Genomic DNA, 54,119 nt, shown 5'->3' on the forward strand with positions numbered 1-54,119 from the left:
TGTTAAAATCAATGTCACTGCATTAGGCACAGTATCGATGATTGTGATTAAATGCTACAAGTACAGTTAATCATAAATTTATCCAATCTTTCCCATCTCAAACACATCTTGATACGAGCAGCTTACATACGCGTATCCTTCAACATAAAGTAAATCATAGTTCAATGATTAAGTTAATGCCAGTGGAAGGTGGACAGGGTGGGAGTACTAGTATTGCTTGGTACGGCGACATTTTTCTGAAACAAAACATATTCCAGTTATATGACGGCGTGTCAGCTTAATGTGGGAGGAACGCCCGAAGTGATGCAGGTCTCAGACGTTTACCACTTGCTGCTGACAAGCCTTGAAACATAATCGAGGTGAGCGGGATTCGAACCAACAATCATAGGTTTCTGGCGTGCCCAAGGGACGCAACTCTGCACAGCGAATCGCGGCGCCTTAGACGACTTGGCCACCCGTTGGTGAGGAACTGGCAACGAGATGGCCTTGTTTGTATGCAAAACGTCGACACACTCCAACAAACTGATTCTATTGTGTGTAGGTTTATTTTATACATACATATAGGATAATAGGATATATGCATATGACATTCACACAACGTTTGTCAACAACATATTAACAGTTCCAGTCACTCTAAAACATCCGTGAAAATCATAGTATGTCCTATCAGAAACACCGAGACCAACTGAAACCTCTATAATGATATACAAAAATAATCAAAAATCTCAAGAAACGTCGAACATAAATACACTTGAAAAGATTCCTTCTTAAGTTCAAGATTTTGAAATAAAAAATGTAAGAGACGTGCACATGCCATTCTTGTATATATTTCAAATTATTTGTATTTTCTTTATTTTTGTTGCATTTTTTTACAGGGTGCACATGGTTACATTTGACATGTAAATAGCAAAAATGAAACCAAGATTACAAAGGGCATTAGAAAGTAATATATATTGACACAATGACCTGAATTATAAAAGTAGTCAATTCTGGAACTAAAGATGGTTGAACATTTTGTCAGGACACGGTATTTGTAGAGTTCGCAAGACCGGAAAGTTGGTTTAGAGTAAGTGGATTTATACTTGAATATGGTAATTTGAATTACTGTTTTGGGGTTGTTATTTCTGTGACAAGGACCATGAAGAAGTTGCTGCCTGGAAAAAATAAGTCTTCATTCACTTCTATCTTGAAGCTAACTTTGAAGCTCTAGCCAGACTGGCGTTACCTTGCTACAATCTGATAATAGGTGAGAGCAGTTTAGTTGCATGTTCATGAACTAGTAATATATATATAACTATGGACTAGGTTTATCAGCGTGTCAAACTAAGAGTGAGTGAGTATGGTTTTACGCCGCTTTTAGCAATATTCCAGCAATATCACGGCGGGGGACACCAGAAATGGGCTTCACACAAATTGAATGCACCCATGTCGGGAATCGAACCCGTGTCTTCGACATGACGAGCGAACGCTTTAACCAGAGAGAATAAATAGAAAAAGGAGGCCAACTTATGTCTAGAATGATTTGGGAAGTCCAGATACATGAATCCTGGATTTGTCATGGAAACATGGGCTCCAAATCACAATGTTATTTGATGAATCTTCTGGTCATGTGATCATATTCTTATTTCATTGACCCCATTGTCATGTTGTTTCGCTGTGACGTAGGTCACTCCACGTCATCAGGCTGTCTCAGGTTGTCTGTCCACGAGTTTCACCTTGACAGGATCCTTTGGTCTGGTCACCACAAACTGGAGCAGGTCGGGCGGAGGCTGGTTGCATTGCACCAGATCAAATCTCTGTAACATCTGACGAAACAAAATAGGTAGATCCATGAGCTCTGTAGCTCACCGAATAATATTTTAGATTAATGTTGACTTTTATAACAAATTAAAATCATATTCCCCAAGAGTGAGTGAGTGAGTGAGTGAGTGAGTGATTGAGTGAGTGAGTGAGTGAGTATGGTTTTACGCCGCTTTTAGCAATATTCCAGCAATATCGCGGCGGGGGACACCAGAAATGGGCTTCACACATTGTACCCATGTCGGGAATTGAACCCGGGTCTTCAGCGTGACGAGCAAACGCTTTAACCACTAGGCTACCCGACCGCCCCTATTCGCCAAGAGGCTCAAAGTAAAAACATACAGGGTTTCTGTCCTGTGATCTCACTTGTCTAGAGGAGAGAGCGTCTGCCCGGAGAGTTGAAGTTTGGTGGTCCGCGTCAAACCAAAAGACGTTAAAAGAAGGTACTTGCTGTTACCCTGCCTGCCGCTCGGGAATAAGGGGATAAAAAACTGGTCGGCTTTGAGTGGGGTATCCATGCTAAACTGCGGCATTGTGGGCAAGGACTATAAACGCAGTGACCTCCCACTTAGTACGTTATCTCGTTGTGACCTTATGACCTCCAACTGAGTACGCCATCTCGTTGTGACCCTGTGACCTCCTTCTGAGTACGTCATCTCGTTGTGACCTATGACCTCCGAGTACGTCATCTCGTTGTGACCCTATGACCTACTGAGTACGTCATCTCGTTGTGACCCTATGACCTCCTACTGAGTACGTCATCTCGTTGTGATCCTATGACCTCCCACTGAGTACGTCATCTCGTGACCCTATGACCTCCCACCGAGTATGTCATGTCGTTGTGACCCTTTGACCTCACACTGGGTACGTCGTTGTGACAAATGACCTCCCGCTAAGTGTGTCATGTCGTTTGGATCCACTCCTAATCTAACCTGGAATATAGCTTTCAAAAGTGTAAAAACACTTGATTTGAAACACCATGTACATGTATATGAAATAATGCGCATTTTGACATGAAACATGTGGATTGTCTGGTCCAGACTCGATAATTTACAGACCGCCGTCATATAGGTGGGGGGCGGTCGGGTAGCCTAGTGGTTAAAGCGTTCGCTCGTCACGCCGAAGACCCGGGTTCGATTCCCGACATGGGTACAATGTGTGATGCCCATTTCTGGTGTCCCCCGCCGTGATATTGCTGGAATATTGCTAAAAGCGGCGTAAAACCATACTCACTCACTCATATAGCTGGAATATTGCTGAGTGCGGCGTTACACAAAAAAACAAAACCAAAAACATTAACTCTTCAAAACATTGGTTTGTTTATTTGTTGTTTTACGCCGCACTTAGCAATGTTCCTGGTTTATGACGGTGGACTGTAAATAATCGAGCCAGTGCCAGACAATCCAGTCATTAATATCATGAGCATCGATCTACGCAATTGGAATACGAGCCTGACCACCCGATCCTATTAAGTCGCCTCATGCGACTTGCAGGGGTTGCTGAAGACCAATTCTTACCCGGAATCATCACAGAGATCTTAAGTATTAAGTGTGTACATACATAACACATAGTTTCGTACGACACATATACTAACGTACAAAAAACTATTACTCACCTGAGAAATTAACAGCTGTATTTCCAGTTCCGCGACACGTCGACCTAAACACCAAATATCAAGCTACGATAAGCAGCATACCTCGTAACATTATTCTAAGATGCTTCGCCTAAAGATCAAAGGAGCTGACTGTACTTTATTTAAGACGAGAGTGGCAGTTGTTTATCGTACAATAAAACACTGCAGGGAGAATAAACTTTTGGATGTGATCGTTCGGCCACTGCGTTTATCTGCGTGCCCGAGCTACACCTACGGAGAACAACTCACCGGACACTTCCCTCTCAAAAATAACGTCGTCCAATGTATGACGTCATCACGTTGCGAGCGCACATTAAAATAAACCATAGGGGCATAAACCGCGCTTCGTTCTTCATTGCTCTCTGCGATTTATGGGGCGACCGGGTAGCCTAGTGGTTAAAGCGTTCGCTCGTCACGCCAAAGACCCGCGTTCGATTTCCGACATGGCTACAATGTGTGAAGCCCAATTCTGGTGTCCCCCGCCGTGACATTGCTGGAATATTGCTAAAAGCGGCGTAAAACCATACTCACTCACTCTGCGATTTATCGCGTAGCTATCTTATATCCTCCGATGAAGTACATTTATTGAGTTACGTCTGACTGACGTCATGGCGCTGTTCAAAATACCGTTATGTCCGTGTCACAGCAGTCACAAATATTGTCCGAGGCGGGCGTTGGTGCCCTAGGCATTATGTATGTCTCTCTGGACAAGGGAATGAGCAATCTTTGAAACGTTTTTTAACCACATGTACACCTGTAGCTCAGCCTACGGCAATTTAACAGTAAAATAAAACGTCCCCTGTTACTCTTCCTCCATCATGTTCGTCACACGGCGACGCCATATCACGCCATATTCACGTCGGTTACCGTATCAAGTTGCGCAACCAGCTCGGTAAGCACAGTATTTGCAGTTACTGCAGTGTGCTAACATTAGTGGTGGACACAAAGTAGCAACTTGTATGACACCTCTACTCACAGTAACCAGCGACACCGAACTTTTTGTTAACTTGCTTTGTATTGTGTTAGCTCGGCCCTACAATACACTCGTGGAATGTTTCGAGTCACGTATTTAAACTGAAGCAAACTAATACAAAAACAAAAATAAAAGGATCCTACTTATTGCTGCGTGGCTTTATAGCTAACCACACGGATAATGAAATATGGCATATTAAAATATTAAACTAACCATTTTAGTGGTGTTGTATTTTTTTTAAAAATATAATGTCGCTTAACGTCAGGGTGCAGGCAAGTAGGCGGACCTTTAAACCCAGCTCCAAAGATACAAAAGGTTAGTCTTAAATACGGCATTTTAGAAAAGTAATAAAGTTTGCTCTCCTCCCATGTGGAGTGTAATTAAGTATAGTTTTGCTCTGAACTATATTATAACGTCAAAGGACGCAAGCGTCCTCGTGCTTTAACTACAATAGTTCAGAGCAAGACTATATTACACTACACATGGAGGTACAGCAAACTTTATTTCTAAAACAATAGTGAACGAGTTGGGCTTAACGGCGCTTTTAACAGTATACCAGTTATATCACGGCGTGTCAGCTTAATGTGGGAGGAAAGGTCGAAGTGATGTAGGTCTCAGACGTTTACTACTTCGTTGAAACCCACGAGCACGGGTATCGTGCTGACAAACCTAGAAACATAATCGGGGCGAACTTCGGCATCGTGTATCCTTTGGCTGGCACTATAAAACTGACATTTATCGTGACTAGTACACGAACGCATGCACGCATGCACACATACATACATACATACATACATACATACATACATACATTCACACGTGCATGCACGTTGCTACCTTCTGAAAACTACATTAATGTCATCAAGAATATACATTTGTATTTCGCATATAACTCGGTATATTTCTTCAAATGACATTCAACACATACTTTATACAATAAATCTCGGAGATTAGGAATCGCTTCATAATAGCAATGGCCCGTAACATTAACTTGACACATATTCACACTCACCTATACACATTCTTGGTCCGAAGCCAAACGGAAGATGTGAGAATGCCGAAGGTTTCTCACCGTCCTTTCTTGATTCTCTCATCCAGCGTTCAGGGCGGAAGGTCAAGGGGTCATCGTACATTGACGGAAGTCGACCAGTGACATATAACGACGACGCTATCATTTTCTGAAACATGAAATATCGATCTTCGGCCGTAAAAACTTGTATGTTTGTCTCTATACCCATATCACCGATCACTGGTCGCGTCATCCGAACTAAATTTTACATCTTATACTGTCGGGATATGTAAGTTGCATTATTGAAACTAGGTGAGGAGAAATAGGCGACCAAGATTATTGCATTATAGAGACGTGCATGCACGTGTGTGTGTTTGGCTGCTTGTACTAGTCTGAACTGATGCCGATTTATAGTGCTAGCTCACTGAGATACCATGCCTCCGAGCCGACCAGTCCTTGTTTTAGCCCCTTAAAACTTTGTACAAATGTGATAGGAAGTATTTCAAAAATTCTGAATGATACATTTAGCTAAGATAATATACAAAATCAACCTCAACAAAACATATTCTTGAAATCTATCAGATTGCTGTTGGAAGCGAAAGATTACACGCTGGTCAAGTAATAAAACGTCAAAGGTCAAGATGCGATATTAATTCCATAAATGACCATCTGTCATTATTTTGCCTTGTTTGACTATTGTGAAAAGAAAGTCAACAGTTTGTGTACGGGCTAGACACTTACGATAAAGGGAGGCGAGGAGGTAACTCTTGTATGACAATAGTTTCGTCAAAGTGTTATGTTCCGGATGTGCACCTACCCCTTTTGGCACCTGGTATCCCATGACAACGATATCATCCGGGACCACTCGACCGACGAAGCTCCCAACAGGGTACAACCTAAAAATGACATTTTCACTTATTTTTTTCTTTCTGAAGGAAAATATGAACTTGTGTTAACTTAAAAAGTTATGTTCTCATCTGGAATTATGCCACGACACCTTGGTTAACAATACCTGAGCGTTTCCTTGATAACTGCCTTCAGGTAGGGCATGGACCTTAGATGTGCGGGGGTGGGCATTTCCACGTGGGGCACCGACAGCTCTAGCTCCTCCCTCAGCTTCTTTTGAACATCCGGGTTCTTGGCGATCTCATACAGGATGAACTGGATAGTGTTTGACGTCTGTAAAGGATGACACACATTATTCAGCGAACAATCGTGAACAGATGAAGTATAAAAATGAGGGGGAAAATATAATCACACGCAAAAGTCGCCGTGCCAAAGAGAATTGGATAACAAATATACTTCCATGGATGAAACAATGTCAGAAGGCAGGTAACGAGCAACAGTCCATGTGAAGACAGTCCTGTCATACGCAACTGAGTCAGGTCACACGAGGGGGTTCAGATTCAGAGGCACATTCGACCGCCTCCGTGGTCTAGTGGAAGAGCGTCCGCCCGGAGAGCGGAATGTCCGGGGTTCGACATACCCGCGAGTGTGTGTGTGTCTGTGGCTGCTTGTACTAGTCCGGACTGATACCGATTTATAGTGCTAGCACACTGATATATCATGCTGCAGTTACATTTGAATACCCACTCAAACACAGTACATTGACTCCGAGCCGATCAGTTCTTGTTTTAGCCCCTTAATGCCGAGCGCCAGACAGGGTAACAACAAGTACCATCTTTTAACGTCTTTTGGTATGACGCGGTCGGGGATCGAACCCCGGACCTTCCGCTCTCCGGGCGGACGCTCTACCATTAGACAACGGAGGCGGTCTAACATATGATTATATCCGGCTTAGTCGCGATATGGAAATCTTTGAACAGTAAAATGTATAACTGACCGTGTCGACGGCCCCAGTATTTAACTCCGTGACGTTGGCGTAGATTTCTTTAGTGGAAATTGTGTCCTTCAGAAGCAGGTACTCCAGAAAGCCAACCTCCTCCTGGTCCACGGTCTTTGACTTCAGTTTAACCATAGCTTCGTCCACACACTGTCGGGCTGGAACACATGTTGTACCACAGTAACATACATACGCTTAGTAGGACTATAGTGAGTATGGTTTTACGCCGCTTTTAGTAATATTCCAGCATTATTATTATGCCGGGGACACCAGACATGTTCTTCACACACTGTACCCAGTGGGGAATAGAACTGGCTACCCCTCCACCCAAGGACTATGCGAGTAGTGACAAGATAGGCACGCTCAGAAAAGGTCTAGTGAATTCTACTAACATAATTAGTCACATCAGCCAGAAGGTTAGTAGACAACAAATTTACGAGCCTGCCTGGTAGATGGCACGAATATGCTTAAGATTAGTAAATAGTACTTATTAAATTAGGATAATTCACAACTTAAACCACAGTGTAAAATATGTGTTAAGAATGTTAACACATACAAAACATGTTTTGGAATGTGTTTCGATCCTAAACGGTAAGCACATTTAGTGCATTCTATCAAGTGTAGGAAACAAATTGAACAGCGTTACTGTGGGATCGCGTAGCGGTTTAAAGCGTGAGTGAGTGAGAGCTGGGTTTAACGCCGTTTTTAACAGTATTCCAGTTATATCACGGCATGTCAGGTTAATGTGGGAAGAAAGCCCGAAGTGATGCTGGTCTCACTTCTGTGAAACCCGCGAGCACGGGTATGGTGCTGACAAACCTAGAAACATCGGGGTGAACCGGGATTCGAACCCACAATCATAGGTTTCTGGCGTGCCCAAGGGACGCAACTCTGTACAGCGAATCGCGGCGCCTTAAACGACTGTGCCACCTGTAGACCCAGCTATTATGACATTAGAGTAAGCATATCTGCACATATCTACAAAAGATTTCTCTGTCTGCCTATCAAATAGTTCAATAAGTACATTTTGAATTTTTGACCCGTGGAGATCCGGCTTAGAATAGGTCTTCAGCAACCTAAGCTTGCCGTAAAATGCGACTATGCTTGCCGTAAAAGGCGACTATGCTCGTCGTAAAAGGCGACTAACAGGATCGTGTGGTCAGCCGCGCTGACATGGTTAATGCATGTCATCGTATCCCAATTGCGTGGATCGATGCTTATGATGTTTATCACTGGATTGTCTGGTGCAGATTCCATTATTTACAGACCGCCGTCATAGAGCTGGAATATTGCTGACTGTTAAACAACAAACGAACAAACAATCATTCCCAATTCCTCTCATATCATTAATACTGTGTCAAGCTATACCAGATGTTTCACCTACCAACTCGGAAGATTGTGTCCCAGGAATGAGTAAATTCCCTGTACTTGGATGGTCGGATGATCTTGGCCAGCCATGGGGGAAAGACTGCGATTTCAATGGTCGTCTCAAGCATAGACCGAACTGCCTTTACAAACTGTTCACTGTCAGGGCTGCGGTTGTCAGTTAAACACCCCATTCGTTTGTTGTACAGTAGCGTGCATATAGCTGAAAGTTAATAGTGAGCTCGGTAAAAAGAAATGAATGACCGAGAGCTGCTTAATAATCTTATTACTGTTGCTGTTACACATTACTATGCAAAACACAAAAAGGCGAAGTACTCATTCAGTCAACTCAGGGATCATCGTTGGTTAAGTAGTGAAGAAACGCTTATTTACATTCTAGTGACCAATTGAAGAGCTCCACGTCGATATTTTCCACAACCCCATCAGGGCCCCTGATGCTCGCCAATCTGTCCAGAAACTCGGCAGCTACAATGTTGAAACTGTCAGCGTAGCTCTCAACCGTCTTGATCTTCATCATTGGCTTGTCTACCACACTGCGCATGCGCTGCCATTCCTGACCATCTCTGTGAAGTTCATATAAAACCAGGGATTTTATGTATTGACTCCTTGAAAAAATATGTAACTAATACATATGAAACCAACGGAACTTATTAATAAGTACTTCAAATGTCGAAAGCTTATTAAGATACCATCCGTAGAACAGGGCCCATAGGTTGTTTGTTTGGTGTTTAGCGATGCATGCAACATATTCAAGCTTTATGGCGGCTTCAGTAATGCAGTAAGTTTAAAATGCTACCAAAGATAGCAACCTGATAAAAGCTGCTGTAAGCATGTATATACAATAATTTCGGCACAAGTAACCATGATAATTAGGACAAGTTACTAAATACTAAACAAAGAACACATGCAATGATACACACACACCAGAATATGAAATATTTGTCTGCATTAATTTGTTGTTATCGATATATTTTTTCTATAAAGTCGCTTGTGTGTACCTTATTATCTAGACATTAATCATTAAGTTGGGGGTGGGGGTGGGGGTGGGGTGCGGGTGGGGTGGGGGGTGGGGGGTGGGTGTGTGTGTGTGTGTGTATGTGGTTCTTGAGATTGAAAGTTTGTGACATTTTAATTTCCTAAGATTTCTGTCAAATTCCTAACATTATTATTCTCTAAATTTGAACAAAATATGATGTCATAATAAAAAGAAACGTATACTTGCCAAAAGTTCAGCATCCTCAGTGCTTTGGAAGACATGTTGTTTACAGGGCCATAATTGCACTCTGGGAGATATTTTGCACATGGTCAAAACGCTATAGTTTAGTGAGGTCAATTCCAAGTCAAAAGTTAAAATATGGTGAAAAACGCGAAACACATGTGTTAATTCACAATTTGCAAGAATTTTGGAGCAAGGTCAAAAGATACTTATATACACATGCACAAAACTTAAGCGCCACCATATTCATAGTTTCTTGATTTCACGTGTGGGAATCAGAAATACGAAATTATGATGTATGACTGAATTAGGCTTCCATAGTTTCATGAACCCAAATTTGTCCAGACACCACAAGGAAAGCGTGCTTTACGTGTTGCTGCAGTTCCCCTACCCTATAAATAGTGAAATTCAAGTTTCAGACACGTGGTTGCATTTTCCTCCTGTGTGAGATTCCCCTTCCAATAGAGGTTGAAAATCAGCCATGGTGAGGAAAAAGTTAACGAACGCTGAAAGATGGCAAGTGATAGGCATGAAAAATGCTGGCATGTCATGCAGGGCCATTGAAAGACAAATGGGTCGTCATCACAGTGTTATCACTCGTTTGATTGTCAAACATGGTCAAACCAATGATGTCAATGACAGGCATAGGTCTGGTAGGACAAGAAAGACCTCTAACAGAGAGGATAGACGTCTTTTTAGGATAGTCAGACGACATCCATTTGCCACTTCAACAGACTTAAGACTGCAGTGGATTACCCATCAGAGACTCTCGACTATGACAGCCTGGTTATAACGCCAGAAGACCAGTAAAACGTCCTCAACTGACTGAGAGGCACATGCGGAATCGTCTGATATGGTGTCGTGCCCGTAGTCGATGGAACTTGGCCAACTGGAGAAGGATCCATTGTTCTGACGAGTGTCGAATGCTGCTACGAACTGTTGATGGTCGAATACGTGTTTGGGGGCAACGTAACACTCGTTTTGCACCAAGGAACATCCAGAAGACCTTAGCATGTGGCGGGGGGTCTGTCATGATATGGGGTTGTGTTTCCTGCGGCTGCAAACTTCCGCTGGTGACAGTTCGTGGAATCCTGAATGGCAAACAAAACCAAGATGCCGTTCTTCGTCCAGTGGCAGTCCCTCATTTTGACAACCATCCTCTTCAGACAAGACCTGTTTACATGGACGACAATGCTTGACCACACAGATCTCGGGCAGTTTTGGCTTATTTGCGTCAAGAAACTATTGCCACTCTTCCTTGGCCGGCCTGTAGTCCGGATCCGATTGAGCATCTCTGGGCCATTCTTGGCCGGAAATTCAGACATCGTGATCCCCCAGTTCAAAATCCCGCTGGACTTGAAGCCGCACTTCATGAAGAATGGATCCGTTTGCCTCAGAGAAGCATTCAACGACTTGTAATGAGTATGAGGCGTAGGGTTGAAGCTGTGGTCAATGTCCGTGGATCATACACACGTTACTGACGTTTCTGTCTAGCAATAGACTCTGCACTCCCTAGGGTGTCTATGTGGCACCTGATATGGTTTGCTGATATCATGACAGTTACATGACACCCAAAAAAATTCAATGTTTTCTAATCCATCAAATTCTGGTCTTCGGTAAAATTCCATTCTGCTCATATTCTTTTGGAACACAAGATAAACCTGCTTTGGGACAACTTTTGCATCACATGAGGTTTACATATACGGCTTATAACAATCGTACATCTCGTTATAATAGTCATCATTAAGTGCCAAAAGTAACAGCTCACAAACATGGTGGGTGGCGCTTAACTTTTGTGCACGTGTATATATTGAAGTCAAACTTTAAACTATCGCCAATTATGTCTTGAGTCCAACAATAAGTCTATCTACGCCTATATCAAATGTCATTACCATTTGAACAAATATGATTGAGTAATTATGACCACATATTGCGAGGTACCTTGCTTATTAGAACAAAGCAAAATAAATGATCCTACATACGCAGTAAGCACGCCATCTGCCTCCCCCGAATCCTTTCTGTACTGGTCCCAGACCTGGATCTTTGGCCGCATTGGATATTTCCCCTCTTGGCGGAGAAAGTCGCCCAAAGCCTCCACGTCCGTCATAAACACGCTGTCGTACACTCCATTCTTTTCTCGGAAAATTGGCCCAAGTTCTTGATGTCGGGAACTGATTATCTCGTGTGCTTTCCCTGGCCTTCGAATATATTCCGGCATATGGTTGATGATAGGATATCCTTTCTTGTGAGGCATGTCATTGAAGGGTTTAGCAGACGCGAATTCGTACCTTGTCGAGCCTGCTTCCGCGGTAGATCTGAAACGAACACATCCCGGCCAAACTTTAAGCGCTGGATATTGCGAAACTCTTCTCATTAAATGTGCCATGATTAGTGTCTACCTTACTCTCTTGTCATCAAAGTATTATTGTATAACAGTGTTTTCGAATGAAATACGGAGGGAGGTCTATTATCCTGACTAGACCGATGACTGTTGTTAGCCCCACTTGACAGCACAAAAATGAGTCAGTGACCTGGATGTTTTGTAAACATTGAATCTGAGAGATAGTCCATACACAGTTATGCCCCTTGAACCAAGCTTCTCACAGCGATAGCCCGTTCGCGGATCCCTCTATATTATCATGTCCAGGTTAACGAAGGTGCTACGCGCTTGGAAGAAGCTTGGGTATATTAACGTATTGACATCAGCTCCATCTCAGCGTGTATTTTGCTGTGAGTTGCTCGGGTGTTCTCGGTTGAGAACTGAGAGTCTGTAGAGTGCTTTGTCCTTTGCTCCGTGCATTCACCAAGAAGAAGGCGCAAAAAGGACCTCAAACGTCGTGACAAAAACCGTCCAAAGACTAAAAGAAGTTGTTATCCATAAAAATTAACATGCCACAAGTGTTACTGAAACTTTATTGTTGAATACATTTAGGAGAATTTGTTCATCATTCGGACACAATTAAGATAGCAAATTATAATTATTATTTTAAAATTATTTTTTGGCCTTTATTTAGAAACAGATGAGTATTGTTCACTGAAATTAAACTTCCTGATAATATGTCTTTAAGTAGTGACTGAACTGTTCTGTGTCAAACAAACATCCATATCTGTCGTACTAAAGGGATATTCCATCGAAGTGACAAATTGATATGGATGAAAATTTCTTTCAAATTCATCAACTACACACACGCGCGCGTGTGCATGTATGTGCGTCTCTGTGTTTGTGTTTGTGCGTGTTTGTGTGCGTGCGTGCGTGCGTGCGTTCCTTCTGGACTTTCACTTCAGTACAGTGTTGAGATGCATTTAACAGCCGTCATTGCCGCCAGTATCGCTGTTAGGTTATCTAATATTTCTACGGCATCCGTGTGTGCAGCCGCAAGTAGGGTATACCTGCTTGCTGCACTTGACTTAGAGTTAGTATCACCGCTGGACTTATCTCTGTTATTAATTGTTTTTGTATATGTCATAACCGACTAAAGAAGTTTGGATTCGTCTTCAATCTGAGCCAACAACCCCCACCCCCACGTTGACACAGAGTGCATTTTGATACGTGACAGGATCAGCTGCACTTATCTGAGATAACAGCAGCTGTTTCCAGTTCGCAACACGTCGACCTAACCACCAAACGTGATATACGTGTATTTCAGTTACCTACAAACACATCCGCGGGATACGTTAACATATGATACAGGCTACGTGTAAAAGTTCACACTGTATTGCAATTGTAGTTCAGGAGAAGACCACATACATTTCAGGTCAACTTCTTTCGCTAGACTGATTCTTATGATCCTTGTCAACATTACATTGTTTACATGGTGTCGACATTACATTGTTTTCCATGATGTCGACATTATATTGTGTTACATGATGTCGACATTACATTGTGTTACATGATGTCGACATTACATTGTGTTACATGCTGTCGACATTACATTGTGTCACATGATGTCGACATTATATTGTGTGACATGATGTCGACATTACATTGTTACATGCTGTCGACATTACATTGTGTTACATGATGTCGACATTACATTGTGTTACATGCTGTCGACATTACATTGAGTCACATGATGTCAACATTACATTGTGTTCCATGATGTCGACATTACATTGTGTTACATGATGTCGACATTACATTGTGTTACATGCTGTCGACATTACATTGTGTCACATGATTTCGACATTATATTGTGTGACATGATGTCGACATTACATTGTTACATGCTGTCGACATTACATTGTGTTACATGATGTCGACATTACATTGTGTTACATGATGTCGACATTACATTGTGTTCCATGATGTCGACATTACATTGAATCACATCATGTCGACATTACATTGTGTTACATGATGTCGACATTACATTGTGTTACATGATGTCGACATTACATTGTTATATGCTGTCGACATTACATTGTGTTACATGATGTCGACATTACATTGTGTTACATGATGTCGACATTACATTGTGTTACATGTAAATACATTAGGTTGTGTTATGCGATCCATGGTGACTTAGAGAACAATGCGTTAGGTTGTGTTGTGTGATATCATGATGACCTAGAGAACAATTGTCGAATGACGTTAACAATCTTCAGCGTCGTTTTTAGTTTGACGTCATACAAACCTTACGTCACAATAAGATTCGAATGACGTCAGCAATGCCGCCTGTATGACCGAAACAATACACTGGTGCGTGTAAAGGGAACTTTGCACTAGTGCACATACGATTTTTATGAACTCGGTTATTTCTAACCCTATAGGAAATAATCGTATTTTTCATCCAAAATTGGCTTCCACGGGAGATATAGCTTGGAGGTATCGCTGGATTGTAATTACATTACAATGCTTTGAGACAATTATGTTTTACACTCACGTCACTGCTTATGACCTTTTACAAACTGAAAAAGTTGGAAGAATTATGTTGGATTATAAATGGAATACCACCCTTTTGATATCAAATGTATCCACACACGTTGATGAAAGTTTAAAACTCCTACCTACATATCTGCCGGTTTCAGTAAGTACATGACGTGAGCTACAACGACATCGAGAATACGTTATTCTAAGCTTACGTACGTAAGTTTTCATTTAAAAATAAGGTTCTACTATCATAGTAAACATAGTGTTGTAATGAACTTTTCTAGAACTTGCCAAGTTCTCTTGAAATATGTGACGAGCGGCTGTGGCACGTGTACATGTTGCTGTAACCAAATATAACCATAATATATACATACATAGCCGTAAAACCGTAGCTGGGAGACATACGTCAAATTATATGTTGAGACAAAACGGGACTGCCCCGTGATCTAGTGGAAGAGCGTCAACCCGAAGAGCGGCCGCGTCATACCAAAAGACGTTAATAGATGGTATTTGTTGTTACCCTGCCTGTCAGGCATTTAGGGTGAGTGAGTTAATGTTTTACGTCACGATGGCAATAGCAGGCATTTAGGGGCTAGGACAAGGACTGGTCGGCTTGGAGAAAGTATACTGAGTCTAAGTGGAGTGGCCATGTTAAATTGTGGCATGGTATCTCAGTGGGCTAGCACTATAAAATCGGATTTAGTCCGGACTGGTACAAGCAGCCACACACTTACACGTGAATGCACGTCGCTATTAGTGCAATCATCCTGGACGCGGCGTTAAACCTATTTTCACCTGACCTCACGATATTCGGTCTCCATATACGTGATATATAACTAAAAAATACTGACCAAAACTGCGATAAATAATATATCGCATTTTCCCAAGGCTGAAATGTACCCCAAGCATACAAAAATAAAATTTATTACTCAACCGCCGATAGGGATAATGAGACACGTCTTTCTACTTAAACAAACACGACATTTTATGAGAATCATTTTCGTGCATCACGGAAAGATAAGCATATCTTTAACAAAAGTGGAGTACATGTGTAGTATAGTTCAGCGATTGGAATGCTTCTAGGATCCAGCAAATACACAAGTTGGTACGCGGGAACAAGAGATGTCGTGCGTATGTTGAAAAAAACCGACTGATCTATACTTGGAGATTAGTCAAGTCTTACGGTCGAGTATCTTGGTCTCAGCGCTTACTTATGGCCTCTCTTTCAGTGCAGTCAAAGTTTCCACGTACAAGCCCATACGGCTTATTCCTGCACTCGTCTATGCCATGTGTGTGATCTTTCACCAAAGAAAAGGATTACAGAACACTTGTCAGGTTTGTCCGCTAGTCGAGGGTTCTGTCTACATTAGTAACACAAGGAATTTTAATACAAGTACTATCGGTTGAAAAAGTCGATAGCATTCGCGAAAAATCTTAACGATAAAAAACACATTTATTTATACAGGGGGTGATAGTCTCGGAAATGAAGTGTTCGTCGTAATTGTATATAAAACATGTATTTTTTATCAAACAGAAGATTTTAATCGTGTGCGTTTGGGCAAAGTCGTTTTCATTTCTTGTCGAATATAATCAATAAATCACGATCGATAGGGGACGGATATTCTCCCAGAGTGTAGACTTACCCTTAGGCCAGAACGACCGTATTTTCTGGTTTGACGGACTATCTTGTACAATACATGCATGTCAAGATGCTGAAGTCAAAATAATGGGTTTTATTGAACATCAATTACATGAAATCAAATTTTGTATTAGTTACCTCTAGGATATTGAACATGTTTGTGGATAATAAGTTACTCGTATGTTTTTACTAACATATGGTTTGAATTAAAAATTACCACATAACATTTGACAGGTGGGGATTTTGCAAATTCAAAGCAGGCCCATTCGTAAATACAAAGTGTAATTTTAATTTCAGTGTTTTACATCACCTCTTTTATCCCCTAATTATCACTGACAGAACAATCCCTAAAAAATGCGAATAAAAGTGTTTTTTAATGCTATGTCTGAATATCTGGAAACATCTAATTAATGTGGTGTTCAATGAAAAATGTAGCTGTTTTCATATTTCTGTTTTATTCACAGAGCCCGTCGCCTTAAAACTTTTAAAGCGGCAACGAAACATAAAATTAAAACGCTTCTTAGGATACGAAGCGACAATGGCTATCGCCGTGTCGCCTCTCTCTACCCAACACGGCGAATCCGGGCCAGTCCCCTCAAGTGCTATCGCTTACACAGGTGATAATGTTAAGAATCTACAAACACAAGCGATTCTCCTCCCATTCAGCCAAGATTTATTACCTCATAAGACTTTTTAAGTCTTACGCTTGCGAATTCTTTCAGTTTCTTTTGAAACCAGTACAATGGAGAACGATCGATCTTTGTTCTTTGGAGCACTTACCCTCTTCCAACACAACTTGTTAGTGTTGTAATTGTTATTGACATGGGGTTTGGTCATTAAGGCTGGTGTGAGAATAATTAAGGTGAACCTTAAGGTGAACGGGTGTCGGTTCGTCAACTTTAAAACAGCTAAACGTGTTCTGAGCCGAAGACTGGATGGGTGCGGCGTTAAACAACAAACAAACAAACACACATATCCTGGGACCGACAACTGTTCAAGATTCATTGAGTGAATTGAGTTTTTCGCTGCTTTGAACATTATTTCAATTTCATCACGGGTTGGGAGGCTACAATGCGAAGGTCATGGACGTTTACTTCTTTTGTGAAACCGGCTAGCACGGGGAGGGTGATGATCGACCAAGGGACATAATAGGGACGAATTGTTATAATCCACTAGATCAGCGGATCACCGTACGAATAAGGGCCATAACTCGGCACAACAAGCTGCGGCGTATTGGACAATTAGACCCACCGTATCCCCGGGTGAGCAATGATAAACTACAGTGTATAACGTTGTCTTGACCAGTCGACACTTGAAAACACGTGAAGACGCAGGAGGCTATTCGAGACAAAAAAACTAAACTGAAAAAAAGACGGCAGGTTTTGGATTTGTTGCCGTGCCTTCCAATACTGATGCAAGTGGACAGTCCGCCTGTCGACGTTGTTCGTCGTCATCGACAACCATAGGCCACATAGTAGCATACAACCTCGAGGCCATTGCCGGACCGACAAATGCGAATATGTTTTAATACGAATTTATTATGAGTTGGAGACAAGTCACTTCAGACTGTACTCTTTTCACATGTTTAATTTGTAGCTAAGGAACCCAGTATTCGTTGAGGCCTTTCGTGTCCTGTTTTTCAGCCATGAACGAAACATAAATCTACAGATCAGTGTTAAGAACGCTACCTATGGTGTCACTTGTTTGAAGCTGGACTTCCTGGTTCTAACATAAGAATGTGAGTATTATTGAAGAAAGCCCTCGTGTATTAATGGATCTCTTGAAACCTATATTCAATGTCTTTGGAATGAACTTTTTGTTTTATGCAGTCGAGCTGAATGTGTCGAGACATATCAGTCGGAAACAAAGAACTCTGAAACCTACCACGCTGGTGGCACTCAAACCCTCCTACTTATTTTCACTGTTTTAATTCACGCCTGGGCGTTTATGTGGCAAGAACTTTGCGGGGGAGATTGTGTCCTGTTCCAGTGTTTGTTCGACGAATACAAAGATAATATCAACACATTGCGAGTCTCCTTTCTCATATAGCAGTGCGGCTGCACATTTGAATTGACAAAGATTAAACAATAATTGAACCTTGGAAATTTGAATGGTGTTGGAGCTGTGCACACTATCTGGTTATACATCTGATCTGGCGCGAGTCGGTCGACAGCAGGAAATTGATTCTTTAAGAGGAAGTATTGATTATTGCATGGTTGAAACACTGAATAACTTCTGAAATTCTAATCCAGATTGTGAACAAAGAATACTAAATCAATTGTGTACAATTGTTAGTAACGGGTGCATATCGGATAATCCGTTAATACCCCAGGGGGTCAGGACTGTGAATGCTGTCAGCATTTGGCTGAAGACGAGTGTTGACATGTATATTAAAAGTGAACGAAATGTTACTGTCAGACGTCGATATATCACATCTGGTCAGGGACATTCTTGTAACCACAACCCGTAACCAAATCCCTGGACAAATTACTGCAACCAACAGACCACTGGATTTACAGTTTGCACACCTGTGTATACAAGAGGCGTGGGATCTTCATTCAACAGCGTCCTGACTCTAAAATCATGAGTTTGAATCCCAACCTAGGTCATCTGTACCACGACAACAGTATTGGCGGAACACTGACGTCCATCGACGCTCGGGAGCAACTGCGCATGCGTGAGATAAATAGGCGCGAGCAGCGATATCTAGCTCACCACACGTGCATCCTGGACCGCGCCAAAGACATCTGTGACCGATCGCGAAGATGGGAACAGGAAAATGTTAAACGACAGATTAAAAGGATCAAAGAGAAGACTCTATCACTTGAAAAGAATCTGAAAGAAGAAGCCAAACGCACCGCAGATCACCAGATTAAGTCTTCTGTAACGTCTGCTCCATGTCTAGTCAGCAGAAACAGTATATTTGCCAGCTTACCCAGGCAGGTTAAATCAGCTTCCGACTTAACAGTCTCACCAACGCGACATGTTGTCAAGTCGAACAGTTTTCAGAAGCGCAGCAACCATGTGGTACGGGCTCTGTTGAAAATGTACAGTCGGAGTGATGAAAGGAGGCGCAAGTGCCTGGAACAACCCTACCAGTTGGCCCCGGCGCAGATTGATATCCTCCACCGAGCCCGGGTTGTCCTCAAAGGTACCGACGCGGAGGATGGGGTGATGAAGATGCTCGGAGGTGTCTCAGGGGGACATAGACCTCAGCCACCAGATTTGTCGTCGGAACAGGTGGACTTCCGGTCAAACCGGAAACAACACGACAGCAACGGTGGGGATTCCGAGTCAGATGTTGACGGTCATCAAGCTTCATGGACGCTATTCACGAAGTTACCTGAGGTATGGAAACAGGAGTCTGGGGTGAGATCAGGGCCCGATGTCGGCAAACCTAAACTAGTGACCATCACAGCGAAATACAAGAAATCTAGAGTGTGCTAAGGTATCATTTTATGTAGCCTACCCACATGCTTGCGCATCTTTGATGTATTACCATTTTCAAACATTGGGATTTTGGAATTTCTTCAATTTATGGAACGAATGAGTTACTGACACTCTTCTCGTGTTGTTGCTATTTACCAATTATGGGATAGGCTCTTGTGTCGGCTGTGTCATTCACTGATTGAGCTAATGATCCGCCACTCTCCACCTTGACGAATCGACCAGAACTGAAAATTTATAATTTTGATTCCATGGAAAACATTCTGCGAAACCGCGTCACTCTGCAATCCCGTTTCCGGACACAACTGTCAGGAGTGGCTGTGCATATTCAAAGGACATATAGCTCAGTGTCTATGATACGTTTCGGAAAATGTTGTCAGGACGATTTCACCGAGAACGGTAGTACGGATTATCGGGGTTTCATTGTATATATATGGATCACACTGTCAACTGTGAACAAAACTATAGGCTTCTCAAAATCTTGGTTCATTGATGTTTTTTTATTATATTCATAAAAGTCCAAATAAAAATCATGGACATAGTTACTTTCTTCCGCTGCTACTCTTCATTTTCAAATGCTGCCTTTGGTATATTTTCATCTTCCTTTCCCGTGCGTTATAGGAAAACGTATTTTTCACAACTTTAACAATTCTATCGATTTCATTTCTTGATAGATGTCTCACTGAAACCAATAGATTATTTTGAATTGAAATAACATGTCATGCATACGAATACTAGTGTTTGAAGGGGAAAACCGACATTTCTAACCCCAGAATTAGAAGATAAACATTGCGTCTATTTTATGTACAGTTAGGTATCACCTGTAGATTTAACCCCGCTAAACTGAATTTGGAAGCGAACGCGCTGCGTGAGGTCTCAAGGTTACATGACATTACATGAATCAATGTTAAGGATTACTCATTACTCGAGACACTAAGCTTCATTGGAGTCTCCTGATAACATTGTACGTTTACTTGGCGATGTTTTCGTTACATATGATGGCAGGGTGTCGATGTGTGAAGATTTTAACAGAATAAATCTCCTAGCGTCCTATTTCTAACGAGTATTACGGATACATACAGCTTGCAGTTTCTGCCTTTTCCCAGTCACCCAATCTTACTTGAAGGCTCAATTTGCATACACGGATGAGCAATGTCTCTAAATAGCATCAAAACCGTATGATAGTTGCCTAACCTCATACATAAGGGGTTTCCAAAAGCATCTAATTTTCATCAAAACTGAGTGGAAAATGTTCCTTCACAGAGTATGTTACTAGAATCCTACCGCCTTTAAAGTGACTTGATAACCAAACCTTTACCATGGCTTGTCCCAACATCGTCAGGATCATCTATAAGTTTTGTGAACTTGTTATAATAATTTATGTTCATTTCATTGGTAACTTTGAGCTTCACTCTCACCAATACAATACTGGAACACATCAAAACATGTCTGTACTCCCAATACAATATTTCTAAATACGTGTTTACAACCTCGTGATGTGAATGAATAACAGTTCACATGACCAATATTGGCAACATCCTAATGTATATTCACTCATTGAAAACTGCTTTGTATACTCATGTATTAAAAATGATATGGGACTTTTGAGTTGATTTTTGTGACATACTTAACCCCAGTTGAACATACAATCATGACAAGGCAATATGGTGGATGGCTTATGTTACTGGCATTTAATAGGTGAATAAGTGGTGTATGTGTTGAGTCATTGCGTGAGAGAGTGAGATAAATGCATATACCACCGAAATCTGGATCACTGTCGTCAGTATCAGGGTCAGGAACACCCAGAAAATCAATCATCTGTAATACAGGAACTGAGGACCACCATACCGACAAAGCTTTTGCTGAGTGGAGGATAAAATTGTATTTATGGTGAACTGTTTTTAATGATTGAATTGTGTGAATAGTTTCTCTTGACAAGTGAGGTAAGTTGAGGGGAAAACATGGTGTCCAAGATTATTGTGAATTGCATACACGTGTGTGTGTGGGTGTGTGTGTGTGTGTGGGGGGGGTTGCTTGTACTAGACTGGACTAATGTTTATTTTATAGTGCTAGCCCACTGAGATATCATGCCGCATTTTAACATGGATACCCCACTCAGCCACAGTATACGGATATCGAGCCAACCAGTCCTTGTTTTAGCCCCCTTATGCCGAGTGCAAGGGTGGTAACAACATGAACCATCTTTTAATGTCTCTTGGTATGATGAGACCGGGGATAAAACCCAGCGCAGGCACTCTGCCACTAGACCACAGAGGCGTTCCTTTTGACAAATACACCTGAACAAGGAAATAACATATCAATCACATATGCACGACATTACAAGAATACCGCTTTTGAACATTTTCTTCAGTTTAGTTTTGCAGAGCCAATGCCAAACTGCATCCACATATGAACTGAAGGCAAAATATATGTAACATCAGGTGGTGAACTTCCCCCAAAATTAAATGACAGACACATGACTCCAGTTATTTACATTTATTGCTGCCATGTAGGATGTTATACAATAAGAATGTATACAATTGTGAGACAGCACTGATCACGCAGCGGCCATCAATAACAGGGAATGAATGAGAATCAAGTTCTGGTAGGCCAAAGAAATGATGTGTTTGACTGAGGAATTAAGAATCTTCATGTACAAAAATGAAAGTCAAAATTGACATAATATGCAAAATGCATTTTCTAGTGATGAATTGAATATGAAAATGATTGTTACCCACTTATTTACACTGGAATCTTAAAATAACGATGTCTGTTATATCTGAAATCATTCATCTTTCCCAGAACATGACCAACACCGGTAACATATCATTACAGACTCTGGTTTAAAACAAATCTTGTACACATGATAGTCCAGTAACAACCAGATAACAACACAAACCCCATGGTAAGAATTGTCAAATGACGTTTTCGGTTTTAAACAATTTCCAGAAACATGCATAAATGTCAAGTCCTTCCTTGACAGAAGATACCATCTGGAATAGTGTGAACACAGACATTTCTTTGACACATCTCAAAAGTATTTCAAAATTACTGATGGGACAAGAACTGAAAATATTTGTGAATATCTATACAGGTGGTTTCAAGTTCCCACTCTGCCTAGAGCAGTTGACATAACATCCTATACCGACAGTAATAGTTGTCTCTCTGCACGTCGCTCCACAAGCGATGTCACACAGCACTTAGAGAATAATACAAACATTCTCGCATTCAGCAGGCAGGCATTCTTCTTTCATGTATCCATCCACTCACAGACAAGTATAAAAGGTTCAGCCAGTTTCACTTGACCAATCCTAGTTTCTTGGCTTCTGTCTCATACACTAATAATCTCCACATTTTGACCACAAACACTTCAGCTTCTTCATCCAGAACCTGAAAAATAACAGCATAATTAATTAATTTGAAATTTGCATAAAAGACTTAAACACAAAGTAGTTAATGAGAGAGAGCTATTGCTTTCATTATCACAGTTAGTTACATACCAGCAGCGTCATATTCACGTCAAACTGTAAATAATGAAGCACTAGCCAGGCAAACATCAGGCCACAATATCAATCAGCCAGGTCTCAACCATTCGACCAACTGCTCCTCATCCCCACAGGGAACGTAGATCATAAAGCTATAACACAAGCAGCTCTCAACTACAGCTGATAACTACATAACTGAACTCAAAATATTTATTTATAATATTCAATTTAAGACCACTCATCAGCATATAATGCTTTATTACCCCTTTGTAATGGCTGGTTATTAAATTCATCAAACCATCAATGAAGCGTGTGATTGAAAGTGAGTGAGTGAGTGAGTGAGTTGGGTTTAACGCCGCTTTTAACAGTATTCCAGTTATATCACGGCGTGTCAGCTTAATGTGGGAGGAAAGCCTGAAGTGATGCAGGTCTCAGATGTTTATCACTTCGGTGAAACCCACGAGCACGGGTATGGTGCTGACAAACCTAGAAACATAATCGGGGTGAACCGGGATTCGAACCCACAATCATAGGTTTCTGGCGTGTCCAAGGGATGCAACTCTGCACAGCAAATGGCGGCGCCTTAGACGACTGGGCCACTCGTGCCCCCGTGTGATTGAAAGAGTTGGGTTTAACACCAATTTGAACAATATGCCAATAATATCACGGTATGTCAGCTTAATAAGCCAATGTATATTTCTAAAGGCAACTAGGTATGTGCACCTACCATTGCTACATCATTCTGTATACTCTGTGGTGTGCTCCTGGCAACAACCTTTTGACAGATGAAGTCCGTCAGCGTAGGTTCCTCCTCTCCAATGTACTCAATGATCTTCTTGTTCACCCATGGTTTGATGCGCTTGTCCATGAGACTCTGAAACAGCACCAGCAGCAAAACAGTCAAAACATGTAGTTCTGTTCTGTCACACATAAATTGAAGGCTAACATGAAATTTATTTCCACTGCTTAGTCTTTTGGTTTTGGTTTGTTGTTTAACGCCGCACCCGGCAATATCCAGCTATATGACGGCAGTCTGTAAATAATTGAAACTGGACCAGACAATCCAGTGACTGACAACATGAGCATCGATCCACACAATTGGGACCGATGACATGCATCAACCAAGTCAGTGAGCCTGACCACCCGACCCCGATAGTCGCCTTTTACGACCAGCATAGTCACCTTTTACGGCAAACATGGGTTGCTGAAGACCTATTCTACCCCGGATCTTCACGGGCCCACTGCTTAGTCATATTTAATGAACAGATTAGTCATCACTGACAGATGAATATGTGAGTGAGTGAGTAGGGTTGGGTTTCATGCTGCTTTGAACAGTATTCCAGTTATATCATGGCATGTCAGCTTGAGAGGGGGCAAAACCTGTGATGCAGGTCAGATATTTACCAACCATGACAGGTATGGTGCTGATGAACCTTGAAATGTAATTGGGGCATACCAGGATTCAAACCAACGATAATCATAGGTAACTCTGCACCGCCAAGTGTGGCACCTTACACGATTGGGCCACCCGTGCCTCAAGTAAATTCATGAACAAACATTACAATATTTCCACAATCTCTTTAGTACTAACATATTCACAAAAGTGCTCCTTTCCAAGTGACTTTGTCTTACCTGGTCCACAATATTCCAATCAAGTTTGTAGTTGAACAATTCATCTTTGGCTGTGGGAATGCTTTCAATAAGGTGTTTAATGCGCTGTCGCTTTTCCTCTGCAGTTGATGGCTTCTTATCCCCCTTCTCTTCATCATAATCCAAGGGAATCAACTTCCTTTTCTTTGAGTCCATACTGTCCTCATCATCTTGATTAAATACATCCCCCACTGTAAGCTTCTTCCTCTTAGTGCCACTGCCTTCACTTGGACTTGCTGAGCCTACAAATAAACCATGTAAAGAACTTTATCAGGTTATCGTTCATTTCTTTGAAGTAAGAGTGAGTGAGTGAGTATTGTTTTACGCCGCTTTTAGCAATATTCCAGCAATATCACAGCGGGGGACACCAGAAATGGGCTTCACACAATGTACCCATGTCGGGAATGTACCCATGTCGGGAATCGAACCCGGGTCTTCGGCGTGACAAGCGAACGCTTTAACAACTAGGCTACCCGACCGCCCCCTCTGAAGTAAGAGCTTTTGTTTCAAGGTACAAGCAAAGAGAAAGAACTAGCAACACAATATAATCAAACAACTTTTTTTAAAATCAGTTTACCATAAAAGGCAATTTGGCAGTCATGAAGCAATCTGATTTAAGGTATTCTTTGGGAGACTGAACATCACTTACTATATTTGAGTGAGTAATATGAAAAATAAGTAATTTTTCCCGATTAACATAATTACTTTACAATACGCTCATGGTTATTACAAACATTCTTTTCCTTCAAACTAGCAGACAGAATAACATACCAAGCTTAAGACCACTAAAACCGAGCTTTGTAGGTTCATCTTTCATGGCTTGACCCAAGATGGGTGGCTGGCTGTCATCTGAGTAGTTGACACTGGGGAAGCTGCCTCTAGTGTCTTCATCTGATGAACTAGCTTCATTTGATGGGGGTGATGCTTTTACTTCCACTGGCTTCAATGTTGGTTGCATCTTAGATTTAGAATCTGAGTCTGAGTTGTGGACAACTGGTGGTGGGGGTTCCTCCTTGACCGGCTCCTTCTCTGGTGTAGAGGGTTCGGATTCTTGAAGATGTAGTCGGGGCTGCAGGTGCTCCTCTCGTTCCTTCTCCAGCTACAATCAGAGGATAAGAGCTAGGATTGCGTTTTTGCATGACACGTCAGCTTAACGTTGTCAGAGTGAGTGAGTATGGTTTTACGCCGCTTTTAGCAATATTCCAGCAATATCACGGCGGGGGACACCAGAAATGGGCTTCACACACTGTACCCATGTCGGGAATCGGGTCTTCGGCGTGACGAGCGAACACTTTAACCACTAGGCTACCCGACCGCCCCTAACGTTGTCAGAAATCCAAAAGCGGCTCAGATAGAGACGTTTACCATTTATATGAAACCCACAAGCATAGGCATGGGCCTGACAGATCAAGTATTATCATTGCAAATCAATGTCACAACCAAAAGAAGCAATTCTACACAGTGAACCATGCTACATAAAAATACATAAAGGTTATAGGTTCTGATTGTTAAAAGCTTAGATTGATATCTTGAAAAAGCTAAGATCTGTAATCAGGGCAAGAAGTGGTTGGTTATACTAGCAAGTGAGTCTACACAGTTTTTAGCAACAGTCAAGCCATATAATAGCTGTTGAAAAAACACCAAAGGAATGTCACCGTAAACCAACAATATTGGAGAGGATTTTCCTTGGTTCTCACAATTTCAAGTAACATGCTTCAGGGAACAGCTGATATACATTTTCATCACATCTAACAAAATGTATTGGGAACTGGGACATTTCCTCTCCCATGAAATCCCAACATCAGGATAACACTATAGACTCTTCTATTCATACACTAAAGGATATTTTGCAAGACAGATTACAGTAATTTTTCACATTTCTGTTGTATGCAGTATTACAGATCGTCCTACCCTAGCCAGTTCTGCATCTGGATCAGGGTGACCCTCCTCCATGAGTTTCCTCCGAAGTTCTTCATATTCTTCCTTCTCTCTCTGTCTATCTCTCGAGTCAGCTTCCTTTTCCTTCTCTCTCTCCTTCAGTCTTCTAGCTAATGCACTGCCCCTGTAAACATAAATTAATGATATAACTTTCATGAATGAAATTGTGATCTTATTGTATTTTCTACATGTGCAAATATCAACATGACTAAGGTCAATTTTCCTTTAAAAAAGTAATCTTTTATGGATGTTTCGTGTCACTCAATATGAAAACAAAACATTTTAATCACTAAATCCATACATAGGTCAAATTGTATCAAAGGCAACTTAAGTTTGAAAAGTACAAATATTTTTAGTATATTCACCATGGACAAATATAGATTAAAGATCAAAAGACTCCTTGTTTCACACTTACTTGAAATACTTTGGGTCATCTCTGAGATCATCATAATCTTCCAAGAATTCTTTCAACCTTCTTGCTTCCCTTTGCTGAAAAAACAGATCAGAGATGATCATCATAGAAGGCATAAGAAAAAACCAATACCTCAAACAGTACCAGTTACATGCTTGGTCACATTTACCTTGAAAGTAAGTTACATTGGTTTCTTGAAGTAGATGATTTGTTACATCTAGTGTAAACTACAGAATGAAACAATTCTGTAGCCTTACCACTGTTGCTACCTATGAGTTGGTTTGTCTGAAGCCTGTATCTATATGACACCCCCAGGTTTCCATGGACAAATCAATCTTTCTTGGCAGCTGACTTAACCATTACTATGCACTGAATCAACTCGGGGGTTTACCTTAAAGAGAATTAACTCTTCAACTCACCTCTTCTGCTTTTCTCTCCTCTTCTCTCTCCTTCTCTTTGTCATATTCTCGAGATTTCTTCCTTTCTCTTGCCTCCCAGTTTTTCAGTCTCTGTTAAACAAAAACATTCACATACATAACTTGCCATATATTTTTTGTATAGTGTGTACATTAGTTAAATGTGTTTTAAGTATTTGAGTCAGTGGAGTTAAAATTTAGGTTCAAGTCAAGACATTACCACTATTAAATTGTTTAATAGAAAGCTGTGGGGCTATTTATATATCTTACTGGTTGGCAAATGTTTTCAAATATGAATTGAACTAACCTCCTGGTATGCTGCCTCCTTCTCTCGGAGCTTCTTCTCCAGCTTCCTTCTCTCATAGGCTTCTTCCTCTTCCTCCAATTCTCTCTCCTTCCTCCTGAACATGCATTACAAATTGAATAACACTGTGCACAATGTTCAGTGAGTGAGTGAGTGGGTGAGTTGGGTTTAATGCCGCTTTTAACAGTATTCCAGTTATATCACAGCGTGTCATCTTAATGTGGGAGGAAAGTCCGAAGTGATGACGTTTACCACTACTGTGAAACCCACGAGCACGGGTATGGTGGTCACAAATAAAAACATCGGGGCGACCCGGGATTCAAACCAACAATCATAGGTTTCTGGCGTGCCCAAGGGACGCAACTCTGCACAGCGCATCACGGCGCCTTAGATGACTGGGCCTACCGTGCCCCCCTGCACAATGTTCAATTGGTGGACAAATCATGCCACTCAATTGGATTTTCATACGTCATCTGCCCATCTTACAAATCAAGTTTTGATTTCATTTTATAAGTCTGGATCACCTGATTTTGCCAGACATATATCAGTATAGAGTATCAGAGGTGGTTTTCAAATTCTTTCATTTCAAAATTAGATCCCTTTGATAGAGGGTGACCAAATCAATTTCTTGCCTGAAATGATATCTCACCTTTCTCGTGATCTGTCTCTGGATCTGTCACGTGATCTAGATCTTCGTCTGGATCTTCTCGGTGATGGCGACCGAGAACGGGATCGGGTTTTTTCTCTTAGGGCCTTCTCTCTTTCCCTCATTCTTTCCCTCTCTTTTTCTCTCATTCTCTCCCGCTCACGACGTCTTTGTTTATCTTCAGTCCGTCGTTCACGCTCTGTGGTGTCCGCATCTTCTTCCTCATCCTACAATATCGAGCAAACATAATTCTTAGTAATAAGTCTCATATAGACAAAGAAACACATATTCCCAACGCAATCAGAATATTTACATGTCAACATAAATGACAGCATTTTAAGACTTATGAGCTGATCTTAATTGTGATTTTGTCGAAACCTTCAGACTGACGTCACAACTAAACTCATCTCAGGATGTCTGACCCATACCTTGCAAATGACAAAGTTTACTGAACCGAACCATACATTTTCTGATGAAAGTGAAAGAACATGCACATTTACGACCGGCACAGAAATATGAACATGTGACATAAAAAGATGGTGAGCTTATGGAGGTAGGTTTCTTGTTTACGAGGAAGACAATCTCAGTGAACACATGACTGAAAAGGACACCACATGAATCAGATCGATACATCCAAGATGAAAAAAAACCCAAAACTTCTTACAGTTTTGACCACGTTGAGGTTCACATCTGAATGACTCATCAATTACTAAATAACATACAAGTAACCACGACACAGCTTTCAAGCTGTTTAGGTTTGGCGATTATTGTATAGATTTCATCAGTTTTTATTACAGGACAATGGGATGTGGTATGCAAAGTAACACAGGAAACGGTACAGATATAGACATATGGACTGACAAGAATGAATGCTGGTGAATCTATCAGTCAAACATTCTCATTCAGTCAACTGGCCAGACTGAATGGCCACATGTGCATATAGAGATGTTAATGACAAGAGCAAAATGCATAAAACCACGCATGTCTGCTTAAAGTTAGCAAACTACACTGATGGTAAGTGTACTTCTCTGACCCGCTCAGCTGTCTCCCGACAGTCTCCACTTCAACTCCTGTTAACAAAGTATGGCTAGCAAATATCCTTCAATCAGGTAGCTGCTAGTAGATCAAAAAAGTAAACGTGTTATCCCCAAACACCCACCCCAGCAAAGAGGATAGAAAAGACAGAAAACATTCCCCACCCACTTGTTTTTCAACAGGTGCTGTAATGTTTGTGTGACTACTAATACAACACATACACGGAAGGCTGAAACAAAAAGAAACCTGATAAAGCAAATACCGACACAAAAAAGATTTGTGTCACATCTCTCTACCAACTTACCCATCCATACACAACCATCTCGGCAGTAGAAATTAACTGAGATTTCCATTCAACACTTGGCTTTAACCAAGCTTATATCTGTGAAGAGATTTACCCTTGAGCTCCTGAAAAGTGTTCAACTAATACCTGTCTAAATAAATATGCAAAGAGTAAATACAACAACAGTAGAAACAAAAGCCACTAACCTCAACATCTATCTGCCATCACCAAGATAATCAACTTTCAAAAATAATTTTAGGGGCACTAACCTTATTTTTATCTTGCAAGGTGGTCATCCGAGTCACGACAGAAGAGCTAATATGGGTATGTTCTAAAGCACAGGTGTACCTATTACATGGTTCCAGGAGCAAATATTGTACAAATGTGATGTAATACGGCTTTGTTTTTGGAAACGTTCCATGGACAGGAACAATTACATCAAAATTAGCTTAGTGAAGATTACAATGAATCTTTACATAAGACCATGCATACTAACTGATAGAGATAACCGAAACCATGACAGCTCTAAAAGGCAACTACGAAGAATCTACTCGGCGCGTCACTCACCCATCTTGAGGCATCGAGGGATATGCGTAACATATATCACAAACAATATTGTGGCAACACTTACCAAAAGGGGCCTTCAATATATTTTTTTACAGCTATTCATGTTGCTCAGATGCTTGCCAGATAGCAGAATCTAGTGTTTTTAGGTAATGAAATACAGCCTATTAATTTCAAGTCAGATTAAAACGGATAGTAATTGCAAAGCAGTATTTAATTTCAGCTTTTTTGTCTCGGCAATCTCATAACAATAAAGTTTAAGATGGTCACTTATACGCAATGAGAAGCGCAAACAAGTTTGAATGACACGAATACATTAAGTGTAACAAATCAATTAACCAATTTTCAAATCAGGAAGATTTCACGCAACAGGATACATCTGTTGAATCAACAAACATACATGGATCAATCATGTCATTAAATATCTGTGAAGCTGGAATTTTGGCATTATTTGAAAGGGAAAGATTCTCATGTCCTTCTTGAAGAGTGCCATTTAAACATTCCCATTTGTCCCAATTACAAAATGCCAAGATTCCAAGTCCACACAGACCTGTATTGTTTGAGACAAGTAAGAAGCATGATTAAAGAACAGATGGGTTAGGTCATATAGTTACCTTGTGTAAATCACGAAAGGACTGGATTTCTCTGTTTATTATCTGAAGCTTGTCTTCCTCCAGTTCCATATCATCAAGACCCTAAAATAAGCAGAAGATGATGAAACTATGATGAAACCACACAGTCTTTCTTTAATATACATGTATTCATTTCTTTAATACTGCCCTACACATACCGTAAACATGTTTAACTCTTTCAACACTGTAAGCCGGTACACCAGCCAAGAAGCTTCAAGTCCCCAGACACTGCAGGCAGGTCTACCGGCCAAGCCGTAGTCACGTCAAAATAGTATATAGTTTTATGAACCTACCTGTCATATCATATATTAATTAAATCTATCACATTTCACAATGTCTGAAATACGTACTCCATTTCAATTTATCATTTTTTATCCCGCAATGTTATTTAAAATAAAAAATTTCAAACACTTCAAAAACGGGTCCACATCAAACATGTCAAAGAGCAAAGTAAAGATGTTTCAAGAAAATCTTTAAATATAGTATACAAAATAATAAATAAAATCAACAAAAATGTATGTTAAAGTTGTCAAACTTATATTTATATTATTATTTCCATCTTTTTGTGTGATCGCGTGTAAGTCAAATGTAGACAAATGTAATGTAAGTCAAATGACATCTCCGCTTTAGTCGCCTCAATTTATCAGCCCAGACACAATGTTTAATGCCCAAATATATGCATGAAAAATCTTTGTCACAGCTCGTGACCTAGCAGCACGATACATCCACAAAGTTCGATATTTTTCATATAGATCGCAATTTCCTGCTTAAAACGTTCAGAATAACACATTTTAACAAAAGCCTTTCGTCAAAATCTGAAATTCATCATACACAAGGACAGTACCATTGCTGTAATTTGATTGGTTGCCTTAGGTCACATATTTTTTTTATTTACAACAAACTTAATTAAGTTGTAAATGCATTTAAATAATGTGATAAACATAACTTTCATATGAATAATCAGTAGGATTAGACCTTTCAGATGGTGTAGAATATGTAGTAGCAAAGATGTTTTACAAGCAGATGTTTTCCTTGATAAATGTTGGCTTCCATCTATCACACAAGAGTCTCTGGGAACTCGGTGTCACAGCAGTAAAAGCTTCTGGGCGACTGGTGTTGAAAGAGTTCACATCCAAGTGACAAAATAAGTTTAGAGCTATGAGCAGGAAAACCATTGGTTAAGAGCACTTAAATGATGTCTTATACGCATCTTATAACATTAAGGCATGACAGTAAACATGTTAAACTGCAGAAGATCAATGATACAAAAACTTTGCCTTACCGTATCTGCTATGATTCCCTTGTCTTCCTTCTTCTTCGGCCTCTCTTTCGGTTCTTTGTCTTGTTCTACAATGGAAGTGGAACCATACAATCTTGAGTTGTAAGCATGACAAGTTCAGGGCAAGGTTAGACACATAAAATGACTTGGAGGAACACACACCTTTAGATTTGAAGATCTACAGGTGACAACATTGTTTCCTTAGACTAGATTTTAGTGAAGCCCTGAATTAGAAACCAGTACAGGAAGAAAGAAACCAGTAAGTCAACAAGTTCAGTGATCAAGAACACTGAGACAATTTGCATTGTGTCTTCATTTTTTTAAATGACAATTTTAAAACTTTCTTTCAAAATAGCTTTCAAGAAATTATAAGCATAATATATAAGTCACAATTGAAGATATCCATGGGAAAAACACCCAACTCTACAAACATTCAATGCCTGCTTACCAGAGTATGAAGGTTTTGATAATTCAAATGTATATTCTCTCATGATCGCCTCCAGACCAGCTCGGGCCACTCGATCTTCTCTCTTTCCATCCTCATCGAGTTCATCATCATCTTCCAGAGGTTTTGTTTCTTCCTCACCCTCCTTCTCTCCATTAGACTGTTTATCATCACCATTCTCGGAACTGGCCTCCTTTGCCTTCTTTTTCGCTCGATATTCATCTAGCAATGTCTTTGTTTTGGCATCAACTTTAACCTTGACAAAACAAAAGATTGAGATAGTAACACTGCTACAGCATTTTAGTCAGATCACAGAGTGTCAGCCTAATGTGGGATGAAAGACCATAGAGTTTCAGGTCTAAGTGGTTACCACTTTGGTGAAAATCTTAAACGTAGGTATAAATATGTCAAGACAGAGAACACCACCAAGTGCTTCCCTCAAATATCTAGATCTTGGATTGCCAAGGAAAACAGTTAGACAGAGAATTGCAATGCCCCAGACAACTGGGCACTGACCACCCAACTGGAGACTCAAATCTCATATTAGAAATAAAAAATTCAGAATAATACTGATGTTATTTAACATGGGTTCATTTTTATCCATTGGTCTCAGCAAGACATAACTTAATGTACTCACAACTAATTTCTTATCTGCAATATTCCATTCATTGAGCAGTCGAATACATCGCAATGTGGCTTCTGGGTCTTCATATTCACAGAAACCAAAAGCTGAAAAAAGATACAATATTCATAGCTGAAATTGTAACGTAAATTAATATGTCGCTATGTCAGTGAATTTAATTGCATCATGTAGATTTTTAGAACATACTGCCATGATCCACCCATGATCTTGAACTGAGATTTCATTGCATCTATACAACAGGATGTAGCAAAACACTTCCAAGTAGCAACAGAAATTATTCAAAAAAATACACAAAAATACCTTGCAATTTTCCTGAAGCACCTTGAACTCTTTTCCAACTGAGCACATTTCCGCACCTCTGAAATATATAAAAAAAAGGTTGTTTAATGGAACATAGGACATCTTATCTAAGGTATTAGGATTGATTCAGGGTTAGAAATTGGCACTAGTCCTATGGTCCTTGCCAAACTGCCCAATGGTAAAGGTATCATAAGGACTAGTAGAAAATTGCCATTTTTAAGGGTTTTGCTATTTGTTATCATTATAAGGACTAGTGGATGAAAACTGTAAGTTTCTAACGCTGTTGATTGAATAATCAGTTTATTGCATTTGGCCTAAAACTTATCAGTTAGATAATGAACCTACATTATTTTCAAATCAAATCAAAACAACTAGACTATCCAGTGATTTATCTAGGATTCCAAACTAAGTAGATATCTACCCATGACAGGCAAATTGGGGAAAAATCATTTATTTTGTTCAAAATTGGGATTAAAAAAAAAGTTTTTTTATTTTCCTAAATTCTGAGATAACATCTGCTGCAGACTTGGAGCCAAATATCGGCCTTTGAGCAGGTCCAAGTCAATTGATGCTATCACTAATTTTGGTAAGCAGAACCATAACATGAAATTAGATTACCATAATGACCAGTGGCAGAGAAGTTCATTTTGGATTGTCCTTAACAACTTGAGGAATGAGGATGTTCCAAACTGGCTATTTTGTCTTAAAATCAAAAGCATGTATGCACACAGTGCTTAGACATACTGTACTCTTAACAAAGAGGTACTGTTAATCTGGAAACTTTTGGACCATGAATGCGAGTTTCAAACCCGCTTTTGTGTTGGTTACAACTACACATAAGAGTAACTTTCCTTTTGGTTTGAGTAGCAACGTGAGAAAATGGCCGTCTTTGAGATTGTTAACAATACTTTATTCATTTCTATTACATTGATTAATGAAATTATCAAGCCATACAGCTGGTTTATTGCTATCGCAATAACTATACATACATGTGCTGTTATACCATAGTAGACAGAGAAGGTTGGAGTAGCGTTTTCATCTTCCACTGGCTTATGTCTGGTGAGTGAGTGAGTTGGGTTTAATGCCGCTTTTAACATTATTCCAGTGTCAGCTTAATATGGGAGGAAAGCCCAAAGTGATGCAGGTCTCGGAAGTTTACTACTTCGGTGAAACCCACAAGCACGGGTATGGTGCTGACAAACCTCGAAACAAACTTGGGGCGAACCGGGATTCGAACCCACAATCATAGATTTCTGGCATGACTAATTGTGTAAATACACACAGAATTTCTTTGGAAACACGACCTCAAAAGTACTTGGTGGTATGACAGTGACCTTAATTATATACAAATACATGTTATGTTAAGTTTAAAAACCCAAACTCAATGAAAATGTACCATCATCATGTTTTGTTGGTTGGTTGCTCTAACGTCACACTCAACAATATTCCAGCCATATGATGGCACTCTGTAAAAGTTTGGAGGAGACAGTCCAGTGATGGACATAATGACCATTGATCTACCCAAATGGGAAATGATGACATGCAACAACCACTATGTCAGCGAGTCTGACCACCCCATTCTGTTAGTCATCTCTTAATCAAACACATCAAAATTTCAAATTCGGTAATCATGGTAATGTTAACAAAGCATGTTAAAATGGCATACCTGTAACATCTGTTTTATCATCATGTCAGGAGCCCTGTCACTGATGTTGCCTATGAATACTGTTGTGACTGGTGGCTTCTCATCTTTCTTGTCATCCTGAAACAGAGACATATCAACCAGTGTCCCAAATTCAAAGGGTGTTTGTCACTGCCCTTATGATAAAAGTTAAAGTTTTGAGGAATCACAAGATAAAAGTACAGCCCTAGGAGCAAACCTCAAGGACCCTCACCAACAATATCGAACACTGAACAAATACAGTGAAAAAACTACTGCTAGTGTTGTTTTGTCTAAGCAAGAGTACATCTGACAAATATATAGCAATCACTACATCCTTTTACATAACCAAGGTTGTTTCTTTACACCATTCCTTTTTAATAATAATAATAATAATAATAATAATAATAATAATAATAATAATAATAATAGATCTGTAAAGTGCCTAATATCCATCGACAGTTGCTCACTGGCGCTGTGACAAAGTTAAAATGTAATGTCTATGTACATTTGCCATCAATCAGGAGATCTATTGAAAAGCTGAAGTGAAGAAGTGGGTTTAATACTCAGTGTGTAGCGCAAAATGCAGAACAGACCACTAGACATAGTATTGTGCAGATTGTGCTGAACTTAAAACATCAAAGTAAGTGTAGGGCCTCCCTGTTTTTAAATACCATGTGTAAAGTTCCTATCTCGAGGTATGGTGTTAAAGTCCATTACAAACTGATTGACAAAGTGCCATGGCATGAGCTCAGACATCTTCATTGTCTACTATTCATGATTCACACAATCAAGAACACATTTGTATTGTTCATGTTGGTTTGCAGCTTAGTTGTTGACCATGTTGACAAGTATCCTCATTATTTCCAGTGTGCGAATATCTAGGCAAAGTCATTAATTGAATATAGAAGTCCAGTTTCCACCCTTTCTGAAAATAGGCTTGAATTTTCATGCTGGATTGTGTCGCCACCTGTGGCTATTACGAGTTAAGTCCCTGCTATTGACCAATAATGTAATAAAAATGGCCTTACCCTGTGAAGTGCATCAAATCACTTCAGCCTCTGTCTAAAAACATGAAAGGATTTGCAAAATATCTGTTGACACCGAGATGGCTGTACACATGCTTTGCAAATCCTTCAGTCGACCGACATCTGCATGTTGGAATCAATGTTGTTTACAACATGTACAAACTGGATGTCAAGTTCGTTATACAATTTTGACTGGATTATGCATAAACTATTCTTTGATAGGCATTTAGGAGTTGGAGTACTAAGTAAGGTTAAGATTTATGGCTGAACCACTTCTTTAATACAATTAAGAGTGACATTTCGGTGTAGGTACTAACACCATTATCAAGCAAGTGATGATGATAACGGTGTTAGAACCTACACCGAAACTTCACTCTTAATTGTAATAAAGAAGTTGTTCATCCTTAAATGTTACCCTTACTTATATGCATAGACTCATTAGTCCAGGAAAATGTAACTCCAGAATTCCAGCCACGATCGGAATGGGTGGAAACTTGATTTTTTATAGTCAGTTAATGCCCTTGCCTCAGGAAGATGTCCATATGATGGTAACATGTAAACAGCTAATTATGGCCCAGACAAACCAGTGGTTGATACAATGACCAATCTAATCCCACTAAGTAAAGTAAATGTGAAATCAATCAAACCACCAACCCTATCCATCCAATACATTTAAGTCACTTCTTACAAGGAAAAGATACTTGGGCCCAATTTTATCCACACAGAGCTGATTATTACAAATTTGTGTTTCATTAGAAGTGATTCCGTCAAATTGGTAATATTCAGACCTGACAAGCAGTGAGAGCCTTTGACTGTGGATTGTTACCTTTGGTATCTCCTGGGGAACAAGCTTCTTGGAGGACTTGACATTGTTCTGATTTGATGAGCTAGATGATGCAACAATTGGTCTCATCATCTGCAGATAAATAGACAAATTGATGCAAAAACGTCATAAGCAGATACGTCAATTGTATAAATGTTTCAAAGTAAAATCGAACTGAATATGATGAAAACACAAGTACAAGCATGACAAGTAGGGAACTAAAGTACTCAAGGAAATGAAAAAACCCCTGTTTTTTCGACCTCAGATCTTAAATGAATGCAGTTAATATACAAAATATGTAAATATTCAAACAACTAAATTAGTACTAATTGGTCCGTGGCACAAATACAGCGTATCAAATGTTTTTATGCCTTTTTACACGTAAAAGTGTGTAAAAATGTGAATAAAACAGACTTTTGTGAAACAGGGCATAACCAGGTGTAAGTAGATCAAGGTGACCTATGACACCTTGACGACATGTGAGAACAGGTGCATAATGCCTATAGTCTGTTTCTGCTATGTCAGTTTGGACTTAGTTCTATTTTTGAATGTTGAAAGTGCCGACAAATTACCTCCTGTAAAGTACATTTTGTATTTTTCACCGAGATCAAACTTGCAAATCCAGACTAGTACCTTTCGAGTTGTTTTGTTATTTCGTATTTACAGCTACGTAACACTTTGTGTCGATTTTTAAATTGAGAAAAACAGGGTTTTTTTTTATTTCCGTGAGTACTTTAGTTCATTTCACAAACCATATGTTCATATTTGCTCAACATGCTTAAACTGTTAATTAGAGAGCCATGATACTAGACTACATCGGACAGAGAGCAATAATGAAAGTTTTTGGCCAAGCAATAACTTAGCGATAATGACCAAGTAGTAGGCGAGTTGAAATGGGGATTAACGTTGCATTCAAGATTATGGCACTTACATAGCAACGTGTGTGTATGCGTGTGTGACTGCTTGGCAATTTTATAGTGTGCCACTGCCTTGCTGCAGTTAAACATGAATACCCCACTCAGACAAAGTACTCCGAGCCAACCAGTCCTTGTTTTAGCCCCTAGGCAGGGTAACAAAAAGTACCATCTCTTAACATCTATTAATATGCACGGCCTGGGATCAAAACCTGGATCTCCCGCTCACCAGGCGGGAGCTATACCACTAGTTCACTGAGGTGACTGACAAGAAGTAGAATTCAATACATAAGAAATACCGATAACTTACTGGAGGTGGTGCCATCATTCCCATGCCCATTGGCATCATGCCTGAAACAAAACAAAATTAGCAATGAAGGCAGGGGAAGATACGAAAGTGCAGACCTGGTAGTAGGATTTCAATTATAGAACTTTTGATCTTGGTTATCCTGTACACAGGGCATTTGTGTTTATTTTATCTTCTAATCTGAAGTTAATAATCTAAACACATGTAGAATAATAGGTTAAATGGTACCTGAAATATGGCATGGTAGAAACAGAGTTAAAACATATTTCAGTTATCAATATTTTTTCAAGGCTTCAAGAATCATTATAAAAATCTGCTTGCCCAGGGTTAGATCTAAGCTGCATTTTTGCGGCATTGATGCATTAGTGTAATAATTAATGCAACAGAGCTGGATATCGTCGGGCCGTAGGGCGCAAGCATATGTGTGATGTCTAACTAATAATAATGATAACTAACACACTTTCACTTTCCATGTAAAACTTATTCCGAGTTTTACATTACGCGTATAGGTTGGTTTGTAATCCTTTCCCCCCAGACTGATTCATAGCTTTCTAATGACCAATGAAATTTTTTCATAAAGCTCTGTCTCATTCTGAGAATGTACAGTAACAAATATCATTGTCCTGTTTTAGTTCAGTGTTTTCAGCATCATGCCCTTATTATTGTTCATGACACAATGATATTATATCAGTGTTCCTGTTTACTGGTAACTACGAGTAAAATTCGACTTGCATCAGAGATTCATACGACTATAAGTCCCTGTGGACCGGCAAATAAAGCACCTCATAAATCTTTGCTGCTGGACAAAACATCCATGAAAATCAATATCATGAACATAGTATATTTTTCAACTGAAGTCCGCTTGTCTGTTATCATCAGGCTTTTCCATTGTCTATTTTGTCTACATTGAACATGTGGAAAGAATTAAGAAAAGGAAATTTTCATAGTTTATTTTTACAAAGTCAGGTAGTGTTTTTTTTGCCAGTCCACTGGCCTTGAGAGTTTCAAAAACCAGTGGGAACACTATATATGTTGTATAAACATGTTTTATCAACCGTTAATGTCTTATGTTTACAATGTTGTCTTGTTTTTTCAACAAAAGGTCTGTGCATGGTAAGGGTGTTTTCCAATTCGCTTCAACATGTGGAAATGGTCAGACATTGCACGTTTGTGACAGTTCAATGAGTTGTGTCTTGGGGATGGGGGGCGAGGTTTATGGTAGGTAGTATTGCACCCAGATCAGGTGGGTAGCAGGGTATGTGGAAGCTCTGCCCTATTTTTTAAAAAGTACTGATTTAACTTTAATTATTTACTGATAGACTAAGTAGACTTAATATCTAAACATGCTGTTTGAACGAAATACATCTTACAGAATTATATGTAGTTACGCAAGTTTCTTGTGATTTTCATGATTACAGGCACCCCATTTACTGCATGCCCCACAATATTCATGAAAAGGCCCCCAATATTCACATAAAAAAACAATCTCTCACAAGTGGCATATTAAATGAAATTGGATTTTGCAAAATAAAATGAAAGGACATAATTCACAATTTCAATTGTATTTACAGTTACACTAGGCATTTTTACATATGCAGAAATGAAGATTATAGTGTGTAATTGTCTCATAAAAAATGGAAATAGCAATCAGCTGTACACACACATCTGTGATCTATTGGCGACAAAGTTAAGGACCCAACATACATTATGTAATAACTCCAAATAATTTTTATTCAATGATTGGAACGAATTAAATCTGAAGCTATTTTGGTACCAGGAATAATATTTGTTTGTTTGTTGCACTCAGCAATATTCCAGCTATATGACAGCTGTCTGTAAATAATTGAGTCTGGACCAGACAATCCAGTGATTGACATCACGAGCATCATTCCACGCAATTGAGATATGATGACATGCATCAACGAAGTCAGCGAGCCTGACCACCCGATCCCATTAGTTGCCTCTTGCGACAAGCAAAATCCCCTTTTATGGCAAGCATGGCTTGCTTTAGACTTATTCTACCCTGGATCTTCAAGTGTCACCAGGAAAAATAAATATATATTGTTATTGTAGTTGCTGCTTTTACTTCATTTATTTTAAATAAAAATAATCACAAGTGAAGAACATTGGAATATTACTAGTTGTCACTATGTATTAAACCATCTCACTGTTTAAGGTCAACTATTTAATGTTTGCGACAAATGACTACGCCATCCCACAGTCTGCCATTTTCGATCACAGAAACAACATATTAACATACAATAGTAAATAACACTAACTATGCCTTATTATGAGCAAAAATGACATTTATGGTGTATGTTACCATTCTCTGACATTTATCAAACTACTGTTCGTTTCAAGGCGTCAATATTGGTAACAAGATCGAGGCTGCTGTAAACATGGTAAATAACGATGCGTTAATGCAATCTGGCATTCCACAATTGATTTTGTCGAATACATATGGAATGAATTCTTTAAATGAATATAATGAAGTAGATTAAAAGCATCAAGCCAGATAGTTAAACAGAACTCTCCATATAACTATAGCATCATAACAGACCCAACATCTTATTTCAGTACAGATTTGTTTATCAAATTTATCTAAATTATCAACAAGCCCTTGGCCTGAACTTGAAATTCACCTGCCTTGGGTATCAGGCAATGGACTTTTTTTTAACCTGTTTACATTAATAAATTACAATATATTGATACAACTAGCATGACTAGAATAACAAATGATTTACATACCCATAGGAGCAAAGGCATAGCCTGATTGATGCATCATCCCCGGGCCCATAGGAGGCATTCCTATGGGCTGTCTTGATGGGAAGGACATGATTAATATCTGCAAAAGTCAAGAAATTATCAGAGAAGAAACTTAAAGGATGAAGAATCAGAGTCTTAATAAATTATCCATTACTGTATTCAGGCTGACATACTTGTAGTTCACTCCACATGCTGCCATCTTCCAGAGGCAAGAGAGTTAACTGACTTCAAAAATCCAGTTTCCACCCTTGTCGAACTAGGCTGGAATTCCTAGGCTTGATCATAGCGCAACCAGTGGTTATTACGAGTTATGTCCCTTCTAAGCCTCTCCTATGGACCAATCAGATTCCACCTCTCGTATCACTTGCATTTGTTTTAAACAAAATGGCTGTGCCTAGTCAAGACAATCTGATTGATAATCAAGACCTATATTGTGATAAAACAGGTCTTACATCGCTAAAGTGCATCAAATCACAAGAGCACCTTGATCAAAAACATGAAAAGACTTGGAAAATATGTGTTGATGAGTTGGTGGTGCACATGCTTTGCAAATCCTGCAATCGACCGAAATTTGCACCACAGTTTACTAACCGGATTTCGATCGGCGATTTTGATTGGACTATGCATAGACCTGTTAGTCCAGCCAAAATGTAACTCCATAATACCAGGCTAGTTCGACAAGGGTGGAAACTGAACTTATATAGTCAGTTAACTCTCTTGCTTGGGAAGATGCATGCTGCAGGTTATAATGTTTTATCTGATCATGTATTGGTTGTTCATAACTTAGCTAGAGACAAATGGAACATGGATTTTCAAGAGAGGTCACAATTTTAGTAAGAATTCAAATCAGTGAACAGTGTTAAAAATTAACATAAGACTGCTTCCAAAAGAAAAGTATAATTCAGGAAGGACTAGTGACATTTGTGCTACCAACTTTATTCATTAGGTACATGACAACACTGTATCAGGTCACAAGGAAATTTTTTAAATTGTTTTCACCATGATCATGAAGTTCACCTGCCTGTTTGTTTACAAACATGTAAACACTCAATATCATAACAATGCTCAGGTGAAAACCATTTGTTTGTGTTCGTCAAAATAGTGTAAACAAAAATCTCAGTATGACAAGCAAATGTCTTGTTGTCATTACTGATGTGAACCCATGAACATACTGACATTTCATTATTAATTCCCAGACAAAGTATATTTCACTTTTCTTCTGCAGTGTTCTTCAAATATTTCTTCTTACTTGACCCGTCATCATCATGATAATATGTGAACAAACAGGCAGTAGTGGCAATGACGAATGTTATATCAATTTCATAAAAACCAGGATGTGCACACCATGAAAAAACAATCAGTAAAACAGAATCGTAAAATGTGACACTTCCGATCATTGTCATTAAAATACAAGCAAATGTTTGCGACATGCGAACCTTTATATAGGGCTATGTCATGTGTCACTTTTCTCATATCCCTAGTTCTGTGCAAAATATGGATTTGGGTCTTAATCTGTAGTTTTGCTAACATGTGAATATTTGAAACATTTCTATATCTCAGATCGTTCTCAGTAAAACTTCAACTTGTGACCCCTTCCTCAAAATTTATAGTATACAAAATCATAACCTCTGGCTAGAAGTATTAAAAAATAATTTATGTAATACTTAAACATGATGTGGAACAACAAACGTTTGTTCCGGTTTGGGGACCCAAATACTGCAGTCTATCCACAAGTCACAATGTATAATCAAGTTCCAAGTCACCTGAACAGTGAATATCTAGGCCTAACTCACACATATCTAAAATAAATAGTTGCGCTTAAGCATATAAATTGCCTATACCAACGAGACCCAATATAATAAACAAAACCTGCACGTGTTTAATCAATAATCATGATATTTTGTGAACTAGATCATGGTCATGGTCTGTGAGCATTAATTTTTCATAATTTTTTAATATTATTAATGTCATAAAGGAGTCGAAATCTGATACGCATATTCTCACTAAAGATAGCTGGAAGCAACATAGCTGACATCGTTGATAGCAATATCAGGGAGCTGATCATTAAATTTCGGATCATAAGAAAAGATCGAGCGTTAGCCCCTAGCAGCTTATCGAAAATGAGAGGCATGGCGACAAACGAAATCGGGACATCAATACAATACCCAATTCCAAGTTACGAACACATGCATCACAAACTGAGGCAACTAACTTAGAATCAACGTAAAATCACATGTTAAGACATTTACTCCATAATTACCTTTTAAAGCAACATCAAACCGGCAAAGTAACCACGATTACTGCGACTTCGGCCAAACACAACAAATGCAAATGGCTGCACCACTGCAGTTGTGACGTCACAAGCACATGCTCAAGGGACATAACCCCCGGTACAAGTAGCCTTAAAACCCACAAGAAAGTGAAATTATTTTTCTATTGTTGTCGGGTAGGTTCAGTGCATATATGATCGTTCACATGTGTCTTTAACTGATTGTATACCACATGTATTGCTAAATGTAAATATCATCTATAACAACAACCTTTATTTCGTGAACACCTTCATGTAGGTTTATCGCCATCTTTGTTCAGAAAGTAAAATACATTAAGTGTAATTTTTTGTCTTAATTAATACTAAGGGAAAATAGGGGATATTTTATTGTTTAAACAAAGAGGTGATAAAAACTTTATTCGTCTGAAATATATAGAATACATATGCTGCTTTTAAAGAGGTATAGGAGCGAGTGAGTTGAGTTAACGACGCACTGAACAACATTTCAGTTACATCATGGCGTGTCAGTTAAGTGTGGGAGGAGAGCCTGACGTGATGGAGGCCTTAAACGTTTACCTTTGTGAAACTCAGGAGCACGAGCAAAGTGTTGACAACCCAAAATCACATCCGCTGCGAATACATCATGCTGCCACACCTAAGGGGAGCAACTCTGCCCAGCGAATTGCGCCATCTTCGACTTCCGACACCCAGAGAGGTTGAGGATTTAAGTTATGACGTTGTTTATAAGACAAGGACAACGACCACCGGACACATGGGTTATAGCGAAAACGGCACCTCAGCAAAACGTCACCGGGCGAAAACGGCACCCAGACTCCTTTATGGTTCAGCCTGTATTAAGTAATTTGAAATATGAACAAATAATATTTGCGTTCGAAAATATGTTTATTTCAAACTCCAATAACAATGTGTGTTTATGGAAGTTTTCTTTTAATTGTCCTTTAACCGAGTGTCTTTAGCATCTTCGGATTGTGTAACACATATGCACTGTCTTAGCATTTGTGTGTTTGTTTGTTTGTTGTTTAACGCCGCACTCAGCAATATTCCAGCTATATGACGGCGGTCTGTAAATAATCGAGTCTGGATCAGACATCATGAGCATCGATCCACGCAATTGGGATCGATGACATGCATCAACTAAGTCAGCGAGCCTGACCACCCGATCCCGTTAGCGGCCTCTTACGACAAGTATAGTCGCCTTTGACGGCAAACATCGGCTGCTGAAGACCAATTCTACCCCGGATCTTCACAGGTCCTGATTACGAATACAATGATGTATAACACATATATAATAATGTATCATGTTTGAATAGGTTTACCTAATTTATAAATCTAATTGTTTTCTTCACTCCCGATGCCGATGCGACGTAAAATGTTAACTCACTCACACTTCGCCCCTGTAAATGAGTATACTAAGCATATATTTAAAAATATAAATCAATTGTATACATTGAACTGGTCTGGGTTTTTAGGTATGAAATAATCGAACACAACAATGTAGTGCGGGCACGATTCTCATTCGATGTCTTTCGCGATGTCCTGCAAAAATCGTGTTCCTGTAATTCATTTCAAGTTAAATTGATTATCAAATATGTGTTTTTAGAATACATATATATCTATGCCCCGAACAGAGTTAAAAGGACAGATACAGACTATAACCTAATCCCTGTATTTTGTCGTCAAAAATAAATTGTCCCTGAAATTTTGTGAAAAAAATAATTATGCTTAAGACCGTTGACATTTTGTTTTGTCTGCCACAAATATTTCATCAGAGACCATATAATCTATTATATGGTCTCTGATTACATTGTTGCAAGGTGTTTTTCTTAAAACTAGGTTCATAGATTTGCTTTAAAAAATATCTGGTTTTGCAGCTGCAGCTGATAAAATATCTGATATCCAGACAAAACCCCAGCCCCCACCCCAGCGTGACCCCTTCGTTACACTCTCGGTAAGCTCCGCGAACGGACTATCGCTGCGAGGAACTTGCCCCAAGAATATCAAATGTTCGGTCCCTAAAGTACTCATGGAAATGAGAAAAAACTGTTTTGCTGGATTTAATAATCGACACAAAGCATTACGTAGATGTAAATACGAAATAACAAAACAACTGAAAAAGTACTAGTATGGATTTCCTAGTTTTATCTCAGTGCTCAATACACAATGCCACTCACAAATCACTGACCACAGACAAATCACATGCACGTGGGTTTCATGCACCTGTTTTCACCTGTCGTCAAGGTGTCATAGGTCATGGACATTCACATTGATCTACTAAAACCTGGTTATGCTCAGTTTCACAATATGCTGTTTTGTTCATATTTTTACACACTTTTACGTGTAAAAAGACATAAAAACCTTTGATACGCTGTATTTGCGCCATGGCCCAATTAGTACTAAATGAGTTGTTTGAATATTTATATATTTTGTATATTAACTGCATTTATTTAAAATCTGAGATCGAAAAAACATTTTTTTTCCATTTCCGTGAGTACTTTAAGCAATTCTTTTCCACACACTATACATTCAGCAAACAAAGCAGAAGCGTGATGGACAGCAACCAGTATAATCTGTCGTTAACACAGCACATCTTCTCTTACAGTTATTGCATCTAACTAATACACAACTGAAATGTTTAACAACATTCATTTACATGACACTAACTAAACTGGGATTGGGAAAATAATAAAGTAAACTGATTTAACATGAATTATTCCTTATTCTTTAGAGGATATTGTCATGTTAATTTCCCTTCCTAAAATGTAGATTAATATATGCCTTCACCAAATAACACAATCTGTTTATGCATCAATTCACATTTAGGGCATGGTGTATATCTTCACAGTCTGTGGACGAATGAATGCTTTAATCAGTAAATAGGCCACCAACCCTTTACACGGTGAAAGCACAAGGCGTTTCAAAACGGCTTTGCGCCACACGTACAGTACAACACTACAGTATTATATTGATGGACATCAGTGATTTTCAGTTATCAGGAGCAAGGAACCTGTTTCTTTTCTTTACAGCTGAAAAAATATATTTCGCCAGGACATTAACAGTTGTAACATGTTTGTTTGTTTGTTGTTTAACGCCGCACTCAGCAATATTCCAGCTACATGACAGCAGAGACCATATAATAGATTATATGGTCTCTGATGACAGCGGTCTGTAAATAATCGGGCTGCATTTGATAAATTATATATTTGTATCAGGGTCAGTAAGACAGACTAAGCGACGTGCATGCACACATTGCTAGCCAACTAAAGTACCATACCGCGGTTTAACATGGATACCCCATTACGAAACACTTTTAACGACTTTTGGTATGACACGGCGAGGGATCGAATCCCCGAGCTCCCGCTCTCCGGGCAGACGCTCTTCCACTAGACCACGGAGGCGGTCCATTGTAAACCTGAAACGTCTGTCATCTGACAAATGTGTTCTGCTTCATAAGCTGTATTTATCATACCACTTGATATATTATGTTTATATATAAGATAGCTACGCAATATATCGCAAAGAACAATGAAGAACGAAGCGTGGTTTATTTAACGATAAAACGTTGTTCTATCTTGACGTCATTTCTGGAGATTCGATTATGCGCGCCCAACTTGATGATGTCACACACTCTTCAAAGGAAGAAACGCACATGTAGATTTTTATTAAATTTATTGTACCTAATAAAGTGGCTATATATCATAATGAATATCATAGGTACAAATATGAAATTTTGGAGGTCGATTGTCACATGTTGTCGTTGTACAAAGGCATTGAAAACTGTTCATTTTCATGTCACATAAGGCCACGAGGTCGCGCAGAAGTCAGTATATCGTGTGACCGCCCCGGGCAGCAATAACGGCTCTGCATCTCTTCGGCACTGCCTGGATAAGTGTACGAATTCTGTCCTGCGGAATTCTGCGACATTCTTCTTGTCACGCTTTGGTCGCTTTGGGGTGTTTGCGGCGTGTTCTGACGTTGACGTACACGTCGATCGAGTTCATCCCAGAGGTGTTCGATCGGGCTGAGATCTGGAGTTCTCGACCCCCTGGGCAAGAGGTTTATGTTGGCATTACGAAGGTAGTCTACCGTGTCACGAGCTGTGTGCGCTGGAGCTTTGTCCAGTTGAAACAGCTCCCTCTGGCGATCAATGATTGGAAGAAGGTGAGGTTGAAGAATTTGATTCATGTAGCGATTTGCTGTCAAATTTCCCTGAACCACAACCAAGGCAGATATCGGGGTGTAGGAAATTGCGCCCCACACCTTGACACCACCGCCACCGAAATTGTCGAATCCACGTACACAATGTGGTGCAAAACGCTCATTTCGACGACGATAAACACGTTGTCTTCCATCTCAGCGGTGAAGAAGAAATCGTGATTCAACGCTAAGCCACAATCGTCTCCAGTTTCTCAACTTCCAAGGCTGTGAGGTATCGCACCAACGCAAAGGTCGCTGTCGATGGATCTGTTGCAAAACAGGGAAGGCCACTGGTCTTCTGGATTGGATTCCAGCCTCGCGAAGATGGTTCCTGACAGTCTGGTCCGATATCCTCCTCAAATGCGGGATGCGTCCTGCAGTCTCCGTAGCTGTGGCATTGTGATGACGTAGGTGGAACAGTCGAATGTTGGGATCCTGTGCAAGGGTGATAACTCTTGGTCGGCCGGTTCTCGGACGGTCTGCAGTGGAATTGAATTGTGTGTATCGGTCCCAAAGGCGGCAAATGGTACTGTGGTGAACGTTGAAGTGGCATGCAACAGAAGACTGCGATTCCCCTCTTTGGATACGTCCTATGGCGATGTTCCGATCGGCAGCGCTGAGTCTCGGCATTTTCGAACTTGAAAAACGTTGTCAATTGAATGACAAATTATTGGCTTATGCTTACCTTTTTATAGCAGCTACCACGAGTTATAATGCCATAACTTGCACGTGCATTTTGCTTTACTGTATCCCTCCATAACGTTTTTGAACAAGTGTGAAAACAATGCCGTTTAAGACATTTCAAATTGACAATGTCTGCGTTTTGACGCACCGTTTGTCGAATATCAGGCCATCAACATTTTCCAATAACATATATCCAATTTATATACCGGATTTTTTGTGTAGTCAGGTTCAATGAACTTCATACTACCTGTGCGTTTCTTCTTTTGAAGGGTGTACATTGGACGACATTATTTTTGAGAGGGAAGTGTCTAGTAAGTTGTAGCTGGGCAACGCATATAAACGCAGTGACCGAACGATCGCATCCAAAAGTGGGACAGATATGACAATCGGTATGAGGAGAAAAGGTACAGATGATCGACGTGAGGATTGTGAGAATATGCGGGAAATACCAAACTTAACCCACCTGTTCCTAAAATGGTCTTGTCCGACATATCCGAGGTCGGATTCTGTTCAGGGAGTCATTATTATTAAAATTTGAGTAGATAGTTCTTAAACCTGAACATTTTATCAACATCTTTAAAGAGGCTGTATCTCATATAAGAAATAAACGACTCGTTGTCGTTGACTATCTTACAATAAAACACTTCAGGGAGAATAAACAATTAGGCGCGCAACGTTTATTCTCCCTGCAATGTTTTATTGTACGGTAAACACCTCCCACTATTCATGTATTTCTTAAAACAAAGAAACCCCCCCTTATCCATTACCAGATACACAGAAGCCTGACGTACCAGACAATATTTATGTCAAAGAAAACAAATACTACACAAAATGCTTCTTTTATCCAGAACCTGGTTTCAAGATCCGGACAGTGAATTTTAATTACTGATGGTGTAAAATACATAATCACAAGCATTGCATAAGGCGGATTTCAATCTGAAAAGGTTCATTCAAGCATAATACATTTTAAGATTACATTTTTCACACATGAAGAGTTCAACTTAATATACATGTAATTATGTCATGGCTATAATTTATGCTTAATGTTCCTTCATCGTGCATTATGAGGTGCGCAGGTAATCTGATATGCTTCAAAACAAATAAAAACATTTATTATATGCTCTATTTGTTCGCCAACCTTCGAATCACACAGCGGTCATGTCTACCGTACTTCCTCGATTAAACGCCCGGACGTATATTTCTTTCAGACACTCTTTACCCCCGGCGTTAATGACCATTGATTTCTAGGCAGAAAGTGTTTGTGAAAGAAATCTCATTTGCAAAACAGTCGCGACTGCAATTTGGCCATCCTCATCAATATTCGTATTTCGTGAGCAAAGCCATAATCTTTGACATCGAGACATGAACTTGAAAGACAGTAATAATTATTTCCAATCTTCCATTTCAAGAGGTCACATCATGTGAGTGACTGTGTCGAATCCTTGGACTAGCTTACTGACTCCACTTGTCCCGCTGTGATGGTACTGAAACAGTTGTTGACTGTGATGTGAAATACCCATTAAGCATGGTTTACCCTTACTTGGAAACAAATAAACATAAACATACTTGTATTGTCAAAAGAAATGAATCATATATCAACATCATTACAATAAATAAAGCGAAATACCTGTCCATATCCAATTGAAATCTTTGCATAAAACAGAGTCGATTGTACAGTTCCGACAATATCATGAGCATGTGTTTATGAATCACTATCAAATAGTGATGATACAAGGTTTTCGCGAAAAGGTGAACGTATCCTGCACACCGATGGCACCCGTCACAAACACATGCAAAGGCAAGTCACTTGTTCACCCGGAAAACCACACGGGTACATATGGCACAAGTCAAAATAAGGAATTGCATGGGACAACATTTTCGTTACTGAGTCAAATCTTGAAATGTCCTCCACATGTCTACCATAAAACTTTTTGAAAACTTTACTGAGGCCTTGGATGTTGTAAACTTGATCAAACAACTTCTGAGCAAGAGTCATATGACGCTCTTTGAGATGTTGGTAGAGAGAGCATGCTCGATTGTATCTAAAAAATTGTCAAATTTAAACACCAAAGGCTGGAGCTGCTGGAATATTGCTCGAGATAAAGGGAAAGTTAACTACTGGAAAGATGAAGTCAACAATCTTGTCATACAGTCTTGTGGAGAGTGTTTTGTCACTCTGAATCATAATGCATAGATCTAAATATGAAACAGATGAGGCGGTTTGACTGGTCTCCTTTATCTATAGGTCAGGTGGGTAAATCTGTGGAAGGGAATTGGCAATTTGATTGTTATTGAACAAATTCAGAGCACCCATGTACATGAAGCTCGGATAAACTTCTTGGTCAGTTACCTTGTTTGGACTTTGCCAATCCCAGCAGAAATTCCGATTCATATGCATAAAGACACAGATTCGAAAGAAGTGAATCACAATGGGTGAGCAGGGTGATGAATGAGAACGAAAGAGAAGGTATAGTGTCCACAGTTTGGAGGATGCATGGGGTCAGTTGGTCAGAATGTCATAATTGTCAGTCAGTATTGCGTATCAATGGGAATCAATGCTAGGCCAAACTCGATAATGAGAAGATGTGATACGTCTGATCACGAGACATGGGTTTCGACACCATTTTTCTCAGAGGGCCTGTTCTAACTGACCCTTGTGACAAGGGTGACCTAGCGATACTCTAATCTGACGGTCAAGAGTTCAATATAGGTGATAAATCTGGTGATTGTGCTGGCCAAGTCAGGATGTTTTGTGGGGCCCTGTGTTATCTTGTTGAAACAGGATCTGTCCTGTTCTGTTGCAACAACTGTAGTACAATAAGGTAGAGAGACTGGTCGTTGTAATGATGTCCAGTGATGTTTGCTTCCAAAGTTACCAGATCTGTCTTGACTTGGCTATAAATGCTGAATTGCGATATTAATGATTCCCAAATGACACGGCTGAAGGTGCTACATTACAGGACTAAAGATGCAACATTGCAGGACTAAAGATGCTACATTGCAGGACTAAAGATGCTGCATTGCAGGACTTAAGATGCTACATTGCAGGACTAAAGATGCTGCATTGCAGGACTAAAGATACTACATTGCAGGACTAAAGATGCTACATTGCAGGACTAAAGATGCTGCATTGCAGGACTAAAGATGCTACATTGCAGGACTAAAGATGCTGCATTGCAGGACTAAAGATACTGCATTGCAGGACTAAAGATGCTACATTGCAGGACTAAAGATGCTGCATTGCAGGACTAAAGATACTACATTGCAGGACTAAAGGTGCTGCATTGCAGGACTAAAGATACTATATTGCAGGACTAAAGATGCTACATTGCAGGACTAAAGCTGCTACACTGCAGGACTAATGTTGCCGCATTGGCGGGGCTACAGATGCTGCCACCTCCAAACGGCTCGGCAGCATGAATACAACAACTTCTCCTTGCCGGAGGTTGACACACATTCTTACATCTGCCAGGAAAAAGCTTGAATCTGCTCTCTCCTGTGAACATGACTCTTTGCCAGTTTCTGTTCTCTTAGCGTTGCAGTTTCAGCCTTATGTCTCGTAGTTGTCTGCAAGCTCTGTTGTACCGACGCAATTTTCTATACTTGAATCGACTCGGACATGATACAAGCCTATATGACCTCTAATCTTTTCCGGGAACTTGTTCCATAAAAGGGAAAACTCATGAATATTAATGATCCCACGACCAAGTTTTGTTATGTTGGCACAAGTGAGTTCTGCTGTAGTTTCTATGCATTTGTACATTCTAATCCAAAAGTAACAATAGTTATTTTAAATAGACAAAATAGTAGTTCATACAGGTTTTAGACGTAGTACATATTCTCTACAAGTGCGTTTAGTTTCGAATGTTGGCCAACCTCGAACTTTCGATTTGGCAAGCGGAGTTTGCTCCCTTCTCGAACCACCGGTAATGCGTTTTCGCCAAACTATCTGATCCATAATCAAGATTTTATTTGGTAATAAAACGGGTGTAACCTCGCGAAGTGCGTCAAATCATTTGAGCTAGTTGATTAAAAACAAGACGCCCAGTTGACGGTACACATCATTTGTAAATCCTGCAGTCCAACGAAATGTGTATGTTAAAATTCATGTTGTTTACGAACAGGATGTCTAATTCGTAACGCGATTTTGATTGGACTATGCGCAGACTTGTTAGTCCAGGCAAATCTCTGGAATTCCAGCCTAGTTCGGCAAGTATTGAAACTGTACTTTTATTGTCAGTTACCTCCCTTGCCTCGGGAAGACGGTTGGGGAAGGAGGCCTCCCATTCCTAGACCTGTTTCTCTTCCGTTTGTCTGCCTGAATCAGGCCGTGTCCTAGCTGGTGATTATCATTCGTCCACGGCAAAACTCGTTGCGACACGGTCACGCGTTGCTCCTTGGTGTATCATACCGACATCCATCTTCCCGAGGCAAGAGAGTTGACTGACTTTAAAAGTCCAGTTTCCACCCTTGCCGAACTAGGCTGGAATTCCTGTGCTCGATCGTAGCGCCACCAGTGGCTATTAGCAGTTATGTCCCTTCTAAGCCTCTCCTATGGACCAATCAGATTCCACCTCTCGTATCACGGAATGGCGGCGCCAAGTCAGTAAGATCCGCCCGATAATCAAGATCAATATTGTGATAAAACGGGTCTTACATCGCGAAATGCATCGAATCACATGAGCAGTTTGATTAAAAACATAAAAAGATTTTGAAAATATCTGTTGACAAAGCGTTGGCGGTGCACATGCTTTGCAAATCCTGCACTCGACCGAAATCGGCACGAGAGTTTACTAACCGAAATTTCGATTTCGTTGCGCTATTTTGATTGGACTATGCATAGACTCGTTAGTCCAGCCAAATTGTAACTCCATAATACCAGCCAAGTTCCGTAAGGGTGGAGACTGGACTTATACAGTCTGGAACACTCTTGCCTCAGTTGTAGCGATAATCCAAAGACGTACATATATCTATATGTCTGTGGTTAATCTTATCATGCGTCTGTCCAGCGGTTTGAGTGAGTGAGTGAGTTGGGTTTAACGTCGCTTTAAACAGTATTCCAGTTATATTTCGCCGCGTGTCAGCTTAATGTGGGAGGAAAGCCCGAAGTGACGCAGTCCTTAGACGTTTACCACTTTGGTATGGTGCTGACAAACCTAGAAAAATAATCGGGGCGAACCGGGATTAGAACCCACAATCATAGATTTCTGACGTACCCAAGGGACGCAGTTCTGCACATGGAATCGCGAAAATAGACGACTGGGCCACCCGTGCCCCATATCTTTGTTGGTTGGCATGCTGTAAGTGCAGCCAAAGTTTCACTTCAAACTCAAGTTTCCTTGATCTGGGTTCGGTAGCACGTTCATACCTCAGTAAATTGTTTTGGTTGTGTTTAGGCGATTGATTATGAACCATTTTGTAACACTGTTCGGGGTTTGGACCCAACGTGTCCACATTCGTCATTTTACATCTAAAGTTATGATGAAGCGATGATGAGTAATCTTTAGTAACATCCGCTCCGAACAATTGAGTGAGTGAGTGAGCAGGCCATTTTTAGCAATATTCCAGCAATATCACGGCGGGGGACACCGGAAATGGGCTTTGA

At 40.0% G+C, this 54,119-nt stretch overlaps 3 protein-coding genes across 3 annotated transcripts; 1 reads left to right on the top strand and 2 right to left on the bottom strand.

Moving 5' to 3' along the window:
• Nucleotides 1-537: 537 nt before the first annotated feature.
• Nucleotides 538-12,402, bottom strand: LOC139442643 (1,25-dihydroxyvitamin D(3) 24-hydroxylase, mitochondrial-like). Its single transcript, XM_071223501.1, has 9 exons — nt 11,843-12,402; nt 9,017-9,207; nt 8,643-8,846; nt 7,259-7,416; nt 6,428-6,594; nt 6,233-6,311; nt 5,419-5,584; nt 3,416-3,459; nt 538-1,805 (listed from the first exon to the last, which is right to left on the bottom strand). The coding sequence occupies exons 1-9, from the start codon at nt 12,244-12,246 to the stop codon at nt 1,680-1,682; spliced, it is 1,539 nt and encodes a 512-aa protein (XP_071079602.1). The 5' UTR covers nt 12,247-12,402; the 3' UTR covers nt 538-1,679.
• A 6,550-nt stretch (nt 12,403-18,952) lies between these two features.
• Nucleotides 18,953-19,816, top strand: LOC139444339 (uncharacterized). Its single transcript, XM_071225274.1, has one exon. The coding sequence runs from the start codon at nt 18,953-18,955 to the stop codon at nt 19,814-19,816; it is 864 nt and encodes a 287-aa protein (XP_071081375.1).
• A 2,481-nt stretch (nt 19,817-22,297) lies between these two features.
• Nucleotides 22,298-43,696, bottom strand: LOC139444409 (RNA-binding protein 25-like). The gene is made up of 19 exons (XM_071225381.1): nt 43,607-43,696; nt 41,329-41,425; nt 38,584-38,624; nt 37,363-37,452; nt 35,515-35,610; nt 33,849-33,906; nt 33,543-33,634; nt 32,909-33,161; nt 32,464-32,528; nt 31,164-31,244; nt 28,671-28,894; nt 28,025-28,118; nt 27,721-27,810; nt 27,305-27,378; nt 26,863-27,013; nt 25,723-26,050; nt 24,934-25,193; nt 24,029-24,175; nt 22,298-23,206 (listed from the first exon to the last, which is right to left on the bottom strand). The coding sequence occupies exons 2-19, from the start codon at nt 41,414-41,416 to the stop codon at nt 23,114-23,116; spliced, it is 2,325 nt and encodes a 774-aa protein (XP_071081482.1). The 5' UTR covers nt 41,417-41,425; nt 43,607-43,696; the 3' UTR covers nt 22,298-23,113.
• Nucleotides 43,697-54,119: the final 10,423 nt, after the last annotated feature.

The sequence above is a fragment of the Haliotis cracherodii genome, unplaced genomic scaffold, assembly GCF_022045235.1.
Source record: "Haliotis cracherodii isolate W230 unplaced genomic scaffold, xgHalCrac1.p SCAF_5, whole genome shotgun sequence".
NCBI lineage: Eukaryota > Metazoa > Mollusca > Gastropoda > Lepetellida > Haliotidae > Haliotis > Haliotis cracherodii.

Bases quoted from the DNA above. Each gene is read 5' to 3' on its own strand.
- LOC139442643 (XM_071223501.1), bottom strand. From the start codon at position 12,246: ATGGCACATTTAATGAGAAGAGTTTCGCAATATCCAGCGCTTAAAGTT. The intron at 6,595-7,258 runs GTCAGTTATACA...CATCCTTTACAG, and splicing joins ATACTGGGGCCGTCGACACG to ACGTCAAACACTATCCAGTT. The intron at 6,312-6,427 runs GTATTGTTAACC...TGTCATTTTTAG, and splicing joins GTTATCAAGGAAACGCTCAG to GTTGTACCCTGTTGGGAGCT.
- LOC139444339 (XM_071225274.1), top strand. From the start codon at position 18,953: ATGAGTTTGAATCCCAACCTAGGTCATCTGTACCACGACAACAGTATT.
- LOC139444409 (XM_071225381.1), bottom strand. From the start codon at position 41,416: ATGTCCTTCCCATCAAGACAGCCCATAGGAATGCCTCCTATGGGCCCG. The intron at 37,453-38,583 runs GTAAGTTATCGG...ATTTATCTGCAG, and splicing joins GAATGATGGCACCACCTCCA to ATGATGAGACCAATTGTTGC. The intron at 27,811-28,024 runs GTTAGTTCAATT...TTTGTTTAACAG, and splicing joins AGGAGGCAGCATACCAGGAG to AGACTGAAAAACTGGGAGGC.